Source organism: Antedon mediterranea, chromosome 10 (assembly GCF_964355755.1).
Source record: "Antedon mediterranea chromosome 10, ecAntMedi1.1, whole genome shotgun sequence".
NCBI classification, from domain to species: domain Eukaryota; kingdom Metazoa; phylum Echinodermata; class Crinoidea; order Comatulida; family Antedonidae; genus Antedon; species Antedon mediterranea.
This window is the reverse complement of record NC_092679.1, coordinates 20,198,661-20,270,749: the sequence shown is the minus strand read 5'-3', so window position 1 is coordinate 20,270,749 and position 72,089 is coordinate 20,198,661. Positions and strand designations below refer to the sequence as shown.

Genomic DNA, 72,089 nt, shown 5'->3' with positions numbered 1-72,089 from the left:
GTGTTAGCCAAGTGTTGGGTTTTAAGTAAAGCGGCATGTTATGGTTGTGAATTTGACAGGAGCAGTCAAAAAGATCATGATTTCTGTTGTATGAAGTCTCTAGAAGAACAGATTGACTATTTTTATCGGGAGGTTCTGGATAAGAAGTATGTTTCAGTCGATACCGTTTACAACGAACTAAATATGCACGGGGAATATTCATTGCCTCGGTATAGACATTTCGTTTATTTTCTTGTCAATACCTTGATTAATTCAGAGACTATTTTTAAGCTGTTGTGCGAGGATATTTAAATTGTGTTTCGCACGTGTCACGGAAACGATTGACCGGAAATAACAATCATTATCTTTTTAATTACTGTACTGGGCTACTTCCCTACTGAGCTGCATATATATCCTGACTCAAGCGTAATCGTTCGTTTTACTCTCTGTAACTCTCTACAGTCTATAAACATGAGTTTCAACTGTTTACCTACTCCGAAATTAGCAATTGGTGAGAAAGCCCGTAGGACTATGAAAAGATTTATGGGGAGTTCTAATGGTCAAGCTGACGAGTGTAGCAGTTTAAAATTACCAACGATGGCTTCTACATCAGCGAATATAATGGATTCTATAAAATCTTTTAACGGTCAAACAGATGAGTGTAAAGGTTTGAGTAAAGCCTCAGGAATGAGCACCCGAGATTTTGCCGTAATGACCGATGGTGTACCAAAGATTTCCATAACTTCAAAGAATCGGATTTTCTTGTCTGAAAAACGCCATGTAGTGGCCCAACGATGGGGTGACGATGTTTATGTTTGTCTCAGAGAGTATTACCAAACGGAAGAATATGGTGCCTTCAAACCTGGACCTCTAGGTATTAATTTACCCGTTCTGCTGTGGCAAAAACTTTTCAACAATATTGATTTAATTATTCAGGCACTGGAAGACTTACAAAGAGACATTAACATGGTGGAGGCAGTAAGAATCCCACTTTCGGACATAATTCATGTGGTAGTTAGTAACTGGAAAGAAGAACAATTTGTGTGTATTCGCCGCTATTACCAGTCAGAAGAAGGAGGCAAGTTTAAACCCGGTAAAAAAGGTGTAAACCTTCCAAAGAGTCAGTGGTTCAAGATAATTGAAAAACACGGTGAAATACAAAAGATGATTGAGGAGGTTGGTAATGATAATGCGGCTACTGTTGAAGCGGGTGTTGACAAAAACGGTAATGGAGGACGTTTATTCAATTCAGAACATCAATTGCTACCTCCTGATAAGTTATCGGTGCAAAAGATAATAGGGGAAAATTTAGACTGTGATTACCTTCAACTTCTTGATAAAGGAGCAGCCGATACATTGTTTAAAAGATGTGAGGAAGAGATTGACTATTTTACCGGTGATCTTGCAAAGGTGAAAGTGTACGGAAAGTGGTTTAATATTTCTAGAAAACAGGTTAGTTCCATTATGTTTTTATCCGTGGTTTTGTATTAATGACTTGTTAATTACTTGTATATCGTTTCCTTTGTTTTTCTTTATTTACCGCTGTGTAGCTATAGGTGTAATTTACTCTTTTACTGTAAATTATTTTATTTAGGCGTGTTCATTTACATCTCACCAAATAATAAATGACTTTCTTTGTATGGTTTCCTCTCTGCAGGTTTCGTTTGGCGATTCGGGCTTAACTTACAAATATTCAGGCAATACAGTACCAGCTTTACCGTGGCCACCATTCCTGAAAGATCTCCGCGACCTTTTAAAATCGGTTACAGGACATTACTTCAATTTTGTTTTGGTCAACCGGTAAATATTCTTGTTTATTATTTTATTTATTTATTTTATTTATTGATTAAAAGGGTCCATCGTTTACCTCTAAAACGAATGAACACTATCAGTATTCATACTGGATGATTTCTGCAATTTGCTAGATAAGATTGTTTTAATGGATAATTGGGTTTTTTTAGTCTCATCTTAAAATATTTTATTTTCTATTGTATTTTGTCGTTACTCTATAGATATGCTACTGGAAGTGATTACATTGGCGAACACAAAGATGATGAGAAAGACATGAATCAGTTTAGTCCAATCGCCTCTGTATCATTGGGGCAGACACGTATGTTTAGATTTCGACATGGTGATGCGCGAGGTAAGAGTCCCAAAAGAATCATTGAGCCAGTAACTGTTGATCTTAAACACGGTACATTATTAATGATGAATTATCCCACTAATGAGTACTGGTACCATTCACTGCCTAAAAATCAATCCATCAAGCTACCAAGAATAAATCTCACGTTTAGAGATATTAAAAGATGAGAGAAATGTTATGCAAACATTACAGTCTTTAATAGTGATTGCAGATCTCAAGAATATCAACTGTTCATGATCTGTTCTCATTTAGTATAGTAGTACCAGTTGAATTATTTTTGTGATGATATTCCTAAAAATGATTGTATTATTGTATTGAAGTTAATTCACTTAGATCTAGGCCTAATTCCATTGATCGTTAATAATCATGTGATTGTTTGTCATTGTGTGGATAATGATTAACTTTACGAATAATTTCTTAAAAGTAACTTGTAATGTATTTCTAATTGTTAAATACAATTTTTTATGTTTTTAATAAGTGTGTAAGTTTTTCTTTAAAGCGTTTTAATCGTAATTTCAAGAGTAATAGGTGCTTGTAACGTTTGAAACGGACTGGTAGATAAAACAAAACAAAAACAAAAACAAAACCCGTTATAATAACACTAATAATAGCACATATTTTCGTACATGTATCAATGATTTAACTAAAAAAGTGTGATTAATATTATTACAATAAAGACCATGTAGATCTACGATATTTTTACTGTAAGTGGTATTGTAAATCAAATTATGAATTCAATCGTGAGAAATGACCGATATCTGTGTATTATTTTATATTACTTTTATCATAATTGCAACAAAAAAAAACTCAAAGAAATCATAATTATCGAATACAGAAAGACGTTTTGGTTACCAATTGTATTTCTTGACACTTAACACATTTTAACAGAAAACAAGACCTTCAACCGGAGCCAAAAATTGAAATTTGTTTACGTGAAGGTTATTGCCATTAGATATTCTTAGAACTACTTTGGTTTTTATAAATATTGTAACTTTTTTCTTAGACGTTTATCTACCGAGATTTTTTTTTCCTTTTTATGAATCTTCCGCTGTTCCTAAGCATTTTTAATTTTTTACAGGCCTTGTTCTTCGCTTTGCAGGCTAAATCTTATAACGGCATAGGCCTACATTTTAACGGTTCTTTGTAAATATCCTCTTATTGATTGTTAACTATAGTTCTCTGAATGTTTTAATTTACCGTAGATGATGAAAAAATCCCTTAATCTAGCACCATTTTATAAAAAAGATTCCGCAGTAAATGGTTTATTTTTTATGGTATTGATGGAATCATCGAGGCACAATATTAGGCTGAAAAACATGACGTCACTGTTTTAAACGGTTTATCATACAAGAACAATTAACCAATCACAAAACTGAGCTACTGATTTGCGTAAAAGTTTCTGGAAATGACAAATTAAGGAAACACGTACACATTAATAAATATATATTAATTTTTATATAAATAATAGACAAAACAAAAGGAAATACACCAAACAAATCATTTTCGTTATGAATTTATAATAACTTTAAATTTCGTCCATCACAGGAGACGCGTTTAGCGTTTTCCAATTGTAAAACAGTTTCGCATTGCGTCGCAACACATGCACATACTGCAAGTACCGTACCGTACTGTAACAAGTCTACTGATATGTATTTTGTTGGTCACTCATCATTTTAGCCAACACATTATTTAACTCATAAGGTGTAATATCTTTTCACAAATCCTTTATATCTTTACTTTTTATTGACAACTCATAACAAACAAGAACAGTACTCTGAATGAGTGTGGGAGAGGTGTGTGGGAGTCCCATTCAACCAAACCTTGCCAATTTGTACTCGACCTACAATAAAACCATTTTTTAAAAGTCAACATAGCGACACGAGAAAACAATTGATAATAGGGATAAAAAGTTTTTCTTGCATTGTTATACAGTAACCTATGTTTTTCGGGTGTTTACACCATCTCATTGTTTATAATTACGTTTGTTAATATCGATAGTGTTTCTCTAGCAGAGTTATATTACTTGTTTATACTCGTATAGTTTGCAGTCCTCCATGTTGTTCGTATATTTTGTAAAAAGTGTACTTATGATTACTTTTAAAAACCAACTCATTTTATTTGCATTTTATCTACACCTCATGGTTAAAATGTCTTGTTTTTCATAGAGTGTGATGCTGCTTAAAACGTTATACTAGTATAACCACCAAAACGGTTTATTATCTGTAGGAAATCATCAATTGTAACATGCGGTAAACAATACAAATTAGTTTCACAAATTATTAAAAAATAGCACAATTGTTACAAATGAATTTAAGAAAATAAAGGTGTACAGATTTTATTTCGAAAAAGTGTAGGCCTAGACCTACAAAGATAATTTTACATGAAGTGTACAGAATAAATTAACAAAAAAAAGGTCACACATACATTAAACTAATTCTTATAAAAGTGTAGTGTACTTCGGTTATCAGGTATATCAACTTTAGTATTTTAAGTATAGGGCCTATTTGTGGCAAACACACGGTCCCTTTTAATTGTGGGTAGAGGCCTTTTGCCGTTCGTAATTCAAACTGTTCGTAAAATTGAAGTTAATATTCTGAGATTAGGCCTATAGCCTATGATTGCAGCTTATACTAGTCAACGGTCTAAAAGAGCTGTATTGCAGGATGCGAAACATAAAAGTTCATTAATAAACAGTATATTATAACGATAAAGAAACGAATGTACGATACACCAATATAGCAATACAATAACTGATTAACTGAAAACTTGAAGTCTACTGTATTCCTACAATCATTCAAGTAGACATTGTTTGCTGAGTGTATGGTACTTTCTCCAAAGAGAATTCGAACGATGTGCTTTCGGACGTGTTTCTACGGTTATCAGAACGGGTCGATAATGAAAAAAAAACAAACCAAAACAAACAAACTGCCTACTAACTCCCAAAAAAAATCAATACCTATAAATAAGCTGAACCTACCCCACTAAATAATCTCTTCCATACATCAAAATCGACCGAAAATGATCTGGACATTGAAAAGTGGACACGGTCGTCTGTTCTTCTTTTCTGTTTCCACGGCTTGGGACGACATCCCTGTTAGTGATGTACGGTAGCCATGCGGTCTACACACTTATGATGACCACATCGCATAACATGTTCAGGGAACTTATTTTTCAACTCTCTGATACAATATTTAAATACAAGTAGACTGGAAACCATTTAGGAACAGGGGTTTCTAATAATAAAAGTTGTTTAAAACTTTAGTTATTGTCAAGGGGAATTGTTCAAGACTTGGAGTAAGAATGGTCAAGACCGGGGGAAAATGGTCAAGACCGGAAGAAAATTAAATTTCACCATTTTATAAGTTTATAGTCATTTATTGTGTTAAAATTCATTTATTATTAGACCTGTATACGTATTCAATAACAAAAAATAACTTTGTTACATTAATAACATATCTTTAGTGGTTAAGGTAATATATTATTTCTCTGTATACTGACGTCACAAATATAGATAAAGAGAGACTGTAACTAAATGTTTATTACTTATTAGGGTTACAGGGAGAGTTCCATGCAGCATTAAAAGGTCAATTAATGAGCCACCCAACTTAATTAATTAAGTGCCGGTACTTAACAAATGTGCTCAAACTCAATAAGGGTTACAAATCTACAAGAGACTGTAAATAAATGTTTATTACTTATTAGGGTTACAGGGAGAGTTCCATGCAACATTAAAAGGTCAACTAATGAGCCACCCAACTTAATTAAGTACCGGTACTTAACAAATGTGCTCAAACTCAATAAGGGTTACAAATCTACAAAAGAGGATATTTTATTTTTAAACTAGGTTTAATAATTAAAAGGTTAATTACTTGAACTCTGAACATGGGAAAAAAGACTTGTGTCAATTGACACTTGAACTTGACCTCTATACAAGGACGAATAGACTGTGACAATTAACCATGACCTCTGGTCCCAAAAGCATGGGGGTTTCAGTTTTCGACTTCGTCGAAATTTGAGAGCCCCCCCAATAAAACGGCTGACCAGAGGTCATGGTTAATTGTCACAGTCTATTCGTCCTTGTATAGAGGTCAAGTTCAAGTGTCAATTGACACAAGTCTTTTTTCCCATGTTCAGAGTTCAAGTAATTAACCTTTTAATTATTAAACCTAGTTTTAAAATAAAATATCCTCTTTTGTAGATTTGTAACCCTTATTGAGTTTGAGCACATTTGTTAAGTACCGGTACTTAATTAAGTTGGGTGGCTCATTAGTTGACCTTTTAATGTTGCATGGAACTCTCCCTGTAACCCTAATAAGTAATAAACATTTAGTTACAGTCTCTTGTAGATTTGTAACCCTTATTGAGTTTGAGCACATTTGTTAAGTACCGGCACTTAATTAATTAAGTTGGGTGGCTCATTAATTGACCTTTTAATGCTGCATGGAACTCTCCCTGTAACCCTAATAAGTAATAAACATTTAGTTACAGTCTCTCTTTATCTATATTTGTGACGTCAGTATACAGAGAAATAATATATTACCTTAACCACTAAAGATATGTTATTAATGTAACAAAGTTATTTTTTGTTATTGAATACGTATACAGGTCTAATAATAAATGAATTTTAACACAATAAATGACTATAAACTTATAAAATGGTGAAATTTAATTTTCTTCCGGTCTTGACCATTTTCCCCCGGTCTTGACCATTTTTACTCCAAGTCTTGAACAATTCCCCTTGACAATAACTAAAGTTTTAAACAACTTTTATTATTAGAAACCCCTGTTCCTAAATGGTTTCCAGTCTACTTGTATTTAAATATTGTATCAGAGAGTTGAAAAATAAGTTCCCTGAACATGTTATGCGATGTGGTCATCATAAGTGTGTAGACCGCATGGCTACCGTACATCACTAACAGGGATGTCGTCCCAAGCCGTGGAAACAAAAAAGAAGAACAGACGACCGTGTCCACTTTTCAATGTCCAGATCATTTTCGGTCGATTTTGATGTATGGAAGAGATTATTTAGTGGGGTAGGTTCAGCTTATTTATAGGTATTGATTTTTTTTGGGAGTTAGTAGGCAGTTTGTTTGTTTTGGTTTGTTTTTTTTTCATTATCGACCCGTTCTGATAACCGTAGAAACACGTTCGAAAGCACATCGTTCGAATTCTCTTTGGAGAAAGTACCATACACTCAGCAAACAATGTCTACTTGAATGATTGTAGGAATACAGTAGACTTCAAGTTTTCAGTTAATCAGTTATTGTATTGCTATATTGGTGTATCGTACATTCGTTTCTTTATCGTTATAATATACTGTTTATTAATGAACTTTTATGTTTCGCATCCTGCAATACAGCTCTTTTAGACCGTTGACTAGTATAAGCTGCAATCATAGGCTATAGGCCTAATCTCAGAATATTAACTTCAATTTTACGAACAGTTTGAATTACGAACGGCAAAAGGCCTCTACCCACAATTAAAAGGGACCGTGTGTTTGCCACAAATAGGCCCTATACTTAAAATACTAAAGTTGATATACCTGATAACCGAAGTACACTACACTTTTATAAGAATTAGTTTAATGTATGTGTGACCTTTTTTTTGTTAATTTATTCTGTACACTTCATGTAAAATTATCTTTGTAGGTCTAGGCCTACACTTTTTCGAAATAAAATCTGTACACCTTTATTTTCTTAAATTCATTTGTAACAATTGTGCTATTTTTTAATAATTTGTGAAACTAATTTGTATTGTTTACCGCATGTTACAATTGATGATTTCCTACAGATAATAAACCGTTTTGGTGGTTATACTAGTATAACGTTTTAAGCAGCATCACACTCTATGAAAAACAAGACATTTTAACCATGAGGTGTAGATAAAATGCAAATAAAATGAGTTGGTTTTTAAAAGTAATCATAAGTACACTTTTTACAAAATATACGAACAACATGGAGGACTGCAAACTATACGAGTATAAACAAGTAATATAACTCTGCTAGAGAAACACTATCGATATTAACAAACGTAATTATAAACAATGAGATGGTGTAAACACCCGAAAAACATAGGTTACTGTATAACAATGCAAGAAAAACTTTTTATCCCTATTATCAATTGTTTTCTCGTGTCGCTATGTTGACTTTTAAAAAATGGTTTTATCGTAGGTCGAGTACAAATTGGCAAGGTTTGGTTGAATGGGACTCCCACACACCTCTCCCACACTCATTCAGAGTACTGTTCTTGTTTGTTATGAGTTGTCAATAAAAAGTAAAGATATAAAGGATTTGTGAAAAGATATTACACCTTATGAGTTAAATAATGTGTTGGCTAAAATGATGAGTGACCAACAAAATACATATCAGTAGACTTGTTACAGTACGGTACGGTACTTGCAGTATGTGCATGTGTTGCGACGCAATGCGAAACTGTTTTACAATTGGAAAACGCTAAACGCGTCTCCTGTGATGGACGAAATTTAAAGTTATTATAAATTCATAACGAAAATGATTTGTTTGGTGTATTTCCTTTTGTTTTGTCTATTATTTATATAAAAATTAATATATATTTATTAATGTGTACGTGTTTCCTTAATTTGTCATTTCCAGAAACTTTTACGCAAATCAGTAGCTCAGTTTTGTGATTGGTTAATTGTTCTTGTATGATAAACCGTTTAAAACAGTGACGTCATGTTTTTCAGCCTAATATTGTGCCTCGATGATTCCATCAATACCATAAAAAATAAACCATTTACTGCGGAATCTTTTTTATAAAATGGTGCTAGATTAAGGGATTTTTTCATCATCTACGGTAAATTAAAACATTCAGAGAACTATAGTTAACAATCAATAAGAGGATATTTACAAAGAACCGTTAAAATGCAGGCCTATGCCGTTATAAGATTTAGCCTGCAAAGCGAAGAACAAGGCCTGTAAAAAATTAAAAATGCTTAGGAACAGCAGAAGATTCATAAAAAGGAAAAAAAATCTCGGTAGATAAACGTCTAAGAAAAAAGTTACAATATTTATAAAAACCAAAGTAGTTCTAAGAATATCTAATGGCAATAACCTTCACGTAAACAAATTTCAATTTTTGGCTCCGGTTGAAGGTCTTGTTTTCTGTTAAAATGTGTTAAGTGTCAAGAAATACAATTGGTAACCAAAACGTCTTTCTGTATTCGATAATTATGATTTCTTTGAGTTTTTTTTTGTTGCAATTATGATAAAAGTAATATAAAATAATACACAGATATCGGTCATTTCTCACGATTGAATTCATAATTTGATTTACAATACCACTTACAGTAAAAATATCGTAGATCTACATGGTCTTTATTGTAATAATATTAATCACACTTTTTTAGTTAAATCATTGATACATGTACGAAAATATGTGCTATTATTAGTGTTATTATAACGGGTTTTGTTTTTGTTTTTGTTTTGTTTTATCTACCAGTCCGTTTCAAACGTTACAAGCACCTATTACTCTTGAAATTACGATTAAAACGCTTTAAAGAAAAACTTACACACTTATTAAAAACATAAAAAATTGTATTTAACAATTAGAAATACATTACAAGTTACTTTTAAGAAATTATTCGTAAAGTTAATCATTATCCACACAATGACAAACAATCACATGATTATTAACGATCAATGGAATTAGGCCTAGATCTAAGTGAATTAACTTCAATACAATAATACAACCATTTTTAGGAATATCATCACAAAAATAATTCAACTGGTACTACTATACTAAATGAGAACAGATCATGAACAGTTGATATTCTTGAGATCTGCAATCACTATTAAAGACTGTAATGTTTGCATAACATTTCTCTCATCTTTTAATATCTCTAAACGTGAGATTTATTCTTGGTAGCTTGATGGATTGATTTTTAGGCAGTGAATGGTACCAGTACTCATTAGTGGGATAATTCATCATTAATAATGTACCGTGTTTAAGATCAACAGTTACTGGCTCAATGATTCTTTTGGGACTCTTACCTCGCGCATCACCATGTCGAAATCTAAACATACGTGTCTGCCCCAATGATACAGAGGCGATTGGACTAAACTGATTCATGTCTTTCTCATCATCTTTGTGTTCGCCAATGTAATCACTTCCAGTAGCATATCTATAGAGTAACGACAAAATACAATAGAAAATAAAATATTTTAAGATGAGACTAAAAAAACCCAATTATCCATTAAAACAATCTTATCTAGCAAATTGCAGAAATCATCCAGTATGAATACTGATAGTGTTCATTCGTTTTAGAGGTAAACGATGGACCCTTTTAATCAATAAATAAAATAAATAAATAAAATAATAAACAAGAATATTTACCGGTTGACCAAAACAAAATTGAAGTAATGTCCTGTAACCGATTTTAAAAGGTCGCGGAGATCTTTCAGGAATGGTGGCCACGGTAAAGCTGGTACTGTATTGCCTGAATATTTGTAAGTTAAGCCCGAATCGCCAAACGAAACCTGCAGAGAGGAAACCATACAAAGAAAGTCATTTATTATTTGGTGAGATGTAAATGAACACGCCTAAATAAAATAATTTACAGTAAAAGAGTAAATTACACCTATAGCTACACAGCGGTAAATAAAGAAAAACAAAGGAAACGATATACAAGTAATTAACAAGTCATTAATACAAAACCACGGATAAAAACATAATGGAACTAACCTGTTTTCTAGAAATATTAAACCACTTTCCGTACACTTTCACCTTTGCAAGATCACCGGTAAAATAGTCAATCTCTTCCTCACATCTTTTAAACAAGGTATCGGCTGCTCCTTTATCAAGAAGTTGAAGGTAATCACAGTCTAAATTTTCCCCTATTATCTTTTGCACCGATAACTTATCAGGAGGTAGCAATTGATGTTCTGAATTGAATAAACGTCCTCCATTACCGTTTTTGTCAACACCCGCTTCAACAGTAGCCGCATTATCATTACCAACCTCCTCAATCATCTTTTGTATTTCACCGTGTTTTTCAATTATCTTGAACCACTGACTCTTTGGAAGGTTTACACCTTTTTTACCGGGTTTAAACTTGCCTCCTTCTTCTGACTGGTAATAGCGGCGAATACACACAAATTGTTCTTCTTTCCAGTTACTAACTACCACATGAATTATGTCCGAAAGTGGGATTCTTACTGCCTCCACCATGTTAATGTCTCTTTGTAAGTCTTCCAGTGCCTGAATAATTAAATCAATATTGTTGAAAAGTTTTTGCCACAGCAGAACGGGTAAATTAATACCTAGAGGTCCAGGTTTGAAGGCACCATATTCTTCCGTTTGGTAATACTCTCTGAGACAAACATAAACATCGTCACCCCATCGTTGGGCCACTACATGGCGTTTTTCAGACAAGAAAATCCGATTCTTTGAAGTTATGGAAATCTTTGGTACACCATCGGTCATTACGGCAAAATCTCGGGCGCTCATTCCTGAGGCTTTACTCAAACCTTTACACTCATCTGTTTGACCGTTAAAAGATTTTATAGAATCCATTATATTCGCTGATGTAGAAGCCATCGTTGGTAATTTTAAACTGCTACACTCGTCAGCTTGACCATTAGAACTCCCCATAACTCTTTTCATAGTCCTACGGGCTTTCTCACCAATTGCTAATTTCGGAGTAGGTAAACAGTTGAAACTCATGTTTATAGACTGTAGAGAGTTACAGAGAGTGAAACGAACGATTACGCTTGAGTCAGGATATATATGCAGCTCAGTAGGGAAGTAGCCCAGTACAGTAATTAAAAAGATAATGATTGTTATTTCCGGTCAATCGTTTCCGTGACACGTGCGAAACACAATTTAAATATCCTCGCACAACAGCTTAAAAATAGTCTCTGAATTAATCAGGGTATTGACAAGAAAATAAACGAAATGTCTATACCGAGGCAATGAATATTCCCCGTGCATATTTAGTTCGTTGTAAACGGTATCGACTGAAACATACTTCTTATCCAGAACCTCCCGATAAAAATAGTCAATCTGTTCTTCTAGAGACTTCATACAACAGAAATCATGATCTTTTTGACTGCTCCTGTCAAATTCACAACCATAACATGCCGCTTTACTTAAAACCCAACACTTGGCTAACACTTGAGCAGCAAACAATTGTTTAACCAAACGCTCCATTTTCAACAAAAATTCTCTCTCCACCTCGTCCACGTACGTGAATATACAACTTGTAGGCCTGTTATTCCTCTCGACTCCTTCATCTATACCGACGGGGATAACCTCTTCGGCCTCCGTGTAACGATCATCTATATCACTGCCTGGAACAACAACAGTCTCCTCGTCATCGCTAATTATTATAACAGTATCTTCACAACTCCCTTGCGAAAAATATATACTTCCAGACATAATAAAATACTGTAAAGAGATACTCTACGCAAAAATAGACAAAACAACTGGAGAATAGTACAACAATAACCGCTTCACTTTGTTTCACCGTCTTAAATCATAAATAAAGTAATGACGTCACTCACCACGTACCAGAACCTCGCGCCGAAAAAATAATAAATAAGAGACAAAGAAACACCTGGCGGAAATTACATAACTAGTACGAAACCAGGAAAAGAACGACCTTCATTAGAAACACCTGGCGGAAATTACATAACTATTACAATAACAGGAAAAGAACGACCTTCATTAGAAACACCTGGCGGAAGTTACATAACTATTACAATAACAGGAAATGAACGACCTTCATTAGAAACACCTGGCGGAAATTACGTAATCAGGAAATACACCAAGGTCATTTTCTGTCTGAAGTACCTCTTTTTCTACTTTAATTTCTGAAATAATTAACTTTGAAGACGTAATCATTTTCACTATATTATAGGAGAGGACATTCCCCAGGTACTGATTGAATGCCTACACCAGTTAGGAAATAATTCTTTTAATTAAAAAACATCAAGTAAGAGTGATTACCTAGTAATTTGCTTTTTGACTTTTTGCTTAGTAGATTTGCAAACCGTTTACACTTTTCTTTGGTATTATCAAACAGTTCCTCTTTCTCAAGGTGGAAAACAACATCCCATATATTTTTAAAGTTACGGCCTTTAAGTTTGTAAGAATTAATAACAGTATGAAAATTATCAGAGCCAACATCAGTTAGAGCTTCAAAAAGTTTCTTTCGGTATAGTGTTAATCTTGTTCCTATTGTTTCACTGCATTGTACAGTCTGTTTATATTCGGCTATAAGTGTTTTTGCCGATATCTGTTTGGTGGTTTCAGCAACATCTGACAAGAGGGTGACATCAGTAACTGAAATCTTTCCAATGTCATCAAGTTCATTGAATAATTCTAGTGCTGTAGTACTATCTTCTAAATTTCCACTTGGTATAATGTCATGTAGAAGCATTCTTAACCGAAGGTATTTATCACCAACACATTCTTTGCTGAGGTTTGCTAACAAATCTTGAAATGCGGTCTTATCTGTTTCCTGTAATTAAAAAAATCATCAATAAGGGAAAAATAAGAGCATATTAACATTAACAAAATTATATATTGGCAGACTCGAATGATGTATTTGAAAACTGATGTAATTGTACTGTATTGCAGAAAATTGCATAGGCATTAATACTTACCTATTTCAAATTCTAAACATACTAGATGCCAGATGGTTCTCGAATACACGGTAATTTCGGTGTAAAAAAACTGGCGATTTTCAATGTACGGCTATAAGGCTATGTTGTGTACCGCAGGACTAAATAATACCTGTCGTTCACAGGAACGAAAAAATAGACACGGTGATTTATTTAGCACCATGGGAACTTCCGAAATAAAAACTTGTTGCAAAATGAGTCCAAATTAATTGTTTAAATTTGAATGTTTTTGTGTTGGTATCGCTCACCGAATACTTGTAAATTCTGACACATTGGATGTTTGATGAATTTGCTTATGATAAAATTAATTAGACATGACAGTCGCATAGTTTATTTCACCGCTACGCCTTTAAAATATATTTCCCAACTGCAGTAATAAACTTTAAATAATTATTTGCATTTCGTATTTATAACAATGTACCTAGTCTGGGTTCCAGACGGAGTTTTGTTTTAATATTAGTAAAAAGATAAATATTTTGGCACATATGGCGTTTCATACGTATACTACTTGAGACAAAAATCAAATAAAAACAAATAAATAAAAAAAGACATGAATACAGACTTGGGGCAAGTCTACAATGTACCATACTAAACACAGACGGCAACAAAGTACCTATTGCAGCTCTTATTCTTCTATCGTAGGTCTGTAGATACTCTTAGACTAAATAAAACCGTTCAGCAAAAAAATAAACATTCAATATAATATTTGTGAATTCTCGTACTTCTTGCTACGTTTCGGCTATCTTCAGAGCTGTTGAGTCTCGTTCTTAACAAAACATATTTTACGTTTGATGGTGATTTTTTAAACAGAAGGCGGGAATGGCAATGGGTAGCCCTGTTAGCCCCATAATGGCGAATATGTTCACGGAAGACAACGTGCCACAGAAACAGCAACATCACACCGATATTCTGGCGCAGATATGTAGATGACATCCTGGCAATCGTACCAATTGGATTAGAAGAACTCCTCCAATATTTGAACACCATTGACCAGACAGGCCAAATAAAATTCAATATGGAGAACATGCAAAACAATACCATCCCTTTCCTCAATACTCTTATCACCATCCAAGACAATAGAAACATCAATGTATAGAAAATGTACACATACATACCTGCACTTCTAATCTAACCACCTACTCAAACACAAACTCAGCGTAGTCAACACCCTAGTATTTAGTGAATAGATGTGAATCCATCGCATCGACAGAAGGACAATAACAAGAAATGAGTCACATTAAAGCAACATTATCAACATGCGGATATCCAAACTTGAGTTTCGAAAGAGTCAAGAACAAAAATGAACATAAGAAAACAAATAAAGACAAAGAAATAACTAAACAACAGATAGCGAAAAATCCAGAGTAAACATCGATTTACCGTACGTGGAAGGAATGATTGAAAGATTAAGAAGAGCATTGAAACATCACAACATAAACATAAATACAACTCCCAAAAACAAATTAGGAGAAAGTCTTAAATCAACCAAAGGATAAGATTTTGCTTGTTTGTTTTATTCGGTCCAATCAACATACCAAGGATTTACCCATAAAGCTAAAAAAAAAGCTTAATTCCAATGAGGTCCTTAAAACAAAAACATAGAAAAATTCACAAAAATATAACAGTTCACAAGACTATCAGTCTAGCTATGCACATTACTAAGATAAAGCTTTATAGCACTTTTATACTCATTAAGTGTTTTTATACCTTTAATGTTTGATGAAAGATTATTCCAATATTTAATAGTATTATATTAAAATGTTTTCGAAGCTAACCCTTTGATATTAGGAATTACAAAATGTCCATTTTTTATTTCCTCGTACAGTAGCCTGTTGTTTAGAAATCTTTGTAAAAATTGTCTGCTAAAAAAGTGGAATCTACATCATGGTATATCTTATATACGTGGACAAGTCAATAATCAAATTTCTAACAATAGGGACTTTACGAAACACGACGGGAAGCCACAGAACGGTGCTCATGAATAATTTATGCATGAGCTTTAACAAATTGGGCGGAGCTTAGCGTAATTCCGTCGTCTTAACTTTTTGAGGACGATAAAGTTGTAATTTCCCGTTTACGAAGAACGACTAGAAATAATGTATTTATAACCTTGAATATACAGTTCAACTTACACTTAAACGTAGAATTTTCAAAACTATAAATAATATTTGAACTTGTAATTTAATTGTTTAATGAAATAACATTTTTATTGGGTTAAAATTTCTGTGTTAAAAGCGGCGTTTGAATGCAAGGCCCAAGCTAGGAAGGCCTATGCTGTATCACCAGAGCCAAGCGATTCAGAAGGGCCCCGCCACGAGACAGGGGCCATATAAATATGGTTATTCATGAGGCAGACATTTAAACATGCATGTTCAATTCTTTAAGATTTTGACTTGCACTACTATGCCTTAAATATAAAATAAATCTAGGTACTATCCTTACTTTATGTTTCTCTTTTTTCCATGAAGTATTTCGCACAAATAATTCTGTTTTGTTTTCGAGTGAATCCAGAATTTTCTCTGCTGTTGGTCTTTGGTCTGGTTGGTACATCCAGCAATTCAGCATCACATCACGCAAGCGTACGTCACATGTATCATCAATTTCTAAATAACCTTTATTGTTAACCACATGTTGAATAATTTCTACAATACTCAGAACTTTGTATGGCTCCTTCTTGTGATACAATTCCCATAAGACTACTCCTAAGGAGTATACATCTTGTTTAAAATGTAGGCCCACACTTGTATATCTATTCATAACTTCGGGAGACTTCCAGAGAATTGTATCGCGAAAAGTACGTGAGGTAGCGTCTTGATGTTGGAATTCCGAAAAGCCGAATTCGGTTAATTTGATAATATTTCCAAACACTAAATAATTCTTCGATTGTATGTCGTTATGCAATATTTCGTGACGGTGAATATACTCCACCGACCGTACGGCCTGTTTGCACCAATCTAAGTAGTCGAATTGAGGTCTTGTCTTATGTAAGAAATCATATAGGCTTCCGTCGGGTGTATATTCAAGCACTAACGATGCTGACGTGGGCAGTTCATACTCAATAGTCCCCAACAGTTGGATAACATTTTCGTGTCGTAGGTTCTTCAATATATCTACCTCCCTTTTCTGTAGACCAATTGGGACAGTCTTCACCACTACTGACCTGCGAGTATCTAATACAACTCCCCATTTCCCATTAACACCTTTCATTGCTTCTTTCTGGATCTCGATCTCATTTGGTCGAAATACACGTAAGGTATCCATGCTATCTGACTGTCAAAAAATTAACTATTCAATATCGAATACGGAAGAGCATGCATGGATCGGTTTGAACACAAATTGGAAATATTTCCCATGAACATAAAGAAAACATGTAACAATACGATATGGCCTACGTATGATTTGTGTTTTGTAAGTGCTCGTTCGTGTATAATACTGTCAGCTTTTAAAAATAGTCAATTAGCAGCAATAACCTGCAGTATTCAGCAGTGGATAAAGGGTTTATTAACAATAACCTTATTTTGTGTATCAAACGTTTCTTATATTAAATCTTTAATCAGCATATTTCTTTTACAGTCAGAAGCATTGCCTGTCGTCTTTTTACATTGATCAAAGTAGAAGAGAAGTCAGGGCTAACTTTTAAAGTACTTTTTATATACAATTCAGTTTATTACAAATATTGTTAGCACAATACAAATATCTAATTTCTTATGATACCCTGCGCAATTAGTTTATAAATTAGGTTTTCGATAGCATGTTCATTTGCTCCACCCATTGATTTGTAACCCCCTGCTTTCGCTTTAATTCCAGTTTCAATATCGGTAGCTGTTGAAAAAAACTTCCACCATTCATGGCCACCATCAAACTTAAATTCTCGATCATATACTCTCACCTGTAATGTTAAAATAAATAAAAGTTATTTATCTTCTTTTTCTAACGTCTGAACAACGATCGTTATGAACAATACAATACAATAAAATACCAGGCCAATTAAAAATACATAATTAAGCTACAATGAAAACACGGACATTATAAACTATCGTTTTGGAGGCCTACGCGTCTTCAGAATACCAGTGTCATGTGAGACGACAGAAATGTTTATTTATTAGTGTCAAATTTGAATATAATGTCAGGGGTTCAGAACAAGGTCCAATAACTACTCCTTTCTATTTCAAAAATTCAGTTATACTTAATAGATAGACAGCCTACCGTCCCAGAATAACTTCTCTTAAGATCATTTTCCTTTATTCGTCGGAGTCCTTCTTTTTGCCAATCCAAAGGAGCATTGACGTGTGGTGAAGAAGTGGTTTTCTCTCTATATTTGGACAGTATTATCGCATTAAATAAATATGGACTGATGCTAAAAACGTTTCAAATATTTTTTAATGGGACTACTTGTCGGACAAAGGGATGAGAATTGTCAATTTAATTCAATTCCAGCATCATGGTGTAAGCATAAATACATTAACTACATATAATATACAAACAATTTGACCATTACGTCATTGCTGGACCATTATAATAATTTTTCAGAGGTAATTCATTAAGATTATTTTTGGTGAAGTCATTATTCTCACCTTCTTTACAGAGTCTTGGGAGCGGCTGCTGAAAAGAATAAATGGAAACATTTAACGTAACGTACAATTTCATAAATACACATTAAGATTAAAACTCTAATGAAACCTTTCCCCAAGTTTAAATATGCTCAGGCAATAGTTGTTCATAATAATCTATGGTAAGGGTATGCTAACCATTGAGAAATCAATGCACTTATAACTAACTTTCTAGACCAATGATAATGATACTCTCAATTTAGAAAAGATTAACAGTATACTGTCCGAGATCCTCTTAATCTTCTCTAGTCTAATTTACCTAGTAAAATACTTCGTGCCATTTCGTTCAGGAGATCTGCAAATAGTTTTAGCTTGTCCTGTGTATCTAAGAGTTTCTCTTTCTCAAGGTAAAAAACAACATCCCATATATTGTTAAAGCCATAGTCTTTCAGTGCATAAAAACCAATAACCTTAAGTAAATCATCACGCCCAACATTCCTGAGGGCTTCGAAAAGTGCCCTTCGATATGATGTTAAACTGGTTCCTATGTTTCACTGCATTGTATAGTCCTTTTATAATCGACGATACGATTTTTTGCCAATGTCTGTTCGGTGGTTTCAGCAACCTCTGACAAAAGGCTTACATCAGTTTTTGAAATTTTTCCAAGTTCAACAAGTTCATTGAATAATTGAAGTCCTATAGTGCTAACTTCTAAACATCCAATAGGTATAATACCATGTAGAAGCATTCTTAACCAACGATACTTTAAACCGACATAGTCTTTGCTGAGATCTGTTAGAAATTGCTTAAATTTGATCTGATCAGTATCCTATAAATTCAAAATTTATCAGTAAAAAAGATATGGCATTAGCATAAATAAAGCTGCTATGCTTATGACGAGTCATAAACATTATTGATAAATTACGCTGTATGAAACTGTTATTATTATTGAGTTATCTGGAAACATAAATTACAGCAGGAAAGAAAACGTGTTATTGAGCATGACTCATATGAATTCATCGTTAAAAAACAACGTACCATAGTTAAAATGTCTTTCCATTTCACGATTATATAGCATTCTGAATCTAAAACAATCCTATCAATAGGCCTATAATGAAGACGTTCACCGAGGTAATGCCATTACACTGATGGGCCTACGTCGATGGTAAGATAAACTAGGCCTAGTAACATCACTCGATAGAGGAGGATATAGTGGAATATCAGGTACAATGTATTATTAGTCAGTATTTGCCAGATGGTAATTTTGCTAATACAATCCCAAAAAATAGACTGTACTTACCATGCTTCACATAGTGCTGCTATAACTTCGATACATTCTATTTAGGCCACCATTTTAAACACAATTATTTTTACCACTTTAATGTTATGCATCAGTTAATTTCAATTCATAACTCACACAGGAAATTCCAAAGTATAAAAATACAAATTATAATATGAATGGTTTTGATTCTAACTGCTGGTTCGTTTAGGCTAATTCCTTCGTAGAATAAAGAGAGCGTACTTTGAAGTCGAATGGAATTATGACAGTAAATTTCATCATAGGAAATACATACAGCCAAACTGTCAACTGTACTTGCGTCACAGGAAATAGTGTACGGAAACCACACAACATAGGTTTAGATGTACTTCCTCCTCCTAGTTATCATACATGGGAACGACAGTATATGTTAACAGTTGACGTAGGTACACCTAATGCATGGAGCAAGTTTATATACACCAGGTATTGTGGCCACGCCAAACACAATTATCACAAGACGCGTAAAATATTTCCAGATGTATGTATTAATATATGTATGTAATACTGCAGCACTCGGCTTCATGCTTAGGTTTTAGAAAAATGTACGAACTTGTATGCCGAACTTAAATCATTTATATTTGTTTTAATATTAAAGTGTAATAAATTCTCTTTAAATTTCAATTTGAAAGGAAAACTTCGACATTAGTTATATAAATTTTTATTAAGAACCTAAAAAAACCCAAAATATAATCAACTTTATGGTTTAAGACTACACAAGCATAGATTTCCGTGTCTCTAAACATGAAATAAAATGTAAATGTACATAATTATAGGCCTACATTTGAAAAAAAAAAAGTTGTATGCCTAGAGAGGGAATAAATTAAAATGTAATAAGTAGTGGAATAATTTATATTTTAGTTTTGAAAAATACCATCTACATGTAGTACTGGTATTCGTATTTACGGTTACCATTTTTGTTAACCGTTTGATGTTACCCAGATCTTACATGTATCATATAGAAAACTTAACATTCGCCCTCACTAAAACTAATATCGTCAATAACAACTATTTGTTTACCGCTACCAGATGCTTTTCCGCAAAACATAAAGTAGGAATTTTGTTTATTGACAGTATTGATGGTAACGGTTGCAGAGTTCCATTGTTCATGACGATGTTTGGGGCTTTTGAATCCCTTTTTATGTTCGCCGTTAAAAATGTGATCTACATCGATTTGTGAATCCCTGTTACTAATATAATAATCAAATTTGAGACACACGTCGTCCCATTCGTCTGGTATTTCTGGACTGTTAAGGTAGCCCTTCTTTCTGGATTCTCTGCCATTTTTTGCAACATAGATGTAATAATTATCTGAAATTATAAAATCCATAGTTCTAATTGCTATCAAAATATGACGTCAGTCAGGGTTATTGAAAAAAAAAGTAAGAATAATTATGCTTTACCTGATCCTGAGTAACGCTCTCCTAAATTGTAGCCGGAATTAATTATTTTATTGTGTATCTCCCAATTTTCGCTACCATGATCCTCCCAGCCAGCATAATTAATGTTTTTGTGGTTGAAATCATTCAAAATACCTTTAAAATAAAATCATACTAACAAATATGTAGGCATATGCTATGTAACCGTACACTGAAATACTTCTGTTTAATTTATTTTAAACTGACTTTGCCTCCTAACACGGCTGTATATCTGTAAAAGAAGATATTCTATAAGTATGAATGTTGAATGTATACTTACTGCTTGAGATCGTCCGTTCTCTAGCTGGAGCTGTCGACTATTAACAAATAAATAAAACAATCAGTGCTTATTTATCGTATACCACACTAATTAGCCTACATCAACACATAGAGGAGAACTTATCCCAATGATCGTCATATCCTAACAAAAATCGACATCTATCATTTAATGTCAATACTCCTAACATTTGAATATGATACTACAATGTAATAGCATGGAGGAATTATATATATATTTGCAAAAGGTAATCAGTAAAAATATACATTACCCTTTCATGCCTATTATTTCCCTTCATTTCTCTGGGTGCTTCTTCTTTATTCCCGTCTTTGGAGGGCGCTGTTAGTGTTGTAGTCGTTTCTCCAACTGGTTCTGTAGTCGGTTCTATAACTGGTTCTGTAGTCGGTTCTATAACTGATTGTTGTATAACGATGGCAACCAACACAGCTACTACAATCAGTGATATCCATAGACAAGTCTAGAAAATAGTAGATATAAGACAATCATTTTTAATATTGTTTGGATTTTGTGAAAAAGGAACCTTAATTTTTCGCAGTCATTTAAAAGTATATCACGCGTAATTAATACCTAAATAACAATAACATAAATTATATGCGAGGAATTGTTTAACCTCACTGGGCCTATAAAAAAAATCAAGTTGATATTATCCTTACTGTGTGTTTTTCTAATATGTGTTTCTTTTTTTGTCCGGCAATAGGCTTACTAAGGACAAATGTTTCAGTTCCCTCATGATCACGTGACGTCAGCATATCTTCCGCGTTTGGTCTTCGTTTTGGTTCGGGAAAAGGAGCTGTTACAGGCTGATGAGTTTGTTTGAACTGTATATCCAAGTGTTGATAAGGTAAAGACTTAGCAGCATCTGTAACAAAAAAGTTTTAAAATAACTCCTGTGTTCCGACACTGAAAAATCCAGTAAAAAATATTCTGAAATGTTTAAGAATCGAATGTAACCTCCAAGTTTAGGGTAAAGTTATGACTATAGAATAAACTCCTCTTCCTATACATCCATTTGGAAATAACACAATTTTAAACCAGATATGTATGTATGTTTGACCGATTCTAACTTACCTAGTAAAATATTTCGTGCGGTTTCATTTAGCAGATCTGCGAACGTCTTGCACTTGTCCTGCGTATCATCTAAGTGTTTCTCTTTCTCAAGGTAGAAAACAACATCCCATATATCGTCGAAGTTACGAGCAGCAAGGGGGTAGAAGTTAGTAACATTCAGCAAATCATTAGGCCCAATATTCACAGTAGTTTTATAAAGTGCCTTTCGATATGGTGTTACTTTTGTTTTGGTCTTCCTGCATTGTATGATCTTTTTATATTCTGCTATACGATCTTTTGCCGATGTCTGCTCGGTAACTTCGGCAATTTCTGACAAAAGGGTAACATCAGTTTTTGAAATCTTTCCCGATTCAGCAAGGTTATTAAATAATTGAAATCCTGTAGTGCTTACTTCTAAACATTGAATGGGTATAATACCAAAGAGAAGCATTCTTAACCAACGGTAATTTACACCTACATAATATTTGCTGAGATCTGTTAGAAATTGCTTAAATTTTATCTGATCTCTTTCCTGTGAAAATAAAAACAGTCGTAAGAAATTTTTTTTAAAAGAACTCACACATAAAATAACAATACTGCGAATTACTCTTAAATGAATCAATAAATACATCATCATTATGGATTAAATATACTACAATACTAAGTAAATAGCATCTTCACAAAAAGCAAAATATCCCTATCCGAAAATAGGCATAGTCACACACCTATGAAATATAATTTAAACACATAGTGGATCCAATGGGTGGGGTTCATCGTCCGGCCCTATTTTAAATCCTGGATCCGTCAGTGAAACCTGTACGTCCTCGATTAATTCGGATGGTGACGCATATCTAGATCCAGTATTTAGTTGTAACCGAGTACTAAATACAGTTTTTTTTAAATAAGCTACTTACCATGCTTTCAAAATTCTGAAGTCAAACATCGATATCTGTGATGCACTGTATCATGTATGTATTTCGGCCTTAACACTAATTGAGTATGCATGAACTAGTAATTTCAATCAATTTGAATCACAAAAGGCCAGGAAATTCCAAAGTATAAAAATACAGCTTGTTGTTATTTATTTCGTTTAAACTAAATCAATCCATGATACAAAGATCGTCATCATTTTTGGACCGTAATACATGGCCGTTACGAAAGTACTTCATCAATGTAAATCAGTTCAGTTTAAATTTCATAAACACTAATATTTAAATAATGACATAACAAAATATAAAAATGCAAGCAAAAAGAGATCAGAAAGCATTATTAGCACGGCCTAAGTAGATACTTACTAGGACCCAGGACAAATACTACAGTTACCAAAATGAAAAACAAAGGTATACAAACAAAAATAAATGCAAATGTAGTATACAGTTTAATTCGTTGGTCAACGAACAAACGTAAACGTAGTTTAGTCGTTGCCCAATTAAAGGAATTCATACCAACATTTTAAAGAAATAAATAATGTGACGGACTCCATTAAATAACGTATAAAAAATATAAGAAATAAAAAAGTATAAGCATTCTTAACACTACTCCAAATAGGATATGCATCGGAATTTGCATTGTTATGCATTGATTATATTAGTCCAAGTGTATCCATTTGATTGGTTGATTTTGTATCGCGTGCCGGTGATTATTAGGCCTATACAATGATGAATGTTTATAAGGGAGTGTACGTATAACCAGGGAAGAGTTTAACTCTTCCCTGGTATAACCATAGAGATATTATAGTGAACTATAATATCTCTATGGTATAACCACCCTGGTTCACATAAGTTAAATTGAGGAGAATTGTTTTTCTTGTAGATTTGCTGTTCTTTTACTCGACGAATATAAAATATTAATTATTTTAATGACAAGAGGGAGGATACTCTGCATCCCGCTTCTAAGGTTCAAGTCCCGCTTTGAAATCACATAGATGAAAGCGGTGTTTTCTGTTGATAAATTAAATAATTACTAGGGATGCGTCATTTATATTAACGCATAACAAATGTTTTGTATTCGTTGAATGGAGGGAATGATCTCTCCATTCAACTTACACTTCTTGTTTGTATACTCTCAAAATAAAATGAAATTGCAAATCACAAATATCTATTTTTATCCAACCGATTTCCTAAAACGGCTTTTGACAAAATTCCTATAAATGCATGTTATTATTTCTCATGGTTTTATCATAGAGATAATATCTCTATGGTTATACTATTGCGATATGTGGGGTCGTATCCCCTCATTTGTTGGCCCGCGTTTACATGTCTTGGATGATCGGCTCGCAAAATGAATAATCATGAACGGCTCAAGGATTCGCATGATGAGGTTGTTCTTTAATATGGATAAGCCTACTACTAATACTTTGTATAATATTTTATAAAGTTATTGAAACAATTCAAGAAATTAACACAGGTTATGTGAGTCTAATCTGGGCCCTATCCATACAATCATCAACATGTTATTGTCTAGTAATCACGAGATATGCTGTGCGTCTTTACAAAACACATTTGGGTAACCGGAAAAACTATATACATGTCATTGAGTGTGTACAGACGAGCTGGAATGGCGACCGTTTAAAAGTAACACGTAGTTTCAATAAATAAATGCAGACAATCTGAGCTATGTACCACAACCATGTTTAATTCGATTAAATTGTCATCAATCAAATACAGCTTGACGATAAATCTTTACACTAATAAAAAACCATAAACACCTTTACCAAAAATGAAAATGTAACTTGCAAACCAAAGGATGACAAGGATATTCCTATATATATATCATACAGTAGTTAAGATGTTACAAAATGGATTAACAGTACTCTATGCCTATGCGTTACACGCTATACTATACCGTAGTAGAATATATTCATACCCGACATGAATGTGTGACGTGTGAAGAAAGTAGAAAGTGTTCAAGCACGAACGTCGTGAGTATCGGCCCGGTGGACATAGTGTGCAATGAATTTGGAATCACGGCTATTATAGAACATTTGAAATTTTAACGAAACTCTTTTTAAATGTAAACAACATATAGTAATACGTCTATTTATCATGAATAGAATATAGTCGTATGACAAGTTTCAGTTCTTACCTTATCTGAATTGAAGAAACTAATGGAGAAAAGAGAAAAAGACCGCAGGTACTATTTGAGTACGCATGTGGTAGCTACACACAACAATGTGCATGGAATTCAAACCTCGTGCATTTTTAATCTACTACAGTAGATGTCTTTCGATCAATGAAACGTTTTCGTTTACTTGTGAAGCTTCAAATCACAGAAATTATAGATCATCCATATAGAGCCATTAAACACGCAACCGCATGTTTTACCGAACACGAATTAGTAGATCCGGCCTACAATTTTGATTTGGTACATAAAATACTGTGAATTGAACGACTATATTTATTACAAGTATATAGATTTCCGTGATCCTTAATAGGAAGTGAAAAATAAACAATTATAAATTTTTAAACAAATGTATTAATGATAATTTTTAAAATTTAAATACAGTAAACCAAATGAAATACAATAGATGAACATTATTTGCTAATACCACGTAGAACTAGCATTTACTATCATTTTTTGTGATCTTGCATGTGACATAAAAACATTATGGAGTCAGTGAACGACTATATATTATTACAAGCATATATATTTCAGTGACTCTAAATATGAAACGACAAAGGTGTCAATGATTTTTTTTTAAATAATAAATAAACCAATTGAAATAAAATAGATGAACATTATTATGTTAATACCATGAGAACTGGGATTTACAATCATGCATTTTAGGCATATTACAATTCTTCTTTTACATCATTATCATCAAAGCATACGTCTTCAGTAACACAAACATTATCAATAGCAACTACCTCCGTACCGTCACCAGATACTTTTCCGCCAATCAACAAGTAGGATATTTTTATATCGACAGTATTAATAGTAACTCTTGCAGGTTTCCATTTTCCTTTAGTATAACCACTGGTGAACACGTTTTCAGGTTTGCTATTTTTATAATGATCTACATCAATTTGTCCGTCAGTAATGAAGTATTCAAATGTAAGGCACGCTTCATCCCATTCGTCTGGTATTTCTGGACTCTGATTGTAGCCGGCTTTGGTTCTGCCGGTTGTTGTAACATAAAGGTAACAATCTGAAATTGTAAAGTAGGTAGACCACTGCTAGGCACATCTGAAAATGCATTACTCTACAAAAGTAGTGTGAATTTCTGTATTACGCTACCACGGCATAGTATTTTTTTAAACAATTATGTCGCTTGCATTTTGAATTTCTTTTAAAATTATTTAAACAGAAATAACCATAAGTAATTGGTTTGTCGGTCGGTTGGTCGGTTAGCACTAACTCAAATTTGATGAGCACGCGACTGCAGCCATGTATATGGCATTGTTCTGTTGTTAATGTTAATATTTTATACTATTTGAACCCTCATTCTTTTAGTATATTGCTTGTAATCTTGTTCTTGTATATTTTTATTGTTATTGTAATCGTTTTTTACCAAGTAAATGAATACATTTATGAAATGAATATTTATAACCGGAAATTGAGTAATTTATTGAATTTCTAATATAGCATGATTAAATAATTTTACCTGATTCTGAGTTTCGGTGTACTAAATGGTCGACATTATGTTGTTTAGAGGATAGCATCCAATTCTCACTACCAAACGGAATCAAGCCAGAATTTCCATCGTTGAAATCAAAACAAACACAATCTGATATTTTTTAATAGCGTCGAAAAATAAAAGTATTAAAAGCACGCATTATTTTTTTAATGTATTACTTTAAAAAAAACATCATATCAGGTATAGAAAATACCTGTTTTTAGATCATAAATTATCTGAAAAATCACTCTCTTGATTGCCTCACTTATTTTCAATATAATAATATCTCTAAACTTACCTCCTGCTTGCCATTGCGCAACTAATACCAAAACCAGTAGTATCCAGCCAGTCTAAAAAAAAATAGGCCTAAACAAGATTAAATATTTGAAATCAATGAATGAGATGAAGACATTTTGATTGTATAGGCCTAATCATGACCTAATCGGTATCATAAGCATTCTTCACAAGTCCTGGACTCTATCGACAAAAATACATTTTCAAATTTTTTTTTATTTTATTTTATTTTTATTTTATTCAATCAAAACCAACAGCGATAAATACCGCCACTAACAGGTTTGAAACATAAAACAATACAACATCAAAAACGGTTAACAATAAAATACAGATAAAATATATATATATAAATATAAAACATAGATTGGCATGCCATAAAAAATTTCAATTAAAACAGGTTATGCAGACTGTTCAAGAAGTGAACACATCATCGTCCTCTTAAAATAACCAAGTCTATCATTAAAAATATCGATATGATTGCTATTTAGATTATTAAATGTATAAGGTAGTCTATGAAAAAGTCCCCTCTTAGTACAGTCGACACGGCTAAAAGGAATATGCAATAAATGTCTGTTTCGTGTACGACCAGGAACATTTAAACTAAATAGTGAAATTAATGAACAGTCATATTTAGAATTTAAAATATTATATAAAAAAACCATATCAGATATCGTTCGACGATTGCTGACAGAATCAATGGAAAAGGCAAAATTAACACAGTTATAAGACAGGAATCGAACAAACTTCCGTTGAACATTGTCGATTCGACGGGCCTGACATGGAGAAATTGAATTGAAAATTGCGGAACAATATTCAAGGTGAGGACGTATAATAGATTTGTATAAAGATAAAAGTGCCCTGCCGTCGTTCATAAACCTACAATTTCTCCATATTAAGCCCATCATTCTATTAGCTTTTGACAACACATGATTAATATGTGAACAAAAATTTAATTTACTATCAATAAAAATACCTAAATCTTTCCATACATAAACCATCTCAAGATCATGTCCACTCAGATTATATTTGAAGAGCACAGGCCTTTTTTTAAGTGTTATAGATAAATATCTGCATTTATTAGCATTAAGTTTTATCCCCCACTTCTCTGTCCATTCCACGAGACCATCCAGATCCTCCTGAAGTGAAAAAGCATCCTGTGGAGTGGTAATCACTTTAAACAATTTCAGATCGTCAGCAAATAAAAGAGACTCGGAATGATTAAATTTTAAAGGAAGATCGTTGATAAATAAATTAAACAAAAGCGGGCCCAGGATCGAGCCCTGCGGAACGCCCGATAACACAGGGAGCCAATCAGATGTCTCTCCCCCAATGACAACACGCTGTTGTCTATTAGTTAAATAGCTTTTAAACCAACTTAACAGTGAACCGGATAAACCAAATTTTGAAAGTTTAAAAATAAGCAAATCATGGGAAACGGAATCAAAAGCCTTAGAGAAATCAGTGTAAATCACATCGCACTGCTTCTTGCTGTTAATTGCATCGTATGATGTAGCAAGAAGCAGTGCGAGGTTGGTTTGACATGATCTCCCAGAGACAAAACCATGCTGCCTAGGACTTAAAGCATTATCAACATGTGATGACAAACCATCATGCACAATGCGCTCAAAAATCTTAGACATAGTAGGCAATAACGAAATAGGACGATAGTTACAGATTAGTTTTTTGGGACCACTCTTGTGAATTGGGACAATATTAGCGTGTTTCCAAGATGAAGGAAAAACCCCAGAATTAATAGATAGCTGAAACAATTTGCAAAGCGGATAAGAGAGTGAGGAGGAGGCACCCTTTAAGACAACGTTACTAATCTGATCAATGCCAGTAGCTTTATTGATATCAATGTTACTAAGTGCCTTTTCCACAGAATGCTGATTCACAGACAGAGAACTTAAGTTATCCACCGCATAGTCAGGAAGACCTGGATAGTCCCGGGGAACGTCCGGAGAAGGCTCACTGAAAAAAGAATGAAAATAAGAATTAAATGTGGTAGCTTTATCATAATTAGACTGGAATGAAATGTTATCGTGACTCATGACAGAAGGAAGATTATTTGACTTGTATTTAGTTTTCATCCAGCTCCAGAATCTTTTACTGTTAGTGACAATTTGCTTAGCCAAAGAGTCCAAGTAATCTTTGTACTTTTTATTGCACATTTTTTTAAAAGACGCGCGAGCAAATTTGAAATTACTTTGGGCTAACCGATTATTATTTTTTTTCAGATATCTATAATACTTTTCTTTGAGTTGAAGCGCACTTCTCAACTCATTGTCAAACCACGGAGGAAGCTTTCTGCGCTTTCTAATTTTAGGCACTGTGTCATTGACGGCAGCATTTAACAAATTATAAAACATATCCAAAGCTTCATTTAAATCACCTTCAAAATCAATTAAGACACTCCATGGAACACAGTTAAGAGTATTACATAGATTATTGACATCAAGTGCTTTAAAATTGTAAATTATACTTTTACGATTCAAATTATCATTACTACATTTAACATCAAAATTTAAACGGAAATCAATTCTCAAAGATGAGTGGTCAGATAAAAAAATATCGTTAGCAGTATAGACTTTGTCGGAAATGTTTTTACTACAAATAACAAGATCAAGCATTTTATCCATTCTTGTACAGTACGTATTGCATTGAAATAGGCCACAGCTAGAAAGCAATACATCAAGTAAGTGTTCTCCCATGGACTGAGCTGGAGCAGAATAAGGGTTACTACTCCAATTAATTTCGGGCAGGTTGAAATCTCCAAGAATGAGGAATTCACTGTTTTTGTAGTAGAGCATAGCGATTTCCACAGACGAAGTAAAACGACGGAGGACATCGGGTGTAGCGTTTGGTGGTCTATAGAATAATCCAACAAGTAGGCTACTACGCCGCTTTAGCTGAATCTCTATCCACATGAACTCCGTTGAATCACTTTCTAGGCGTTCCACTCGGTTACAGGTAAATTTGTTATTCACTAGCATCAGGATACCACCACCGCGTTTATCAGTATCTCTATCGCGTCGAAATAAAGTGTAATTAGAAACGGAAAGTTCAGAATCGAGCACGTTGCAGTTTAACCATGTTTCCGTAAGTGCGACAATATCCAAATTGCTCTGAATTAGGTGTGCATTCAGATCTGAGTTGTATACGTCCATTTTATTCTTCAGGCTACGTACGTTTTGATAGTATACCTTAACTGAAGATGTCTGAGTATTACCTGGACCTGGATTCGATTCAACATCGCCACTTAAAAGAATACAGAATGTAACAGTGGAATTAGAATAGAGCAAACGTGGTGCGCTGTAGATCTTCCTTGACGGTCTGCTGCTACGTTGGAATGCAACAACACTCGTACTACGTAGTCGTACTGCTTTGACCGCATAGATACAAATTCCAACATTTACATACAACGGTGCTAGGAATGTTGCAGCTTACCGGCTCAGAGTATCCATCGACTGGCCTTAGCCATTGATTTCTGGATGAAAATCCCATATTAAAACTTGAAAAATAGAGGCCAAGAAATAAGTTCAAAATAAGTAGCGGCACACGTAGCCCGGTCGAACACATCATGTAGACTACAGTATGCCTACGTTGACTGGCCTAGTATCCACACAATGGGTAGCCTAGCGGAGCTCGATATGAACACGTCCGCTCACAACGAGAATTAGTTTGTCAGAAACCTTTATTAACAATGTTATCGTGAATTAATGATAATCATAGTACACAATGTAATCTGAAGGCTGTATACTTACCATTCTTCACGAGTGATGTTTAACATCTATTTGATAAGGTGATGCGATGTGTAATAAAGCAACCACATTTAACCAGGTATTTTTGCGCACCACTACAACTATCGAAGAATTCATTCCAATCGATTTCCTCACAAAAGAAAATTCACATTCAAAAAGCTTGTTTGTGTCAATCCCATTGCAGTTATCGACAAATTCATTTCAATCGATTTAATCGCAAAAGCACAATTCAACAGTCATTGTTACGTACCACTGCAGTTTCTACGAATTTATTATTTCAATCGATTACCAAAAAATGCCAACGATTATTTTGTGCATACCACATTGCAATTATCAACGAATGAGTTTTAATCGATATAATCTCACGCTGCACTATTTAGCAAATCAATTTCAATCGATTTTCTCACGAGTTATTTTTTTGCGTATTATTGCAACTGGAATGGAAATTCCAACTTTTGTGTATTATACATGGCTAGGCAAGAAAATAACATTATTTGGTTAGACACAGACACAATAAATAAATAAATAAATAAATAAATAAATAAATAAATAAATACAAACACCTATGCTACTTTATACATGACTGATCTCCATGTAGTTTATTTCGATTAGATTGTCGTCACCGATGATCAATTTAATCCTCCTAACAAAACCATAAAATGAAAATGTAACTTGTAAACCAAGAGAGAACTCTTACAAAATAACATGACATAATTAATAATCAAATCACATAAAATCTAAATTCAAAGTTTCCACATTACATCTTTTTTAATTAAAAAATCATATTTTAGACATTTTCACCCTAAATATGATGAAAATTAAAGAATAGAAAGTGTAATGTCAACTAAATGCATTGTTTAAAGCTGGATATAGATGTATATTTATAAATTGTAAAAAAAATAGTAATAAATAGGGAAATAACTCCGAACTGAGCGAAATACTTGGCAGAAAACAAATACAAAAAACACGAAATTTTAATAGGCGTTTGTGACCTCTCAAATATATAGGTTTTCGTCAACAGGCATGTTCTGTATATAGTAGGTAACACCCACATTCAGGATAACTTAAAAATTATGGGCGCTATTAACAAACAAAAGAACAAAACAACTACATACCATGTAATTAACAAAAGGCGGATAATATTATACAGAAATTGCCTGCTGAGAGGTGAAAGATAAGATTCGACAAAATATCATTCCCTCGGGGATATCAAATCTTATATTTACCTCAAAGCAGGTAATAGCTGGTATTCAAATTAATTAATATCTGCCAAATTACTTTTACTTTTATATTTTAACAGCCAAAGTAAAATTTAAAATTAAATTTTGATATTTATACCAAGAAAACAAATTTCCATTTTAAAGTGGACCAATACAATTCCTTGAATCTTGAATCCCCTTCAATCATGAATCCTAATCCTCTGGTGTACAAGGACCATCAGTAAGATCAATATCGTCAATAGCAACTACCTCTGTGTCATCACCAGATACTTTTCCGCCAATCAACAAGTAGGATATTTTTATATCGACAGTATTAATAGTAACTCTTGCAGGTTTCCATTTTCCTTTAGTATAACCACTGGTGAACACGTTTTCAGGTTTGCCATTTTTATAATGATCTACATCAATTTGTCCGTCAGTAATGAAGTATTCAAATGTAAGGCACGCTTCATCCCATTCGTCTGGAATTTTTGAACTATTAAGATAGCCCCCTTTGGTGGATTCAGGCCTACTATCACCACGATTGATTGCAACACAAATGTAATAATCATCTGAAATTATAAATTAGATAGGCATATTTGCTAACAACATTTAAAATTACGATCAGTTTATTGTCGAAATAATTGAATGATTTATCGGATTGTCAATGCATATATGATTAAACCATTTTACCTCCTGTTTTTGAATAACGGCTTCCTAAATCAACAGTTTTATTTCTTTTCTTATAATGTTGTTTACGGCATTTTCCCCATTTTTCTGAACCAAAATGCTCCCAGTTAGCATATTCGATTTCGTAGTTGAAATCATTAAAAAAACTCCCTAAAGAATGAAAATATGGTCAAAGTTAAATCCAAAGTTTAGTCCTCCAATGGGGACAATTTCCAAAAAAAAAATATGTAGGCAGATGCTAAAGAGAAGAGTTTTAATATTCAGACACTAACCAAACATGCACATTAAAGAAATGAAAAACCTCGTCATAAAAAGAAGCTATTTAAAAAGTGATGGCACTTATATCAACACTTAAATAAGAGTGGACCTACGGAGGGTTTTTCATACGGGTCAAAATATCTTCGAATCTACAGGTTTAATACAGATTACGTAGACCATGTCCTGTTGTAAAGTGAAAGTGAGCAGAATATAGTCAGGAACACTAGTTACATTTTAACTAGGGTATTATCCTTCATAATAATATGCGTGTATACCTACCTGATTTTGTAGCTTGTTCGCTATCTGTATTTGACTATTAAAAACAAATCAAAAAGAACAGTGCAAAATTAATTTTATATAAAGCCTTCGATACAATACGATACGATATTATTTATTGTCATTTTAACAACGAATTTGGTTGGAAGGTTTACATTTTGATTTACATGCAATTTACAATGAATTCAAAGAAAAAGCGTGTAACCAATGAATCTAAAGAGACCATACGAACTATAAACAATAACAAATTATTGTCGGCAACGTTTAGTGTTTGATTCAGAGTGATCAGTCTACCAGTTTGGCTAAGCTTAAAGAGGGTAATCAGGATCCTGACGAATTGTATTTACAGTTTTTAGGATGCCCCTTTCACGAAGCGAAATAAAAGTTCAAGGCTAATGTCGATGATTTTACTGGCACACTACAATTTCAGCTAGTTTGGTATTTTTCAGTAAGATTCGAGAACCAGACAATAGAGCCGAATAAAAGAACACTTAAAAAGGTTAAGAATGTCACATGTAATATTGAATGTTTTAAGTTTTCGGAGGAAAACCATTCTCTGTCTTGCTCTTTTGGATTTAGATAAAGTGTTGGCTTTCCAATTAATGTTGTTATCAAGCACAACACTAAAATACTTAAACTCCTCTACAATTTCAATATTTTGTTCATTGATAGTTATGACAATTGGAGCCAATTATGGCTTTTAATAGAGCGTCTAAAGTCAAAAATGATCTTTTTAGTTCGTACTAAATTATTACAACACCATGTGCCAAAATTATTTATTGACTGTATAGTTTAATTCATTATTATCCTTAATAGATCCAGTTATAACACTGTCATCGGTGTACTTAATTAAAACGCAGTCATCAAATTTAATTTTAAACTCATGTGTATATATGCTGACAATACAGGAGAAAGGACGCATCTTTGTGGTGCTCCTGTATTACATACTAAATTAAATTCCAACACGTTGTATTATTTTTCTTAACCAGACACTTTTTGCGTCCTTTTTTTTAAATTTATACAATTTTATTTCATTTCATTTCATTTATTCGTCTCAAAACAATAAACAAAACAATAAATAACAGCCAGAAAATAAGACAGGGCACCCCAAAAGTGAACTAAATCACTGTCGGGTGGTGATACAAAGACTATTCCAGAGCGTATGCCCCTGACGCTGAAATAATGTAATAGTTAATAAGTAAAACGTTTTACCTTTTCACGCCTATTTTTGATTATTCGTTTAGGCTCTTCTTTTTTCTTATCTTTGGAGTGTGTTGTTATCGACTCTGATGACGTAGGTTCCGGAGTTGGTGCTTTAGTAGTAGGCTCGCGAGTTGATGCTGCGGTCGTTTCCCTAACATACTCTGTGGTAGGTTCGGGAGCTGGTGCTGTAGTAGTGTCTTCAACTGGTTCTGTCGTAGGTTCGCGAGTTGGTGCTGTGGTCGTTTCCCTAACAAACTCTGTGGTAGGTTCGGGAGCTGGTGCTGTAGTAGTGTCTTCAACTGGTTTTGTCGTAGGTTCGCGAGTTGGTGCTGTGGTCGTGTCCCTAACAGACTCTGTGGTAGGTTCGGGAGCTGGTGCTGTAGTAGTGTCTTCAACTGGTTCTGTCGTAGGTTCGCGAGTTGGTGCTGCGGCCGTGTCCCTAACAAACTCTGTGGTAAGTTCGTGAGTCGGTGCTGTATAATGTATTGCGACACCTACCATCACCACACCCAGTGCTATACATAGCCAAGTCTAGAAAACAGTAGATATAAGAAACGAATTATTGTTTGGAATTTGAGAAAAAGAAACCGTTTTTCATAGTCATCCAAAAGTCACAAACCAACTAATAATGATCTAAACCTAAAAACCATAAATTAAATTGTTTATGAGGAATTGTTTGGCATTCCGAGGTCACTAGGCCAACTATACAAGTTCATATTATCCTACCGTGTGTATTCCTGATTTTTGTTTTTCTTTTTGCCTGGCGCTAGGTCTACTACTACTAGTGACGAGTGTTTCAGTTTTGTTATCAAGTGGCATTACACTCACGTTTAGCCTTTGGTCTGGTTTGGAATGTGTATCCAAATGTTGTTGAGGTGTTCCATCTCTAAATTTGTACAAATATCAATCCATTATTTTTAATAAAGAGTAAAGTTAGTGCCGGTTTCAGACTGTGAAATTGGCAAATTAATGTATTTATCAAATACTAGTATTATGGTATAGATTTGCTGCTAAACTTTCAAAATCAAGATTTATTTTAGTTGGTGCTTTATCCTACTCTGACGTAAATGCAGGGTAAATTACACTGTGAATGCGTGTACGAACAAAATCGGAGATCAAAATACTTGTTAAAAGTTGTAAAGTGACTTATTTTCTGAAAACCCCACTATCTGGCATCCGATTCCTTACCTAATATTATGGATATCATCTGTGAAAAAAAAAGAAACAGTTGTGTAATGTATGTAACAATTTCTATAAATGAAATCTTCCACCAAGTTCACGTTTTTATCCAATAATAGGGAGTTTTCGCAACCTTACGAATACGATAACGAAAACGGATACATCACACATTTTGTTAAACCTTTGAGCTGATCCCCATTTCATATTCGTAAAGCGTATTCGTGTTGACGAATATCACCAGACAGTTTCAGCCACAACAGATTTCTATGGCGCGCCATTCACGCATATATTAGACCGTGCTATTGTTTTTGCTATTAGTTATCGCATCTCATGCTTTGTTGTATAGTATTTTTTATTTTATTTTTTTATCATTCTTAACGTTATTCCACTACAATTTGCATTTATTAGATTTGTTGTTTTCATTCCAGTTTAGTTGTATCATGGAGTCTTGGCGAAAAACAAATTCAACTGTCAGTGATACTCTCTTAGTACAGACGGCGTATTAATAGTTTGGCTATGAAAAAAGAAATGCTAAGAAAAAAAAAGAAATTTAATTAAAACGTTTTTCCTTCCATTGCTTAGGTGACCTAAGGAACAAATAGGATTATCAGGAACTCACACATCAATACAAGCAGAATCAACAAGAAAATTAGTGATAAAAAAAATAAATTTAATAAAACGTCTTCATTTGATTTGGTTTTTAATACAATACAGGAGTAATTCAATGTTTATCATGGAGCTTTGGTCTTAAGAACACATGTGCATAAATAAAACGAACATATCAGACCCAACACAAAAATAATAATTGAGTAATTTGCGGCGATATGCATTTAACATATTTTAACATGCACAGAATAAATGAACACATTATCATGTCAATATACAAACAAAATGAGTAATAATTCGGATAAAAATGTGACTAAGGATAACATTTGTTGCGAATGCGAACGTCAGAGGAAGTCCCCAAACTAATTACTAGGCCTATTATCAATTAATAATTGCTGCTATAAATATATTGAGCAAAACGTTGAATTGTATTATTTTTCAATAAATGCTAAGTAAGTCAGTAAAACAACAATTTAAAAAAATCATTTTCATTTATTCACTAAAATGTACAACAGTGTTGCTTCACTCCAGAAAAGAAAATATGAAAGAGAATTTGCAGAAAGAAGCAATTAAACACTGTTATTTCAAAGTTCGGAACGTCCGTAATTACTACAGAAATTCTGCCCAATATTAGGGACGTAGAGAAATGAAGATAAATAGGGTACTACGGAAATACTTAAATGATAGGGAATCCCCGGCAAAATGCAATGACTACGGACAAATCAACGACCCATATGACGGGGTTTTCCACGTACCTTCTCATGACGCACACAGTCAGAAATTCATTCTGAGCCTGTTCAGAAAAATATCTAAAAACTAATTCTTCAATGCCTTAGCATAATTCCTCTTGAGTAGTGGTGTTTTACTAATACTTCAAGTTCATTTTATCAGGTAAAATGTTACACGCAAAAACAAACGCACGCATTTCTATTAACATTTATTTACCGTGTTTCATTTGCATCTTACAACATTCTAATTCTTAATAATTATATACTTTCCTCAATTGTTTCTTCCGATAAAATAAATCGTATTCTTAAACCACTTTATTCTTCCGTTTCTTATTCCTTTAAAGTTTATTTATTCATTCATATTTATTCAAATTTATTGTACCTCGACACATTAAAATTAGTATATATCCCTACGTACTTCAATTCGTTTTATATTTATAGAAAAATGTAGGCCTACATGACGTTAATAATTCTTTACCGAAACATTTATCACTTTAGTAAATCTTTGTTTCTTATATTATAAATCATTTCTATTGTTTTGTCCTAAAAGATTTTTTAAATTGCGAGTTATCTTATTTTTTTCGTTTTGGTAGTCTTCTTACCTTATTAGGGTTTTTGGAGCAGCTATGGGAAAAGAACAATTATGGACAATTATAACATATATTCTAACATCCGATTCTATTTAGAATTGAAAAATTCTTCCACTAAGTAGTATTATTATAAATGATATAACCAGAAATGTATAATTATATTTTATCAAGATTTACCTAGTAAAATACTCCCTGTCTTTTTGTTTAGAAGATCTGCAAACCGTTTACACTTTTCTTGGGTATCATCTAATAGTTTGTGTTGCTCAAGGTGAAAAACAACATCCCATATATTGTCAAAGCCATGGAATGTAACTTTGTAGAAACCAATGACATTACGTAAATCATCACGCCCAACATTCCTGAGGGCTTCAAAAAGAGCCTTCCGATATGGTGTTAATCTTGTTCCTAATGTTTCACTGCATTGTACAGTCCTTTTATATTCGGCTATACGATCTTTTGCCGATGTCTGTTCGGTGGTTTCAGCAACATCCGACAAGAGGGTGACATCAGTAATTGAAATCTTTCCAATGTCAACAAGTTCATTAAATAAGTCAAGCCCTGTAGAGTTATCGTCATAACATCCATTAGGTATAATACCATGTAGAAGCATTTTTAACCAACGGTATTTATTACCAGCATAATCTTTGCTGAGGTTTGCTAGCAAATGTTGAAATGCGGTCTGATCTTCTTCCTGCAAATATAAAATTCATTAATTAATGGAAAAAGATGAGCATTAACAGTAACAAAAATATATATTGACAGACTCGAATGATGTATTTACAAACCTGTTGTCATTGTACTGTATTGCAGAAATTACAGGTATTAATAATTATACTATTACCTTCAAACTACTTCTGACCAATATTTCAGGTACGTTATCAAGTGACGTCAGAATCTGCTCTGCGTTTGGTCTTTGGTCTGGTTGGTAATTCCAGCAATTCAGCATCACATCACGCAAGCGTACGTCACATGTATCATCCATTTCTGGATGACCTTTATTAAGAACATGTTGAGTGATACGTGCCATACTTAGATGCTCATAGGGCTTTCTCTTATAATATAATTCCCACAAAACTATTCCTAAGGAGTATACCTCTGCTTTAAAATAATCGACACCCTCCGCTTCATCCATTACTTCAGGAGACATCCAAATGATCGTACCGCGTACATTACGCGAAGTAGTTGAAGTAACGTCAAGTTTGAAATTTGACAAGCCAAAATCAGTTAGCTTGATAGTGTCTCCAAAAACTAAATAATTCTTAGATTTTATATCTCTATGCGATATGCCTTTACTGTGGATATACACGACCGAGCGTACGGCCTGTTTGCACCAATCTAAATAGTCGAATTGAGTTCTAGGCTTCTTATGTAAGAAATCATATAGGCTTCCGTTTGGTGCATATTCAAGTACTAACCCTTGTGACGTGTGCTGTTCGCTCTCAATAATCCCCAACAGTCGGACAATATTTGTATGTTGTAGACCTTTCAATATATCCAACTCCCGTTTCTGCACGCCAATTGTGACATTTTTCTTCACTGCTACTGATTCGCCAGTAATTTTCACAATTCCGAAGGATAAATTAAACTTATCTCCCAGATTATGCTTGATCTCGATATCATCTGGTTGAAATATATGAAAGTCAGCCATATTTCCCCGTGACTGTATATTGTATACAAACACATATTCAATACTCTAATTATATGCATGGATTGATTTCAATACAAACTGGAAATACCAAAGAATAAAAATAAAATGGAACAACGGGTATTACTGAGTGTGCTTGTTCTAATGTCTAAAAAAGTGCTGCAATATACATGCCTAGCTACAGCTATGTCTACACTATCAAACTTTATGTGACAATAAAATGTGATATGTCCATATATGGACATGATGATGTCATATCACTACCATAATTGAGCATATCACTACCATAATTAGGCACATCATAGTGTAGACAGAGCTTTAGGAAATATCATTTGTATGTACGCACATGGGATAAATTACAGAATACAATGGTATCCTAGATCTAGATCCTATTGATATATTTATCAAGATGGCATTTGATTGATTGTAATTTTCAAAAATAGGCATACACTACCAAAGTTCGTCAAAAATTCCGTCTAACTCGATATTTGATGCAATTGTTTGTTAATACACCATAACCAATATAATTACTTTGCAAATGAATAACAAAACTCGTTATGAATGGTTGGTTTTAAATGCTGGTTTGTGTATCGTATATGGTATTCCTATATGTTATAATAGAAAGCGTCAGAATCACAACGAATTACACTGTGTCACTAAAAATACATAAATCATATTATAGACTTAGGCCTACAGAGGCCTAGTGAACCATACTTACGTCACATGAAATAATCTGTATATGAGCTGGGGAGCACTTTTGTGGTTACGGTAACCCCACTCAAAACAGTGTGTCCCCTCGTTCCTCCCTGAAGCGTGGTTCCCACTAGCGACGCAACACAAGGACGTAACGCAACGCAAGTGAATTGACCAATCACAAGCGATGGCTTATTCGCTCGTGATTGCTAACCGTCTATAACTTCGCTTGTCATTGGTTAAAACGCTTGCGTTGCGTTACGTTCTAGTGGGAACCAAGCTTTATGCTCGACGCGCAGTTTTACACAATTTTATTAATTACCTCTGCGAACTAGCAATAATTTATAATAATAAAATAATAATAATAATATTAACAGATATTGAGAGATAAAAACTATATTCATACATCTTTTAAAAAAGTCTTATTGTTATAATATTCCAAAAATCATGAAATAGATTTTTTTATAAAATGTTATCACATAAATCATATCCTCAATTTCCACAATCATACAACTGTATTTTAAATAAATTTACACAGTTTTCCATATCGTCTTGCTTGAAAACTCAGTAATACCGATAGGCTTACACAGAGATATTATTAACTACAACAATTATCTCTATGGCCTAAAGCATCGCATCATATAAATCGTTACAGGTTATCATTACTCTCTCTACTACCTAGAGTAATGATTTATTATATAACTTAACATTAAATCATAAACAAAAAATGAATCGTACAAAATTGTAATATGTAAAATATTGTAAAAGATTAAAACTTTAAATCTCTAGAGAAATCATATTCTAGTTTAAAAAGTTACACAAAAAGCAGGCATAAGGCAATCGTTGTAATAACGCTGTAGCAGCCCGCCATCAACGTATTGCCTCTGCCAATGGGGTCGTTGTCGTCGTCATCGACGGAGCATACATCGGGCGCGACCATTGTTTTTTCTGGATCAAACCACTCTGGAAAGTTCAGCTCAAAGTGGTCTTCCTGTTGAAATAAAAACATAGAACAATTTTTACGGTATACTATACCAAGTTTGAGAATATTTAAAAGTAAAACAATTATCATCTTTTTTAAATACGTACAATATCATATCGCATGTTCACATGGTTGAAGTGACGTAGGTCAAGGAAGGTAAATCATTTCTGGACAAAGTTATAGTCTATATTATCTCAGCTGGCCATAGTTAATTCAATTCAAAGTTCAGACGCTAAAATACGCACTCAGCGTACATTACGCTACTGTAATAACACAGTCAATATTCAACACTGTAGAAATAAAGCATTATGCCTATTATCAAGTAGCTAAGGTTTAAACTAAACTAGTTGGAACTAAGTATAGAATTAAAAACTAATTAAAATCATATTTATGATGAAATTCCTTACGTTCAGATTTAAGTCTGTGCTACCAAAGCAGTAGTTGTAGCGTTTGGCTCTGTCCGTTACATTTTGCAAGCCAATTCGCAATGTTTCCGGATCGGAATTCACTACGTGGGAGTATGTGTATACAGAATAGTCTTCACTGAGTAAAATAAACCAAAATTAATTCATTTTTTTCTCCACATGGTAAATAAATATAAAATTTGCTTTTTGTCCCATTCACACTCGTGATTTCTGTGATTCAGGTGGTATAGGGTTGGTATGGCAAAACACAGTGATAAACTAGAATGGTTGAAAATGGATTAGAGTTTACCCCAATTCTGTCTTTTTTTATGTTAGTCCATCAGTCGGCGTTTCGATTTTTGCCTGAAAATACAACTCATGCATTATACGTATGAAACGCCATATGTGCCAAAATTTTGGTCTAGACCCTAGACTAAAAATGGATAAGTTAAGAACACCTAGCAAACACCATATTTTTCTCCAATGATTTAACTACAAAGAGCCAGATGTGTATACTGGTTTTTGCTTTTCCAGTCTTATCCGAAAAGACTCGTTCTACCACCAGAACTATGATCGAGGTGAGGCGAATATGTGCCGATATTATAGTAGTATAATGACTGGAATTTGCAGTTCAATTGTCGTAACCGCTCGACTTGTAGAAATTTCAAATTGATTTGACACCGTACAATTACTATTTACTCTCTACACACGCGTTTGTACTTTATATATGAAATAATTTAAAAGCGATGATATACTACGATACCTCTAATTGCAAAAACAAACATTTTAAATTCTTTAATACAAACACTTCCAAAACGGTTACATGGTATTTGTCCACAGTTAACGGCAGTCATGTTTAAGAGCGTGCAACTGCGTTTTAAGCGCGACTTAACTCTGTCTACACTATCCAACTTTATGTGAAAAAAAAATGTATGTCATATCAATACCATATTTGGCCATATCACTACCATATTTGGGCACATCACACTTGTTTGTCAAACTAGTTTGATAGGGTAGAGTAATCTGGACCAACATAGAAAGTGAATGTATGTGTGTAAGAAAATGTAATGTTTTTATTTTATTTTCAGAAAATTATTTGTGGTTTTAGACTATATTCTTTCAATTAGTATCAACTTACATGCCCTCGACGTATGGAATGTTGAAAAACTCCCAGTAACTTGCTAAACTTGGAGTTGACATGCAATAATCTATCTTGGTTTTTTTAGGATAGTAATACACAAAGACCAAACACATTTCCTGGACTGTGCCATCTCCTCCCTAAAAACAAACATTAAAACAGAAATGTCAAAATATTTCCCGATTACAAAAAAGCTCTAGGAAATCGCAAAGCAGTATGGTCACGGCTGTAGACGTAATTGAGGTTTTTAATTCTTTATTATAAATATATTGGGTAAAGTAGCCTATAATAATTATATAACCAATATTATTATATTATAATAAATATCATTTGGAGATTGTTTTTGAAGCTGTCGTTTTTAATCGATCACTAAATACATTTGTTCATTTTGCCTTACTTACGCGTGTTACTTCATCTCTACCAACTGTATTGTACGTACACGTGACTACGTAAGAATCACCCTAAAAGAAACAGAATCACGTTAAAATCGTGCCTTTTGTGAGCATTGTGTCCAGTAAAGCTTGGTTCCCACCACATCGCAAGGACGTACACGTAACGCAAGTTTATTTGACCAATCACAAGTAATGGGTTATTCGACCTGTCGCTTGTGATTGGTTATTTGCGTTGCGTTTACGTCATTGCGTTGTGTCCTAGTGGGAACCAAGCTTTAAAACTAATATCGATAAACTAGACTCGATAAATTCAAAATAGATCATTTTGTACTGTATAGTAATAATAAAACGATTTATTTGTTTTTGTTTTCCTCCTCGAAACAACCAGATTTGAAACAATCACAACACGTCAGGAACTTTCTATAGCTCTAAAAATGTTGTGACGTTTGCATTAAGTTTGTTTGTTTCTTGCGTTATCATCACTTTATATCCCAAGTTACTACGTTACGTTTACGTCCTTACTGGTTTAAAGGTGTTTTCTGTCGCCAGTATACGGGTTTCTTGAAGGTTGAAGTCGTAGTTGTCGTCTTTAAGTTCATCAATAAGCTCATCACCACGGTACTGTTGTAAATTAATCTGTCGAGCTAAAGAACGGTAATTTAAATAGCGTAATGCATTTGAAAATGTATCGTTAATGATAGAAAGCGTAATTAAGATGTTACACGCCGCCTATTCATGCCGGCGATTATTTAAATTTTAATGCAATAGGCCTATATATAACAACGAAATCTGAGAGAAATACTTTGGCGAAAGAGGGCGCGCTATATTATATTTATGTCAGTATTGAAGGTAGAGATAACTCGAGATTTTATTAAGCTTTTGAGACGTCCTCAATATATCGATTTTTATGAAAACTAATAGTAATTGTCTGTCGGCTTTAAAAACAAACAAATCAGGAGGATAAATTGAAAAATGTGCACATTATTGTAATTTTCAAGCATTTTTGTAATGATAATTATTAATAGCAAGACCAAATACCTGCAAGATGTCCGTGTAACATAGCTGCAAAAACATAAACATCTTCATCCATTCCCTGCAAAATAAAAACATCCTGACATAAGAACTAGAGCGAAGATAGAGTACCGCGAATAAAGTTGTTTAAAATGACCTAGACACCATGAGGAATATGATAACCTATGTTATTGTAGGTACAATCAATACTACTGTGTTCCTTCGAGTCGAGTGGCCTAGCGGTTAAGAAGGGGCGCCGCAGACCATACTTATTAAATTAGGCACAGATTTAAGGCACACCTCAACCATTATTCTGGTAGTAGAACTTGCATAATGACTGCTTGCGTGAATCCAGTTTATCTTTCGAACGATTAGGTTACCCTGGTCATTGTCATTTTGAACAGACGAATGAGCGCCATTCGCACATTAGTGCGCAACTCAGCCCGGCAGGTTGTGAGTCGCAGGTTCTCCCCCTCATTTACATCGATACGATATGTATATATTGTGAACTTACAGCTTTGGTGCAGTCACCAAAGCAAAATCCGTATGTTTTGAATGCAGATTCATTTGGCGGGATAAGGTGCATTAGGTCAACATTTTGTCCGACCATCCATATATCAGCCGAGTACTCCCGAAGCGTTGGTGTGTAATAAATCCGCAATCCAGAGTTGTCATGGAAATCTAAACAAATCAGTAAATAATGCATTAAAATTAAATACTGGATTTATTTTGATTTTAAATTAACCGAGTAAGTACTTGTGGATGACATGAAATAATTTATGTGATAGATAATTAGTTGAGCAATGAGCCCCTAACCGAACATTCATAACATATTTCTACCTCACCTCATCCTTCACCTGGCACTTTCAAAAGGATTCTGAAAAAGGTTTACCTGGGGAAAATGCAGGGTTGTCGTAATGCATTTCGATCATTAAAAACGTTGGACCATCCTCGCCGCCCAATGGCAACCCAACGTGCTCTGGAAACTCGAAAGACTGAAATAAAAGTTTTATTATTGACAAGTACATAAAACGAGTACAAAACGACACGTTAACTTCATTTATAATTTAATTCTAACGACGATTTCCTGTTAACAAGTAGCCTACGTACATACATACACCGATCCCGCCAGTACCAGCAATAAACAATGGATACCTACAGTGTCTTCGTATTTATACCCTATGCATTACGTCATTCTATAAATTAATCAAGCATAACAAATAGTAACTAGTGCCATCACAGTCGTCATCATCATGACAATCATACATTAATATTCTGTATTATTGTTTTTTAATAGATTATGTGATGGCGCTAGTTACACTCTGTTATGCGTGAGTAATTAATGGAATGGCGTAATGCATAAACGGGCATATGGGGGAAATGGTACATTTCAAATACGGGAGACAAATATATACAGCATGATATTGTTAGAAGCCAGACGTGTAAATAAAATACTAATAAATTTAACCGATGGCTGTTATTTAAGAAGAATATTGACCGACAACATCATAGTTATAACTTACCTTGGCGCCAATTGCCCATGCGTATATAATTGTTAAGCACTCCGACATATCAGGCGGCATAATTTCACTATCACAATCCAACGACCAACCACGTACGGCTGTTATGTTGCCATAGCAGGCATATATGACCATATGGTGAACCACAGATTCATGGCCCTCTTGTACAATACCGTCGAACTAAATATTTTTTTTAAAGTTTATAAATTATCAATTATAAAATACTGTAATTGACCCGTTCAGCCTTAGTTAACTTACCCGCTAAATTGACTTCAGTGACCAATTATAACTGTTGAGATTTAAACAACTTAATGTGTAGCATCATAACTTTGTATACGCGCGCGCAAACATGTATATTCGAGTCTTCACAAAAGCAGGGGCCTTATTAAGATGAGGTAGGTGATAAGATATCTTATAATAAATTGTAAACATCGACAATTTTCTTCGTAATATGTAAGCACTTACACGAATCACATGAACTTCTTGGTCAAATTTTGGCACGTCGACAGCTATACACCAGTACGTTGTGTCCTTATCGTCAGGGACTGTTACCTGTGAAGTGTTACAGTTCAGTAGTATAGTTCAGTGTAAAAATTGCTTGTAGTCATAATAAATGTTGATGGATACCGGATTTTTAGTTTAATAATATAGTAATAGGCCTACATTGTTTATGAAGAAGATATATTTTTAATTTATTTAACTGTATAGAGTCGCATCATAACATTTATATCAAAATAACTTTCAACCAATGATGAGTGAGTAAGCAAATCAATATGTGTTAATATAACCCACTTACATTTGGCATTGTTACGTCAAAGAATCCGGCATCTGCAGGTAGTTCGCTGATCTTTGACGTCGCCGCATCTAGTAACACGACAGAGCGCACGCCTCTGTTATTGCTATGGTACATAAGATCGTCCAAATTCATGGGATCGGCATTATTGACAGCCCAAATTATTCGTAATGTATCACTCTAAAAAACAATCCATAAATATTTATCTCATACAAACACAAAAAGAAAGTAGCAGTGCCGGTGTGTGGGCATGTTGAAGGGAGATTCAACTCGACTATAAAATATATTGGACTGTAATAGGGCTGAAATTTGACAGAATGTCTCCTATAAACGTTCCGGGTATTGTCTCTATTGTTTGCTAAAGCTTGGTTCCCACTAGCGACGCAACGTAACGCAACCTACGCAACGTAGGTTTTTTTTTTTTTTTTTTTTTTTCATCAATTCTGTTTGATGTCAACAAGACGTGTGCGCCTTACAAGCGGCCAGTCTGATCTGTTCTCCAAGTTTCTGTAAAATTACAGTTTCTGTATAGGCCTACTGAAATCTGTGTGTTTAATGCCACATCGAACTTTTCCTGGTTATTACTGACCGTTGTATGTATTTGTGAAGATAACATCGTTGGTCTACTAGCGAAACTAATGTTCCGTTTTCCTAGGCCAGTTTCGTTTGCCTGTCTACTCACATTCCTGTGCAGTCAGCCTTCGCGGTCAGCCGTATCCACGGTTCATTCAACATTCTTTGCCGGATTTGTCAACTACGGTAGGCCTAGGATTGTAGTAGTCGGCTTACTTCACAGAACCGAATCGTCTTATCATAACGGGTGTTCATTGACTTTAATTCAACCTGTCAGTTCATCTATTGCGTCTATGATTTACTACGATCGTGATCAACTTCTCAGATTATCAGGAAACTTAAAGTCATCGTTGACTCCATCAGAAATTGACACTATAAATCGTTTGAATATCAATGCCTTTACCACATGCCGAGCATTCTCAACTCGAAAAACACATAGAGGAAAGAAGGCTGGTCGACGACGAAGCAAGCTTATCTCTGCCGCCACTGAACACATCTCTCAACCTCGCAGACCTGTTTCCGTGGATACTGAACAATCTCGTAGTTCGAGTTCCATCTGTTTTGGACTGTGGAATGCGCGTTCTATAAGAAATAAAACTGTTGACGTTTGTGATTTTATTTTGGATGTTGAATTAGACATTTTAGTAATTACCGAAAGTTGGTTGAAAGGTGATGCAAGTGACAACCACTTTATTGCGGACGTGAGTAACACCCTCCCAAATTTCGTGGTGTCACATGAGCCACGCCCTACAGGTGGACGCGGAGGTGGAATATGCATCATTTCGCACCGTGGACTCCAAATAACACCAAATGTTTCAACAAGTTTCCGGTCTTTCGAACATATGGATATCAAGATCACTTCCAATTCATCTGTAATTAACTTGATTTCAATTTACAGACCACCACCATCGACCAAAAACAAACTTACCTTTGACTTGTTCATCACTGAATTCTCATCACTTCTTGAATCAGTCTCTTGCACCAAAAACCTTCTGATAGTTGGTGATTTCAATATTCACACAGATGACCTCTTGGACAACAACACCAAGCGATTTGATGAACTGCTTTACACGAGTTGTCTTCATCAACACGTCCAAGGCCCCACTCACGTTAGCGGGCACACACTGGACCTTCTAATCTCTCGAAAAAACGACAACATAATAAAACAAACCACTGTCAAACAAGGACTACCATCCGACCATATGGCTGTCATCAGCTTTGTGGATTTATCACATCCTAAACAACCAACGCGGACAATCTCTTACCGCAAACTTCGTAACATTGATCTAAATTGTTTTGTGGAAGATATAATGAATTCCCCGCTCGTCTGCGCACCGGAAGATAATGTCTCCGATCTCGCTGACCAATACAATAATGTATTGCAGTACATCCTTGACCAACATGCTCCGTTAACAACTAAACTGGTCACCATTAGACCACGGGCACCATGGTACACGAATGAACTCCGTGAAGCGAAGTGCGTCAAACGGAGATCAGAACGCAGAATGTTGAAATCTGGTTTGGATATCGACAAACAGAGGTACAAGTTGGAATGCAAAGCATATAAAGATATGCTAGATCTAGCAAAATGCAATTATCATCGCAATGAAATCGCTAATGCGGATGACAAGAACCTTTTCCGCATCATAAGTAAACTGTACTCGGTCGATCCTTCTCCTGTTCTGCCAAAACACACATCTTCAATGGATCTCGCAAACCAGTTTGGCTGTTTCTTTAATGAAAAGATTCTGAAAATTTGCAAGAAACTTAACTCCATAAACACTCCACTAATAACTGTCAACGTCGACGAGTCATGTAATAGTAGTTTCGCTGAATTTGAGCAAATATCAGAAGATACGGTACGCAAAGTCATCGCTGAAAGCGCATCTAAGTCCAGTAGACTTGACCCAATTCCAACACGGTTACTAAAAAACTGCATTGACGCTCTACTACCGCATATCACTAAAATCGTCAACATGTCGCTGTCATCAGGTACTGTACCATCTGCATTTAAATTGTCCCTCGTTATGCCACTGTTGAAAAAGCAAAATCTCGACTCCAACCTCCTACAAAATTATAGACCAATAGCAAATCTTCCCTTCCTTTTTAAAGTCTTGGAAAGAATTGCAACTGCTCAGATAAAAGCATATATGGATGAACATTTCCTGTTTTCAAAAGTCCAATCAGCCTACCGCCGCTTCCACTCAACTGAAACCGCTTTATTACGTGTTACAAACGATCTACTACTTGCTTTAGACAAAGGTAATGAAGCGGTACTTATTCTACTCGACTACTCCGCAGCATTTGACACTATCAATCATGATTTATTATTTCAACGTCTTCATAAAAGATACGGCATAAGCGGAACCGCATTGAAATGGTTTATTTCATATTTTGAGAATCGTAGACAAGCAATCATTGTGGGTGATTCGATGTCTGATGAGTTCGCTCTACCCTGGGGTGTACCACAGGGATCCGTAAAAGGTCCACTCGATTTCATCTTATACACTGGACCACTCAGCAACATCATTGATTCCCACCCGGAAGTTCGTCATATGATCTATGCAGATGACACTCAACTATATTTAATCATGAAACCTACACATCACTCTGAATCTGTTAACAGCCTTTCATGCATTGCAGATGTTCGCTCATGGGCCATTCAAAATAAACTCATGCTCAACGACTCCAAGACTGAAATGATCCATTTTCATTCAAAGTTCCGTGAGGCATCATCATTTCCTTTGGTCCATATCGGAGATACTAGTGTCTCTACCTCCAGCTCAGCCAGAAATCTAGGCGTCCAACTAGACAACAGCCTCGGTTTAAAAGAACACATTCGTAATGTTTGCCGTGGTGCTTCCTTTGGAATTTACCAGATCGGCCAGATTCGTAAGTACCTTGACAAAACATCAACTGAACGTCTTGTTCATGCTTTTGTTTCATCTCGTCTGGACTGTAATAACTCGCTTCTGTACGGCCTACCAACTTCTTATCTGTCTCCTCTTCAACGAATCCAAAATTCCGCCGCAAGACTTATCACTGGCACTAAACGACATGAACATATTTCTCCCGTTTTACGTGACTTACACTGGTTGCCTGTTGATCAGCGCATTCGTTTTAAAATCCTGTTGCTGACATATAAGGCCATCAACGGATGTGCTCCAGCCTACATATGTGACATCATTACTCCGTCAACCAACTCTTCGCTTCGTTCATCCAGCAGACTTCTTCTAAAACCTGGACCCCGTTCCAGAACTCGGTTTTACGGTGATCGTGCTTTCGCTGTCGCAGCCCCAAAACTCTGGAACACTCTACCACTCGAAATACGCTCATCAAAATCTGTTTTCACATTTAAAACTAAACTCAAAACTCATCTCTTCAGAGAAGCATAATCGCACGCTACTACTTGCACTGATCTTGGAAAACACAGCGCTTTGAAACCTTTGTCTCTTGCGCTTTATAAATGTTATTTATTATTATTATTATTATTATTAATAAAATGCCCTTCCAATAGTTGTGCTTGCTCCCTCCCGCCTGCGTGAAATCAAACCTGCGATGTTTGCAGCACTGTTGCGATTGTGATTACGCAATACACCACTTTGCGTCAATACATCACCGCGGTGCATTCTAGTGAGAACCACGCTTTAGGGGAAAAACGGTTGACGTCATAAACTGTCTTTCTTACTATACTCTACGTATTCTTTCTTTTGAATTATCGTTTTAGGTTTGTTGAGATCTATTAACATTAAACAATTAGGTTTTTATTATTATACACACACTATTGACATGTACATCATTATTTAGAAACTTACTTTCAAAGCTCTTATTTGTTAAACGTTTTTGTGGTTAAGCGCATGGAGAGCCACTTTGATAGTGCGTCACTGTATAATGTTATTTGTATTAGTTCACTTTATCTGGCAATTAATTAAAAAAATAAAATAAATAAATTTACCGTGATTATATTATCTTTATCGTCACATGTGTTCAGCTTGCGTTTGAAGGCCATGGTCGTTTTACCGTTTTCTTCGTAACCATACAGAAGTTCATAATCGTCCGATGCATCGGCCACCGGTCTGGAATAAGTCGTAGCATGACGATCCTGAGGAATAACATTATTTAATAATAAAAATAACAATAATCAGCATCATACATTTCCACCTTAATTAAACGAATATATTCAATGTGTAAACGTGTCGACTAAATTTGTACTTCTTGTTTCAACTAGTCGCCTGAAGACCTTTCTTTTTTTCTTTTATTTCAATAAACAATGGCCTCCGGTCCATTTCACATAAAAAAATCTTATACAGGTTTTTCTTTTTTCATAAGCTTTATATAAGTAAGTTGCAAAATACTTAATTGTATGGATTTCATTGTTTACAAAACATATTTTTAAACTTGTATATATTTAAATCAATATTTTTTCCTAATGTTTCTATAAAAAAGGACAGTAAAAATAAAATGTTTTTCATCTTCTAAACTTAATTTATCAAAGAACATTCATATTCTAGACTCTCGGTTAATGTTTAAATGTCGCCCCTTTTCAATCAACAGGTTATGACGGTGACCAATGATCGATCCTTTGCAGTTGTGGCTCCTAAGCAACAATCTTCCTAATTCCATTCAAGATTCACATTCTATCTAGGTTTTCAAAACCCTTTCAAAAACCCATCTTTTTAATTCTTTGTAATTCAATCTGTTTTTTTCTCCCATATTAATTCTTGTTTTAAGCACTTTGGTACAATTGTTGAGATTAATAGATTTACATTGACGGATATAAAGCGGAAGCCGACAACATATCAATGTGTCTTGGGTAAGAAGCAACATTGAGGTGTGGTTTTGACAATATGGTATTGTAATCCAAATCAGTGTGTTATTATGTGTTTAATATTATTAAGTCAATATAAACAGTAATCAAGAGGGAACGATATATTTCTATTTCAATTAAAAGAAACATAATAATATATATAAAAATAACGACTTACCATAGGCCTACACCTTAACAATTGGCTTGAATGGAAGTCGACAAAACGCGTTAACTTATTGGCTCTGTACAATTAACTAATACTTATTACTGTATACTATTCTGGCATCTACAATTCTTGCTTTTGAGCCACTTTCTGTTTATAATAATTGGCTTCCTATAGGTTTTTTTCTACATGATATCGTATCGTATTTTTTGCTCGTGAGTCGTCCCTGTTCATGGCCATGCGTGTTAGCATGTTTTACGGTATACTACGCGATTGTAATAATAAACTATGTATACTAATTCAATTGGTAACTTACGGATAAATATGCCCGTCCGTTTTTGACCCATCCCGCCACGATATCAGCTCCTGGCATACCGCCGTTTGGAGAGAATCCAATCGCCACATAACCCGTAGTCGCGGCGCTCATTTCGAAGAAAATATCATCTCCATCTACTCTCCACTTTAACATAACATCGTTTTCCTCATTTAAAGCCACATTGTGGTCTTCATTGATGGTATTTTGTGCATTAATATTCGAGGAAATAGACAGAAGTAAGAGAACGTAAAACACATCCATCTTATCAATCGTCGTCAATAAGACACAATGGCGTGGTATCAACACTGGTATAGACGTATAAATGGGTTTCAAATTTGCACAGTCACTTACTATAATAAGGCACGGCTCCTGTGTAATACAAAATAAATATAATATTTCGGCGACTGCCTCTGTGCAGATTCAACACACGGTCACGTGGGTAACAACAAAAACAGGTTGATGTGACGTCAATATAATTCTATTAATATCGGTGTTTCATTACATAACTTACCAATGTAATTTCGTATATTGAATAAGAATAAGTCGATTTATCGATGAGCATCGTAGTCGAATAAGTGTCTTTTCGAATAACCGCTGCATTCGAAATGGAGATCGTAGTCGAATAAGTGTCTTGTCGAATAACCGCTGCATTCGAAATGGACATCGTAGTCGAATAAGTGCCTTGTCGAATTAGCGCTGCATTCGAATGGACATCGTAGTCGAATAAGTGCCTTGTCGAATTAGCGCTGCATTCGAATGGACATCGTAGCAGTATCGTGGTCGAATATGTACCTCTGTCGAATAAGTAGGCCTACCTCTGTCGAATAAGTATAGGCATACCATTTCCGAATAGGTAGGCCTACTTATGTCGAATGAGTAGGCCTACCTCTGTTGAATAAGTAGGCCTACCTCTGTCGAATAAGTAGGCTTACCGTTGCCGAATAATTAGGCCTACTTCTGTTGAATATAAATAGGCCTACCTCTGTCGAATAAGCCTTGTTTAATAAAAACATTACCTAGCATTTTAATCTTATACATTACAAAATACCGAATGCACCATGTAAGTAAAAAAATACACAAGACTTCGCATTGACCACATTTTCACATTCTACCATTAAATATTATTTTTCACTTTTTTATCAATTTAGTATGACATACCGTACTTATCTTGTGTAGTCAATAAAAATACCGATAATATATTACAGGATTACATTTACTGTATCATCCTGTGTCTGTTAAAATGATCGTTTTTGCGTAAAAGTTACCGTGGTTTCGACGAAATATTGTTAGTAGTCACTATAATCATTCTATTATATACGGTAACGTATTCGTTTTGTTAATATAGTCTTAAATTAAATCACTAAAATATAATACGAACTAATAACTGACATAGTGATAGCGTAAAATTAGATTTTCGTAGAATGAAATATTTCGAACTCGGCCAGTGAACAAATTATCCACGCTTAGATGAATCTGAATAGTTCTTATACATTTACCTTACCAAACACAATTATTATAAAGGAATTATCTTACTTTGCGTAGATTGCGTTACGTTGCGTCGCTAGTGAGAAAAAAGCTTTATGTGTATACAAGTTAACATGGTTTTGGTTACACATGTTTCGACAAAATATTGTACTCATGACAATTGTATTGTTCTATTATAAAACGTTTTCTCGTATTAGCATACTCTGAAATAAAAATGACTGACAGTGAAATATGATACAAAATACATAAAATTGTTGTAAAATATAAGCAAACGTAGCGTGTAGTAGAAGAATATTTATAACTCGGTCAATGAACAAATTATCCTTGCTTGGATCTATTTCGATTTATAGCAGATAATAATTTAATTGTTCGATTTTGTAACGCCATCTAAATTGAGTAGAAAAACTCTTGTTTCAACAATCCTTTCAAACAGAATAACATGTTTTGTTTTTCTTTATTTTCAAAATATATCTGAAACTTATATAACGAAAGCGGAATGTCAGATAAAGCAAATGGCTTGTGCGTAGCAGACATTATGTTTTAAAAGAAATCAAATAGAGTACTAATTAATACAATCAACGCCTGTAAAGCTTGGTTCCCACTAGCGACGCAACGTTACGCAACCTACACAACCTTCCATTAATTATGTTTGCCCCGACTGTGTGAAATCAAACATGGGATGTTTGCAGCACTGTTTCGTCGTCGGTTCCCACTTTTGCGTTTTGCGTTCCGTCGCATAGACGATAACGAATGACAAAAAATAGATGGCATTTTTTTTTAAATTCTCATTTTTTAGGCAAATTGCCAAGGATAACCACATTCATTTACTATCCTTCATTCTCAAGACAAACATATACACAAGATGCTCTACATAAACAAAGACTTATACTGGCATTTATACTGTCTTTGATGAAAATTGTATTTTCACAAGCCAATAAGAACAATACCATTCATACGTCATGGTTATGACGTTTTAGCAGAAATGGGTTTTTTTAACCAGCGTTCCGCAACCTTTTTTGAACGCGACCCCATGTTTCTATTTTGGGAATTCTTGCAACCGAACATTGCGTATTTGGGCTTACGGCGCTTTTAAAGATTATTTATGTACCTGTAGGCCATTATACTATATACAAAGTAAGAAATTAACATACGGCCTTAGGTCTGAAAAAACACAATGTTATAGCAAGAGAAAACAATGTGTTCTTTAATGGATAACGAACGAAACAAAAAAACACGACGCGTAAAAATTCAGTTATATAAGGTTGGTTATATAATATAAATATACAAATAAACACTTTGTTATGCTGTGATGTTAATTAGGCTATATAACGGAATACTTCTCTACAAATTAGCGTTGTAAATTCTCTTGTTTCGCATTGGAATTCCAGAACGTACATTTGATACGTATCGCATTGTGTTCCCGTATTTCCACCTAACAAAGGGAAATAAAAGAAAACGCTCATCTATTCTTGGTCGAGTGTTTATACACTGAGCAGACTTTAGGTAAAGTTACGTATATTATATAAGTTTTCATGGCAGAGAAAGGCCAGAAGAGGGGTGGTTTTTAAGCTCGGCAATAACCACTTTTTCGGGTGGTGAAAATTAGCAAGTCGTCTAGCGCTGCTTAAAGTAGTTGTACGCCATTATTGACAAATATTATAGCTTTCTTATTGATGTATGGCTACAATAGGGTACTAAGATGACCCTGTCTTCCTAGAGAAAGTGTATAACTTTTCCCTGTCTCCCTTAGTAACAACACACACTTGAGCTGGCCTCTCGACCTAATTTCAACAATTAGGTACCGATGTAAACACGCTAGTAGCACTTCACTCTAGGGGTGTGTATAATTGACTTTTGTGTCCTGTTGTACCGAGAGGTACCGTACGATACCTTCATAGAACACTCGACGCAATTTATAAAGACAAACAATCATACAAATAAAACAGGAAAGTACATTAGCCCATAAATGTGAACCAACATGCTTGACATTTTTAATAGTCATACCTATGTTTGTACTTCTCCGGTAATCGCATCTCGTGATAATTACGTATTATTTTATTATAATAATCTATTGTCAGGTGGGGCGGAAGTTTTTGAATGGAAGAAGCCAGGCATTTAACTTAACACACAAAACATAAATATAAGTAGTGGTTACAAAGCAGTAAGATCTCGTGAACATATTATTTTTAGTAATCTTTCGCACCGCTAGTTTTTGTGTTGCAGTGTCTACAAAACTTCATAAATCTTTATGGGGTATAGGTTAAAACCGTTAAAGTAAAACGCCAGCACAAGCGTGGTTCCCACTAGCAACGCAACACAAGGACGTAACGCAACGCAAGTGAATTGACCAATCACAAGCGATGGCTTATTCGCTTGTGATTGCTAACTGTCTATAACCTCGCTTGTCATTGGTTAAAACGCTTGCATTGCGTTTACGTCCTTGCGTTACGTTCTAGTGGGTACCAAGCTTAATGTAGCAACAAACGTTAAAGTAGAAAAAAAAATCCACCGAAGTCATATAAAATTAAAAGGAACTCGTACGTTTCCTTCCCGTTTAATTCCGACTCACGCACTGTCAAACGTAAGGAGTATCGAATTGAAGACAACTACACAAGTAGCATAGAACCCACAAAAGTGAAAACACACCAAATATGAAAACATAATGTACATGACGTATTCCTCAAACGAGCGTGTATTTTGACGTTATTGAAAACATCTTAATATTTCAATATAATAAAAGTTAAAAATTCATTTTAAGAGAACAAAACAATATTATATTTATTACTCATTAAACATTCCACAATATTCTTGACAAATTATTATATATTTCATTTTATATAATTGTTACTATTTAGCAAATTAACCAAAACTGTAATTATAAATTATTTTTACTTTTAAACTAGTCCTAAATTTCTATTAAACTCAGCCGTCTATGGTGTAATGGTCAAACGTGATCTGTTCACTATTTACTTGTTGACACTTCGGCAAAAACCGAATACCTGAAAATATAGCTATTGTACCAGTATTGCTTAAACCTTGTCGTTAAAGGAAGAACTGTTGTATAGACTTATTTCAACTTATATTTTAAATGTCACAATTTTACGGCCTCGTGTAGTATGGTATCTAAATCGCTATATATTATTCTTTAAAAACGGAACTCGAATTTGATATTGTTTGCCCGTTTAGAGATTAAAATATGGGATTAACGGTAATAAAACAGGTAGATCAAATTTCGGATTTACAATTGATATATAAATTTGTTTGGAGGGCTACAAAAATCAAATACAGTAGATCCCTTCCTTCAGGACATCTTTAATCAGAGACACCTCTATTAAGAGGACGCCTCTATTAAGGGGACGCCTCTATTAAGGAGACGCCTCTATTAAGGGGACTCCTATATTAAAGGGACGTCTTTAATCAGAGACACCTCTATTAAGGGGACGCCTCTATTAAGGGGACGCCTCTATTAAGGGGACGCCTCTATTAAGGGGACGCCTATATTAAAGGGACGTCTTTAATCAGAGACACCTCTATTAAGGGGACGCCTCCATTAAGGGGACTCCTATATTAAGGGGACTCCTACATTAAAGGGACTTAAATCAGGGACACTATATCAAGGATCCCATGAAATGGAAGATGGGCAATATACACAGTTATACTACACCTATTAAGGGGACACCTTTTATGTTGTCCCCTTAATAGGGGTTCTACTGTATAGTTAGCCAATTGATTAGATGAGAATTTATGTTTTGATTAATTTTTACAAACAATAATTTTCCAGAAAATATTTTATCAAACAGAAGTACTGATAAATGTCTATTTTTGTGCAAAGTTGACATGCGTACCAATACTATCTCAATGAATCTCAATTCAACAAACTTTTTTACACGAAAAATTTATAAATTCCCAAACAACAAATTCCAGGTAAAACAGTTCGACAGAAAATTTAAATGTATGTATAGACTGTCTACTGCAGCACCATCAAATAGCTCACTGCAGTAATAACACAGTCCATTATAAAACGATACTAGTTCATTATTGACTCTACTGCATGAACAAACATAACATAACAGACATGGGTTTGTCAATAGAGAGACTTGAATGGTGGAGAGTTTTGAGAGTCATAGCTATTTTCGTGCCATGACGTCATAACACAGCAATTAAGCAAGCAAACTTCTCATGAAACAGCATCATACCATGTTCAGACTTACCAATAAAAACCACATGATGGAACTTTTGAGTCATACCAAGTATTTTTGTCCTTGTTGTAGTACGAGATTTTTACAATATAAGAAATCTATTTAATCATTCTTGTAATATTTATATGAATATGTAACTAAGAGACTTGCTAAATTGCATTTTTATTCTGTTTTCTTTGGTGTATATTTGGGTCTATACATTGCAATCAGTTTGCTATTCCAAAGCATTGGGTAGATGTAGATTATTTTGAACTGGGGGCTTAGACTACTGTAGATTACCAAAGATTATTTAGTGCCATTAACCAGTGTATAATCTGTATATTACTCCTGCACATGGCAAATTGCTATGTACTCCACACTGGCATAGCTTGTGACCCGAGACACATTCACACCGACTGAATGTGACTGGTGATGCGAAAAATACTGTCTTAACACCAGGCGGATCCAGCGGGTATTGACAGCTAAAATGACTACGCTTTGATATTCATTTTTGACAAAATATTAATACTATATGTATTGTTAGTGTTCTCCACATTAAAAATATATTGGATCAGGCCCTGAATGAATGAGTGGTAGGTGGGGGGGGGGGGAGGAGGGGAAATGAATGGGCCACGATCTTTAGTGAGCGAGAGTAATCAACTTTTGATTACTGCCGATGACCACGTCAAACGCACCTTCAATATTTTATGAATACAACAATACTAACTAACTAACTAAGCCTGTCATTTGGGGATTGTCACTTTGCTGTTGGATGTTTGCAGAAATCAAATAAGGTACATAAAACCACAATCTATCATTACAAGTACTGCAGTAGAAAACAGCAATTTCTGCAGTAAAATAAATCCGATAAAGTCCCAACAAAGAGGTAATAAACAGTCACCACTTTTAATCTGAAATAAAACATATGTAAATAATCCCCAGGTTATCATTAAATTACTGCAGTAACTGCAGTAATACATAGTGATTACTGCAATAGAATACAGCAGTTACTGCAGTAGAAAAAGAACCTGACACAGCTCACTTATTAATGCTTAGATGTCTAGTAAGTGTATATGTGGATCTTCTACTGCCGATTTGATCTTGCGCAGAAATATAACTGCTTCTCGTCCATCTATCAATCTATGGTCGTATGTGAGGGCAACGTACATGATTGGTTTGATTTCAACCTGAAAAGAAGAAAAACAATTGTATAGAAAAATAAAAGGGTATATGTATAGTATATCGCCAACATTGTCATCTCTAATTTATATAACTTCTCTTTATTCATCTCATAAAACAAACAAAAACACAAACAAACAAGGAGAAAAACATATTTTAAAAGATGATGGGCTTGTGATAGAAGACCCACTAAAGACTAGTTACATTAATAAAGATACCGTCAAAAGAATAATAAATAGACCATGACAGGATTAACAGGGGACGTGCATTGTTAGGGAATACTATTGCCAGGACAACCAGATACCAGGTGAGGTTCAAAACAGAAAGGTTAAATAAAACACATACATACTGTACATATACATTGATATAAGTACATATAAACATGGCATAACATAAAATAAAATTGTTCATTATTTTCACATGTTCATGGCAAATCAAACAATTAAAATAAAACAATAGAAGAGAATTATAAAGTTCTCTCGGATAAAATCGCAGGATCTTTTGAAAGAGTGTGAGGTTACTCGGGTGTACTGGTTCATCTCAGCCCATGTCATATTTGCCTTTTGCCGCATCACTTTACACAAAAGGACACTTTGAGATGAAAGTTTTGGACCACTGTGCTTATAGATGTTTATCATATAAAGGGCAATATAAATGCAAATCAGTATTGCCGATGAGGTATGCGGGACCAAGTTTGTCCTACACATCTTCCTATTAAGATATCTCATTACCTTTCCATTGATGGCCACAGGTCTATCTACAACAGCATGCATGCCTAGAATTGCTGATTGCGGTGGGTTGATAATAGGGGTACCAAACATTGATCCAAACACACCACCATTACTGATGGTAAATGTACCACCATCCATATCTTCAATTGCCAGTGTACCAGATCGAGCCTGTTTTAAAAAAAAACAAACAAAGTATTGATGCTAAAGAGAGTTGCATTCCATTTTCATAATACTGGGTTCAAATCAATTGATCAAATAATAGGTGACTGCATTAATCATTCAACTGACTGGCCATTTGATCAACTGACCATTTGTTAAACTGATCATTCATCCAACTGACCACTCACCAAACCAACTGACCAATTCATACTGTAATAAGTACCAACATTTACCTTTTCTCCCAATTCATTAATTGTTCTTTCAATATCTGCAAAGTTCATACTACCAACATTCCTAATAACTGGAACAACAAGACCCTAGATAGCAACAAAAAACACCAGTAATGATAACAACAAGACCCTAGATAGCAACAAAAAACACCAGTAATGATATAGTTATGTTAAACAGTAGAACTCTTCCTTTTAAACACTATTCAGTTTATAGCCATTTTAAATGGACATAGGACATTTTATGTTTATATTGTAATCATTAAAATGTAATTGTAAATTCCTATATTTTCTATATAGAGTGACAGGCAAAAAATATGTCTGCTGCCCTCTATTTAGAAAATATAATAAAAGAATAGACGTGCATCTGACACGGGTTTGTCGACTAATAACATGGTTGCAATTAATTGATTATGAACAGAGCAAGTGGGACAATACAAGAACAAGTGCCTATATTATTGGCTGTAGATTTTCACCTATTGTTTTATCATACTCACTTCAATAGATTCAATTGTAATAATTTGTAAGCAAAAGTTGTCACTATACCTTTGGAGTTGCGACGGCAACACTGATGTCAACATAGTCACGGTATACAATATCGGTACCATCAATAACTGTGGGAGTAATTATACAGTTAAGGTTAAGCTGAGTCCCGTATTCATTCTGAACGTAGGGGGAATGAGCTGTTAGGAGCTCATTGTACTAAGCCTCGGCATTATGTGGTAGGGTGGCCAGTTCTTTTCCATGCCGCCTTTTTTCTCCCTAGTATTTTCAACCAGGTACTCATTTACAGCTGAGTGGACTGGGAGTTGTCGGGAATTGAACCCGGGTCTATCTGTATGACAGTCAAGTGTCCTAACCACTCGGCTATCCAACTCCAATTATACAGTAGTTAGATGAAATTAGTTAAAATAAACATGATATATCCAATGTCTGGCGTTCATTTTGGAAACCTAATTTTGGGAGAAAACAATTAAAAGTGCTCATTTTATATTTTTTAAATAAAATGTTATCATTACTTTAATGTCATTTTTATATGTTGTAATGTGAACTTGTATTTTTAATAATTTGATGTTACTTTAATATTGTAAATTCAACAATGTTTACTTTGTTGCAATAAAAGAATTAAAAAGATTCAGCAAAATTTGAGCAGAGTTTATAAAAATATAATATAAATTAATTGTCAGTCCTGACGCTTGCCTGCATGTAGTATATATTTACTAAATATCTAGATATCATTTGTACTTACCAGCATTCACTACAGGTACACTATTCAAGGCATGGGCTGAGGCCTTCACAAATGAAGACATAAAGCCTAGCTTGAATCCATGCTTCTTTAAAAATTCATCTTTATGCGTCTTACGTAATTCTATCAAATTTCTAGATCAACAAAAATTTTTAATAAATATATTTCACCAAAAATAGTCTATTGAAGTTAAAAGTTAAACTATACCACACAGCAACGATGGAAAGAATGCAAAACATGCATGTTTACAATGACTTAAGTTTATCTTAGGTATTAATAAAAAAGAATTGACAACAGTAAAGTCAATCTGTCTGTAATTTTGTCTCCAAAACCTGACAACATTTGATCTGCCCACAATGTCCAATTTTTTATTGTAATTTGGGACCTTTATGTGTGAGAAAAGTTTTGGAAACTCACGTCATGTCAACCTCATTAAACGTGGTGAGCATAGCACAGGTGTTTTGTGCGTCTTTCAGTCGTTGCGCAATTCTTTGTCTCATTCTGTTCATTTTTACCTGTTAATACAAAAAAAAATTTTAAATGCTTGATTATCTTATTAACAAGAATAGAAAATATATTTTGGATATGTGGCCAAGGCAGCCTCAAAGTTTATATTAATTTGTTGGTATTTAGGATTAATTGATTGACATTTTAGAGTTGATTATCCACAACACTTACTCTATGTTCTGATGGTACACCAGCATCAGCTCCACCACTAGAAGTACTTTGAGCCGCAATCGGTTTTACTTCAGATACTATACAATAAATGATATATAAGAGAATTCAGTAAATAATATATCATTTTAATTTTTAATAAGAATTTAAACTACCCCAATACTGTATACCAATCTTACTATGCTGTGTGATGCAGCTCTGGGTAATTATACGAATACATTTTAAAAAACAAAAATTTATTTTAAATGTTGTTTGTTTTTCAGAATTTACTTCTTCAATTTACCTGGCTTTGATGTCATTGGTGCAGTTGGTTTTGGTGGTATTGGGGGTGGTTGTGTTGGTATAGGTCCTGCGGTACTTGTAGGGGTTGGTGTTGGAGGGGCTGCAACTTCAGTTGGTTTCACTGTCGGAGGAGCAGCTGCTGGAGCATCCTGAGCAGGGGGTGCATCACCTTCAAAACAAATTTTAAATTCATTTAAAATTTAAGAATATAATTTGTTCTGTACCTGCATGTTCTGATATTGGTGATATAGTGAGGTTTTGAAGGAGACAGCAATTTAACAGAACGTGACAGAAAGTTTTCCGTTCTGTTTCAATTTTGAGACTCAAGCGACGACAGGCAGTTTCCTGCTAGACTACACCTTACAGAGGACTAATATGAGGATGCTTTTTTTTTACATAAATCTAGAAGAATCTAAGTGAATTCAAAATATACATCAAATATGATAATTTTATTTCAATTTCATACCTGAAAGGTTAAGTTTAAATAATTGTTGACCTGCGACTACAGTACTACCGTCTTCAACTAGAAACTCCACAATAACGCCACTAGCTGGGGCAGGTATTGGTATTGCAGTCTACAATACAAATTACATACAAACCAATGAATGATATAGTAGATATGGAAAGTTATCACCTTCTGCCGATTCTGTTTGGAAGCCTGTAACCAGGATTTTTTATTATTTTTCTTCAACAAAGGGGACAAATAGTGTACTGTCATAAGCATAAAGCTAGGCTACAGTAGTTAGGCCTATTTATTATCACTTCTGCTGATCTCTAGTGTTTAAAAGAGCACCCTCCAAAACCTTTGGCTACGAGATTGGTTGGATGCACATCAATTCTCACCTTATCTGTTTCAATTTCTCCAACTGTTTCATCTTCTTTTACAAAATCACCAACAGCTAAAAAAAATAAAACATGCACAATGTTAAAAATCGTTCCAAACGCAGATACAAATCCTGATTACAAAATTTCACATTAAAAAAACACTATAGCCCCCTCTACTGTTTTGGTGGCACTTATTACTATGTTTTGCAGTCAATCTGTGAATAACACAGGCGTCTACTCAAGTTCAGTTTGCTTGCAATTCACAACAATCACACACCATTAAACACATCACCAGGAAACTGATATGTTATGAAAATAAATGCTATAAATAAGCAATAACGCAAGTGTTGCTGATGAGTGCAGCAAGTCAATAGCAATTCAACAAAAACTAAACAAAAATTGCTTATACCTTTATCCCACCTGACGTCACCTTCCGATACAGATTCAGCAAATGGGGGCGTTTCAATTATGCGTACTTCATCATCTAAAGAGAGAAATGTAACATATGTGAATCAAAATATAATACAATAATTCAAGTAGTTTTAGTAATTTGAAAAAAAAAATAATTTCTATTATCACAACTATTAAACTTAAAGTGAGCTCTGTAATAACATTAACCTAAAAAAATTAATACAGTTGAACCACCAACTGTATTAAGGAAAGACTTTCGGGACCCAACAAAGTGTCCCATAATAGGGGTGTTCCTGTATGGGTTGGCCATAGTTTTAAAACATATATTGCCAGTTGTTAATTTCATATGATTTATGAAATATTTTGGGAAGAAAAATGACAAAAATTAATAATGCTATTTTTACACAACCTAATTTTTTCTTAGAGAGAAATATTGGACATTTTGAGTACAGACCTATGGATTTGTCAAAATATTTGACGCGACCTGCATACGTAGGTAAGACTCAGACTCGTAAACCCACTTGACGGCAACTTGACTTTGACATGAACAAATAAAATGTTTATTGTATTGTTTTGATTGAAAAAAAAAGAAATCATTATCGTTATTAGATATGATTATTTGCCAGCTCAACTAATCTAGACATGAGAGACACTAATCCAGCTGAGTAGTTAAACAACAACTTATAAACATACTCAACGAGTCAATAGAAAGCTTAATAATTACGTCTCCACAGCACTATCGCAAGACCCAGAGGGCCAAGATGACGCCCTGTGTGACCGCATAGCTCGTCTGTCCAAACGTGTGTAATCTCAACCATAAATAAGATTTAGTCGTCCAATGCTGTACACGGAGAACTGCAAAGTGAGCCGTATAAACCGACCAATAGGAGAGCTTGATGTAAGGTAGGATGTGTTGGCTATAAGTGGCGGAGTTGAGTGGATTATGTTATATGAACAAGCAATGATGTTTATCTGCCAATAATGAAGCTGTATAGAACTGACGTGTCCCAAGTGTAAAACCTATCCTACATAATCTCAAACAGCACTTAACACTAACCGAAGATTGTCCCTCAACGAACGCTAATTAATCTAAACTGCTTTTAAAGGCAATTAGCGGAGGCATCACGCGGCGATGATTTATTGTGACTTCTTAAGAAAAGATTTCAGAAACAAAAGCGGTTTTAATGTTAACGATGCGATTAATTAACTTTCGATAGCAAAGATGTTTTCTCTATTGAACATTCACTTAAACGGTGGCGTTTTAACGAAGATGAAGTCATAACAACATGTCTACTTCACAGAGGGAAACTAATCACATCTCGTCGTTGATTTCAATCACGCTGAGATAAGTTTCGTAGATTGTAATTCAAGAGCGTATTCGTCGTGTAAATAATCTATTAAGATCAATTAGGCGCTTGAATAACAAGCAATAAAATTAGCTTTAAATAAATCACAATGAATTAAATTTTTGTAAGTGAATAAATCAATGGATACGAGAAAATACTTCACACTCTCTCAGATTAAATTTAAAGAGATACTTTAAAAAACAGTTACTAGAAAGGATCACCTATAATTATTATTATTATTAGTACAATAATATTATCTAATCAATTATATTCAAATATTATTATTCTAAATATATAAAATAATACTATTATGAATTAATATTTAAATAATAAATATTACAAAATTATTTATAATAATAGTTTAGAAAATATACTATCATTAAAGTGTTATTATTACATAGATTGCATATTAGTTACATTTTTATAAACTGTACAGCTGTATTATAGTATAAAACTCCTTCATTTGGGACATCAATATTCAGGGGACAACTCTATTATTAAGTGGATACCTCTATTAAGGAGCCACCTCTATTAACCTTTCCATGAAACAGACGAGTGGAAATATGTGTTTCAACATTACGACCAACTCCTATACAGTGGACACCCCTATTATAGGGTTAATTAACTTGAACCATTTTGTAGTTTTAAATAAAAAAATAGAATAGAAAAAAAAAATGGGAAAAAAAATATGTTTTCATTTAGATAAGACCAAATAAACTATTTTTTGCTTTAAATTACAGTTTTTTCAGGTCAATATTTTTGCCCTGATGTAATGTTTGGTCAAAGTGAATATTATTATTATGTGACATTAAAATAGCATATTCAACTAAAAAGTGTTTCTTTGATATGGGCATCAACAGAAAAAATTTAGTAAAGCGACAAACACCTACATTCACGATAATAATTACTCGATAGCGTTTGACAGAAACCGTGATTGCAGAAATCCGTAAAGACAACCCTGTCGCGTCACGCAAATGGATTGCGCGTATCTTATTACTAAGTAGTCACTTAAAACATTCCATTAAATTATTAATACGGCATGAAGCTTTATTCCTACGAGAATTCGTTGCCTAAATCTCTGTGTCATCCGTAGATGCGATACATTAACTATCTTGAGAAATTTAGATCATAAATCTGCTGAAAAACAAAGCTCTATCTGTCAATACGCTCTGCTGTATGGTTCAACTTCTCCGTCGCACACTACTTTTCGAGCGCGTAAATACCCCGAAAAAAGCTTGGATTAAGTCGGAATATCAGAATACTCTATAGAACTACTAGGTTTTAAGCTCATGCATTTGAAATATATACTGGTACTGTTTAGCTTGTACTTTGATTTTCAATTTCTATATCACTAATGGACGGTTAAAAATAAGGCCAAATAGATTAATTGCAATAAAAGTGTATTAAGTGACTCCTGATATCATTCTTTAAAAAATAAACTTTTATATAAGTACATTTTAAAACCTGGTTTGTATCAGTATCAGTTAAGGGCATATTTTTGTTTAAATGGATAGTATATATTATTCTCAAATAAATGCTCCTTTGATATGAAAAATTACAACACAAATATTCAAGATTCAAGAAATTGTATTGGTCCATTTACTGTAAAATGGAAATTAATTTTCTTGGCATATATTAAGACAATAAAAAAGACAATAACTACAAGAAAAATATATCAAATTGCACAAACGCTAAAGGCCAATCATAAAATATTCAATAGTCGCTACAGAGCAGAGCCACCAATAAAACCAATACAATACAAATTGTATCAAAAATCCTTTGTAAATTGTAGATCATCCGCAGTCAATAAATTCTACTACTGTGTACTTGATATAAAGTGTCATAAATACAGTAATTGTGTGTTATGAATGTGGCAGGCATTTTTTTTAGGATGGAGTTTATTAAAATAAATATGGTATTCACTTAATTATCATAATTACATCAAAACTCATTTATATTATAAGAAAATTAATTGTTATAGTAAATTGCATAGATGCATACCGACTTGCGTTCTACAGGTTTATAAGCCCACCAAGTCTGTTAAGTGGGCTTATAAGAGAGGACTGGCTATTACAGAATATCCATACACCGTAACAACTACACAGTGCACCAGTGGCGTTACGGAGAACGCTCACTGGATAAACTTAAGTGCTGGAGTTATTGGGGCCACTGAGCAGTGGCATGGCCAGAGTAAAAAACAAGCATTAAAAGGTGACAAAAGAGGCTAAAAACACCCGATGACTCCAGCGTTGGATGGCCAATTAGGGTTCCTAAACCAGAGGCCCCAGGTCTCTACGTTACGCTACTGCACAATGAGAGTGTCCAGAAAAGTTATGAACATTTTGACAAGAAATTTATCTTCAACATAGATGGACAGACAGACAAACAAATAGGGGTTACAACATAACCTCCTTCAATGGAGATAAACACATAAACTATATTTAAATCACTTACTGTGACAAGTGTCACTCTTAAAAATGACTAAGAACATCATTATTATAACTTATAAGCATCACACAATAATGTCTAAAAACATGTCACCATGATAAAACAAGGTCACAATTACTCACATAGGGGACGTCCAAAATGGAACCATCTTTGAGTGGTCACATGGTTATTGACATATTTCTTCCCACAATGCAACCTGAATATTGAGAAAATACTGTACATTTAAGTACATGATGTATATTTATACTTTTCATCTGATGTATATAAACTTTAATTATGTTTTAAATATACATGTAAAATACATAATTTACATTACAATATAAAAAAAAAACATACCTAAATTCAGTGTCCGATGAACTTTTTATATTTGCTGTATTTTGACCAAAAAAAAAGTTTTATTATTATCATGATCATTATTAATAAAACATTTTTTTTTTTTTTTTTTCAAATCAAATGTCCAAATGTCAAAAACAAAGATTAATACAATTTAACTTAATTGTTTGTAATTATTTGTCCCATTTTGTAAAAATAATAATCTTCCCACTTACACTGCCTAATGGAAAAATATTCTAAAATCTCAGTCAACAATATAAATAGTACACAGATATAATAAGTCAATTATTGCTGTTATGAAGTTAGAATTACACAATCCCTCGTGGCTAAAATTCTGTTAGGACTAAAATGTCAGATGAAAACCAAATCCTCAAAATACAGAACAGGCTTGACAAATAATATTGTGCATTATGATATGCTCAGGCTGATTTAATTAGATGATAAAAAAAAACTTTTAATATTTAAAATTCCCAAAGCATAAACTTCTGTTGTTTTTTAAAACTAAAATTAATGAAACAATGATTGGCTAAAGCTATGTCAACACCATCAAACTTTATGTGACAAAAAAAATGTGATGTGCCAATATATCGACATCATATGATGATGTCATATTCAATTCAATTCACAATTATTTACTCATCGTTTATAACTACAGTTTCATAGCATAAATGATGGCAAGGATCCTGCATAGAGAAGTTTACACTTCTGTTTTCGCCGGACCCTTTTACATAAAAAACAAAACAATAAACACAACATAATAGATACAAAATAAAAAAAAACATTTCCTATATACATTTTAGAGTTGGGCATACACTACTGTATTTGGGCACATCACACTTTTTTTTGTACATTAAAACTCGGCAGTTAGAGACATGGTTGTGGATCTAAGGTAAATGAAAGAATTACTTTTCACATTTTAATTTAAATCAATTAATTCTTATTCAATAATGATCATTATTTATCATTTTTGAAAATGTTAAATATTTTTGTTTATCATTTCAGTTTTGGTAGACTGTATACAAATTTGGTGTGTTTCCATGCTCATTTTCCCCAAAGTCAGATGGGCTTATTCCAAGTCAAAGTGGATGCTTTCTGTAGAGGGGCTTATTTCCGAGTTAGAGGTGAAATGTTTATTCCCAAGTCACAGTGGATAATTATGCAAATTCCATAGTACAGTACTCCATAGTCAGAGAGTACAGTACTCCACAGTTAGAGAGTATAGTATTCCATAGTCAGAGAGTGTTAGTATGTAGGCTTATTCAAAACTTTTACACCAATTTTCACCATAATTTGTATTATACCCCAGGGTAGGCTTATACCTGAGTCAGTACTACCAAAATTGAAATGATAATTCCAAACATTAACTGCTTTTAAGGACACCGGATGATCTTACAATAACCTTCAAAATTAAATTTGAATGCATATTGTACATATGTTGTTGTCAATATCAACAAATAAAATCCAATCAACTACAGTACTACTAGAAGAGTACAATTCAATTGTTTAATATTCTGGTAAAAACACATGTACAAAATCTCAAAAGCATAATTAAATTATTTCTATCAATGTTATACTTTCTGTTTTGGTTGATATTGTACAGTAAAATTGGTTGTGAACTGAATAAAATAAATAAAATGTATTATTTAAAGACGGAACATGAAATAAAAAGCTGGTACAAGTTTAGACTTACAAATAATATTATTGTTGAAATACATTAGTAGAGTAGGCCTAGTTTAGTAGGGCATTTTAATGTTACTTTTAATTAATAAAATGTACTCACTTTTACACACAGAAGATAGGGGACGGAGTACCTGGAAATGGAAAACAAATAAAACTACTTAAAAGTTAATATATTATAAAAAAATATTTAATTAAATGTGCACATTTTAGCCAGCTAAACTCCTAAGTTCTCTATTAAGTATTATTGTATGTAGTAGAAATACTAGCCTAGAGCTAATAAGCCTATATTTATTATAATTAATAAATAATATCACCTGTGTCGTGACCTGTCTGTACTGTAGACAGTGTAGGCCCTATGTATTAATTATTACGAAGAATAATATATTATTACACTAGGTCTAGATATCATTTATGTTGGGGTATTATAATCGTGTGATTACATACTGGTAGGACCTATCCAAGCTAGGCCTAGAACCTATATTAGTAGAATGCAAACAGGCACAGAAAGTGCCTTTATCCCCGCGACCGGCGTTTCTATCTGGCTATAAATAGGCCTAACATTTTATTTGCAAACACAGCCCTATGGTTCATAACAAGCAATAATTTTTCATTACTTTGATTCTATAACTATATGTATATCATTACATACCCTACAGTATGTTACTTGATTACAATAAGTAAATAATTTAGTTGGAATTGACCCGGCTTTCCTCAGGGAGAAATACATTTTTCGATCGCCCGTGAGAAAAAAGGTCAAGGGTTAAAACTTATTTGTCCTCTTTCACATATTATTTGTTATGATTTCAAATTTAATTATATACAACTTATTATTTAAATTTCTTTTTATAAAACATTTAATATTTAATAACATATATAGAAATAAAATATATAACATAACATTTGAAAATTATAATACTTTGTAATAATGTTCAACTGATACCTTATATAAAGTGTTACTTATAATGTCATAGGTCATGTTTTGTTCGTAGTAAAAATTCCGCGAAATATGGATGACATGACATCCGAAGGCCCGTTAAAATCACATTTAAACCCAAAACATTCACAAAAATCACAACTAAAGAGAAAGAAGTATGAATAGATAATGAACAATGTGAGGAGTACATCTTTTTTAACTATGTAGTGTTTTATGGCTGGTAAAATCTAAGCCCCATGTGTATTTTGTTAGGCCTAGTTTAGTAGGCAGACTTGACTAGCGAACCGAAGAAGAAGGCTGACAATAACATACAAATGCCATGATGGTAATGGGTTAGGCTAGCACATACACATACACATACACATACACATGGTTTTTCATTTTATAATTGTTTGTGAATTTAATTCAATACATAATTTTATGTTTATGTGCACAGTAATTTCTTTATTTAGGCTAATTGGTATTTTGCATATTAAATTCTGAAATGTTTGCATGAATATTTTTGTAAAAGATATATAATAAGCATGCTGCATGTACAGATCAGAGTACTGTACACATTTTCCCCATATAAACACACAAAATGAAAAATAAGTTTACAAACAAAGAAATTGTACATTACAATATTAATTAGTTATAGGCATAAGTTATACTGTAATTATGATTAAGAGGTGACCCTGTTGTATATATAATCTTACATTTTTTTAATATTTTCCTTATGAAACATTTTAATTGATTAAATGAATAAATAAATAATTGTATTTAGGCATTAAATGGAGAAAACAAAATTTGTAAAAAAATACTTTTAATATTATTTTCTCAAATGGTAATAATTATGCTTTTAATATTCAGATGTGAGTGACTGGAAAAAATCAAATGCATTCCAAAAACATGGCATACTGTGGCTGAATAATACAAAAAATGTTAGTGATGTGGAGTTTAGGTCCAAGTAAGTGAATTTCAAACAAAGAGTCTATAGTCACATACTGTAGCAACAAACACATGTATTTGTGTAAGAAAGATTAAATTAACATTAGGCCTAAACATGTTGTTGCTAGAGTCAACTTTTATTTAATTTTTTTTTATATTTTTTGGTAATTAATTAATAAATTGAGTAGTGAAATTTCTATAGTGCCCTCTATTTTTTATTTTTGGCCCAGTATAGTATGTTATTACTATAAATATGTAGTACATGTTCTTCAATATATGGTGTTGCTATGGAAGGCAATCACCGCCAAAAATACAATTACAAACATACAATATATTCGTGGAAATATACAACGTACTCACAGAAACGTACAACGCATTCATTTTCGCGACTACGTTTTTGTGTTTGTCTGTTTCTGCGAACACATACGTTTTTGTGAACGTCTTTTTGTTGTCCTTTTCTTCAAGTACGTTGTATGTTTGTAATTATATTTTTGGCGGTGATTGCCTTCCATATGTTGCAGTGTTTATGATTTTTTAGGTCTTATCATGTTGGATATATTATATTGTGCTATCATTTTTTATCATAAAACCCTACCCAGGAATACTGGGCTTTACTATAACAGGCGTAGATTAGTATGACCTGCCTAAATGAATGGCTATTTTTTTTCTGACACTATTTTGCTGATGGATGTAAAAGTACATTCTGTTTTTATATTTTGTAATATAAATTCATAATATATACTTTGTTTTAATGAATTTTTTTTTTATTTGATATTTTTAATATTTTCAATTTGG

The 72,089-nt window shown here is 33.9% G+C and overlaps 6 protein-coding genes and 1 long non-coding RNA gene across 8 annotated transcripts; 1 reads left to right on the top strand and 6 right to left on the bottom strand.

Moving 5' to 3' along the window:
* Window positions 1-681: 681 nt before the first annotated feature.
* Window positions 682-2,637, top strand: LOC140060688 (DNA oxidative demethylase ALKBH2-like). Its single transcript, XM_072107001.1, has 3 exons — window positions 682-1,431; window positions 1,637-1,779; window positions 1,992-2,637. Exons 1-3 carry the CDS (start codon window positions 691-693, stop codon window positions 2,287-2,289), a joined length of 1,182 nt encoding a protein of 393 aa, XP_071963102.1. The 5' UTR covers window positions 682-690; the 3' UTR covers window positions 2,290-2,637.
* Window positions 2,638-9,609: 6,972 nt separating this feature from the next.
* LOC140060529 (uncharacterized) lies at window positions 9,610-12,437 on the bottom strand. The gene is made up of 3 exons (XM_072106786.1): window positions 10,823-12,437; window positions 10,475-10,617; window positions 9,610-10,262 (listed from the first exon to the last, which is right to left on the bottom strand). The coding sequence occupies exons 1-3, from the start codon at window positions 11,801-11,803 to the stop codon at window positions 9,965-9,967; spliced, it is 1,422 nt and encodes a 473-aa protein (XP_071962887.1). The 5' UTR covers window positions 11,804-12,437; the 3' UTR covers window positions 9,610-9,964.
* A 5,585-nt stretch (window positions 12,438-18,022) lies between these two features.
* On the bottom strand, window positions 18,023-19,138 carry LOC140060928 (uncharacterized). Its single transcript, XR_011847381.1, has 3 exons — window positions 18,634-19,138; window positions 18,339-18,363; window positions 18,023-18,076 (listed from the first exon to the last, which is right to left on the bottom strand). It is a non-coding gene; the product is annotated as an uncharacterized lncRNA (long non-coding RNA).
* Window positions 19,139-20,400: 1,262 nt separating this feature from the next.
* On the bottom strand, window positions 20,401-22,843 carry LOC140061303 (uncharacterized). Its single transcript, XM_072107812.1, has 6 exons — window positions 22,414-22,843; window positions 21,999-22,204; window positions 21,596-21,802; window positions 21,328-21,364; window positions 21,033-21,164; window positions 20,401-20,940 (listed from the first exon to the last, which is right to left on the bottom strand). The coding sequence occupies exons 1-6, from the start codon at window positions 22,841-22,843 to the stop codon at window positions 20,597-20,599; spliced, it is 1,356 nt and encodes a 451-aa protein (XP_071963913.1). The 3' UTR covers window positions 20,401-20,596.
* Window positions 22,844-31,920: 9,077 nt separating this feature from the next.
* LOC140061357 (uncharacterized) lies at window positions 31,921-40,417 on the bottom strand. 2 transcript variants are annotated; one of them, XM_072107870.1, is made up of 9 exons: window positions 40,155-40,417; window positions 38,633-39,517; window positions 37,969-38,482; window positions 35,877-35,895; window positions 35,415-35,574; window positions 34,698-35,219; window positions 33,489-33,522; window positions 32,955-33,101; window positions 31,921-32,833 (listed from the first exon to the last, which is right to left on the bottom strand). In XM_072107870.1, the coding sequence occupies exons 2-9, from the start codon at window positions 39,437-39,439 to the stop codon at window positions 32,475-32,477; spliced, it is 2,562 nt and encodes an 853-aa protein (XP_071963971.1). In that variant the 5' UTR covers window positions 39,440-39,517; window positions 40,155-40,417; the 3' UTR covers window positions 31,921-32,474. The 2 variants fall into 2 exon arrangements, with proteins under 2 accessions (XP_071963971.1, XP_071963970.1); XM_072107869.1 differs by having other exon boundaries at window positions 38,633-40,417.
* Window positions 40,418-40,538: 121 nt separating this feature from the next.
* LOC140061358 (DBH-like monooxygenase protein 1 homolog) lies at window positions 40,539-52,611 on the bottom strand. Its single transcript, XM_072107871.1, has 13 exons — window positions 52,229-52,611; window positions 50,898-51,044; window positions 46,373-46,549; window positions 46,042-46,128; window positions 45,580-45,756; window positions 44,949-45,051; window positions 44,571-44,737; window positions 44,084-44,138; window positions 43,568-43,689; window positions 43,055-43,114; window positions 42,654-42,793; window positions 41,519-41,654; window positions 40,539-41,120 (listed from the first exon to the last, which is right to left on the bottom strand). The coding sequence occupies exons 1-13, from the start codon at window positions 52,487-52,489 to the stop codon at window positions 40,944-40,946; spliced, it is 1,809 nt and encodes a 602-aa protein (XP_071963972.1). The 5' UTR covers window positions 52,490-52,611; the 3' UTR covers window positions 40,539-40,943.
* Window positions 52,612-55,924: 3,313 nt separating this feature from the next.
* LOC140060373 (dihydrolipoyllysine-residue succinyltransferase component of 2-oxoglutarate dehydrogenase complex, mitochondrial-like) lies at window positions 55,925-70,165 on the bottom strand. Its single transcript, XM_072106552.1, has 15 exons — window positions 70,083-70,165; window positions 69,534-69,564; window positions 67,757-67,790; window positions 67,543-67,616; window positions 63,625-63,699; window positions 63,234-63,289; window positions 62,857-62,965; window positions 62,392-62,559; window positions 62,112-62,188; window positions 61,851-61,948; window positions 61,437-61,567; window positions 60,734-60,801; window positions 60,194-60,277; window positions 59,802-59,969; window positions 55,925-59,078 (listed from the first exon to the last, which is right to left on the bottom strand). The coding sequence occupies exons 1-15, from the start codon at window positions 70,158-70,160 to the stop codon at window positions 58,944-58,946; spliced, it is 1,386 nt and encodes a 461-aa protein (XP_071962653.1). The 5' UTR covers window positions 70,161-70,165; the 3' UTR covers window positions 55,925-58,943.
* Window positions 70,166-72,089: the final 1,924 nt, after the last annotated feature.

Coding starts and splice junctions, on each gene's coding strand:
- LOC140060688 (XM_072107001.1), top strand. CDS start 691: ATGACCGATGGTGTACCAAAGATTTCCATAACTTCAAAGAATCGGATT. Junction 1,432..1,636: donor TTAATATTTCTAGAAAACAG/GTTAGTTCCATT, acceptor TCCTCTCTGCAG/GTTTCGTTTGGCGATTCGGG. Junction 1,780..1,991: donor AATTTTGTTTTGGTCAACCG/GTAAATATTCTT, acceptor GTTACTCTATAG/ATATGCTACTGGAAGTGATT.
- LOC140060373 (XM_072106552.1), bottom strand. CDS start 70,160: ATGTATTTCTCCCTGAGGAAAGCCGGGTCAATTCCAACTAAATTATTT. Junction 63,290..63,624: donor TGACGTCAGGTGGGATAAAG/GTATAAGCAATT, acceptor TATTTTTTTTAG/CTGTTGGTGATTTTGTAAAA. Junction 61,949..62,111: donor GTGTACCATCAGAACATAGA/GTAAGTGTTGTG, acceptor TTGTATTAACAG/GTAAAAATGAACAGAATGAG.
- LOC140061303 (XM_072107812.1), bottom strand. CDS start 22,843: ATGCTTCTCTTTGGTATTATACCCATTCAATGTTTAGAAGTAAGCACT. Junction 22,205..22,413: donor CGCACGAAATATTTTACTAG/GTAAGTTAGAAT, acceptor TTTTTGTTACAG/ATGCTGCTAAGTCTTTACCT. Junction 21,365..21,595: donor GAAATAATAGGCATGAAAGG/GTAATGTATATT, acceptor ATTTGTTAATAG/TCGACAGCTCCAGCTAGAGA.
- LOC140061357 (XM_072107869.1), bottom strand. CDS start 39,439: ATGGCTGACTTTCATATATTTCAACCAGATGATATCGAGATCAAGCAT. Junction 33,523..34,697: donor TCAAAAATAGGCGTGAAAAG/GTAAAACGTTTT, acceptor TGTTTTTAATAG/TCAAATACAGATAGCGAACA. Junction 33,102..33,488: donor CGAACAAGCTACAAAATCAG/GTAGGTATACAC, acceptor TTCATTCTTTAG/GGAGTTTTTTTAATGATTTC.
- LOC140061358 (XM_072107871.1), bottom strand. CDS start 52,489: ATGGATGTGTTTTACGTTCTCTTACTTCTGTCTATTTCCTCGAATATT. Junction 45,757..46,041: donor AAGAAGTTCATGTGATTCGT/GTAAGTGCTTAC, acceptor AAAAATATTTAG/TTCGACGGTATTGTACAAGA. Junction 45,052..45,579: donor CATGGGCAATTGGCGCCAAG/GTAAGTTATAAC, acceptor CTTTTATTTCAG/TCTTTCGAGTTTCCAGAGCA.
- LOC140060529 (XM_072106786.1), bottom strand. CDS start 11,803: ATGAGTTTCAACTGTTTACCTACTCCGAAATTAGCAATTGGTGAGAAA. Junction 10,618..10,822: donor TTAATATTTCTAGAAAACAG/GTTAGTTCCATT, acceptor TCCTCTCTGCAG/GTTTCGTTTGGCGATTCGGG. Junction 10,263..10,474: donor AATTTTGTTTTGGTCAACCG/GTAAATATTCTT, acceptor GTTACTCTATAG/ATATGCTACTGGAAGTGATT.